Consider the following 60281-nt stretch of genomic DNA (forward strand, 5'->3'; position numbering starts at 1 on the left):
CAGTACAGCTGCAAAAGGAAGCAAGTCAGGGAAAGCTTGGAAAGAAACCTAATTCTGTACCCACAACAACAGAAGCTGGTGGTAATTCTGATTTAGAGGATGATGACATTCACACACCAACTGGAAGTGATGATGAGTATGCTGAACCCAACAAGGTTGTAAAAGGGGAGTTAATCAAGGGGGACACAGATTTCAGTAAGTTTACATGGAGAGTGGGACAGAGGTTTGCTAACAGGACAGATTTTAAGGATGTTGTTGGTAAGTATGCTGTGCTGCAAGGGAGAGATGTCAGATATGTCATAAGCAACAAAGGCAAACAGAGGTTAGGAGTCAAATGTGTTGCAAACTGTCCTTTCTACCTGTACTGCTCTCTGCATACTAGGGAAGCAACTTGGATAGTGAAGAGGGTAGTAGATTCCCATACCTGCCATAGAAATATGAACAAAAATAGGCAACTGAAATCCACTTGGGTTGCAAGGCAGCTTCTTGATGTGTTCAAAGCAAGGCCACATTGGCCTGCAAAGGAGATAGTGGAAACTGTAAGAAGAGCTTACAGAGTAATTGTTACCCCAAACTTTGCTTACAAGGTGAAGTACCATGCACATAGGATGCTTCATGGCTCCATGAAGGAGCATTACATGAAGGTGCAAAGGTACATTAAAGCAGTGCAACTGGCTAGCCCTGAAAGTGTAGTGGAGTTGGTTGTTGCTCCTCAACAAAACACATCTACCCCAATATTTAAGAGATTGTTTACCTGTTTTGATGGTGTGAAGGAAGGTTGGAAAGTTGGATGTAGGAGAGTCATATGTGTGGATGCTGCATTTTTGAAGACCTTTTTAGGTGGGCAGATTATGACTGCAGTTTCAAGGGACCCTAATGAGCAAATGTTCCCAATTTGTTGGGCAGCTGTGGAAGGGGAGAATACTTTGTCATGGGAATGGTTTTTCACCCATCTGAAGTCATGCCTTGACTTAGGAGATGGAACAGGGATTTCAATAATCTCTGATGAGCACCAGGTACTAGTTCATTATGTCAGTTTCAAGTTAATTCTATCATTATATATGTCAATGCAGCTTTTGAATCCCATTGCTTTGTTGTTTGCTGTTTGTGTGTAGGATATCTTAAGTGTTGTTGCTTCTGTACTTCCCAAAGCAGAGCACAGGCACTGTGCACGCCATATTTTTGCACATTGGCATAGGACTTACAAAGGGGAAGAAATGAAGCTACAGTTCTGGAAGATTGCCAAAGCATATAACTTGGCTGATTTCAATCAGTACATTGATGAATTAACTGAGATGAATGAAGAAGCAGCCTTAGCATTTAGGAGGTACAATCCTAATTTTTTCTGTAGAGCTTACTTAGATGCATCTATCAAAACAGATGCAATCACTAACAACATGGCTGAAACATTCAATGCCTACATAATCAATGCTAGGACTAAACACTTAATTCACATGCTAGAGGATATTAGGGTAGCATTAATGCAGAGATTAGTGAAGAAGAGAAAAGAAATGGAGAAATGGAGGTCTGTCATATGCCCCAGAATATAAGCTAGACTAGACAAAGAAAAGGAGCATGCTGCAAACTGTGAAGTGATGCCTTCTTCTGACAGCATGTTCAATGTCATATATTATACAGATCAACTTATTGTTAATCTAGCAGCTAGGACTTGTAGTTGTAGAAAATGGAACATGGTAGGCATACCTTGCAGACATGCCATAGCTTGCATTTACTTCCAGAATAAAGAAGCTGAGGATTATGTTGATGAATGCTATAAGGTTGAGACTTATGTCAAAGCATATAGTGGTGTAATTCCTCCTTGTGAAGGAGAAAGGTATTGGCCAAGGGTGCCTTGCAACTTGGACCCTCCCCCCATCAAGATTGGTCCTGGCAGACCTAGGAAGAACAGAATCAAACACCCCCAAGAAAATCCTAAGAAGCCAGGATCACTAAGTAGATCAGGCATTGAGATGACATGCACCCTCTGTAAATCAAATGGTCATAATAAAAGGGGGTGCCCTGATAAAGGATCAGCTGCAGCAACTGAACCAGCACCAAAGAAAGCCAGAGGGAGGCCAAGAATTGAAGCTTCTATGGCAGAAGAACAACCCTCTCAGATGGCTTCTTCATCAACTCCTGCAACAGCTACTACTGCAACACCATCCTCTGCCCATCACAATACACCTGTACTGCCAACTGCACTAGGCAAAGGGGGGAGAGTCATTCTTGGAGGTCAGGGTGCTAAATCTGCAGGCACAGGCAGAGGAAGGGGAAGGGGTGATACTAGGAGTGAGTCTGGTGCTGCTACCACTTCAAGCCTTGGCAGGGGAAGAGGTAGAGGAAGGGGAAGGGGTGCTGCTGGGAGTGAATCTGGTGTTGCTACTACTTCAGGTGCTGCCAAGGGAAGGGGTACAGGATGGGGAAGGGGAAGAGGCAAAACTCAAACACCTATTGGAGTTGGTGTCCTGTTTGGTGCTGATGGTACTCCATTGGTATGTGTTGTTACTTTGTTGTGCTCATTTGCTCGATTTTTTTATTTTTTTTCTAATTTAAATTCTGATAAATATCACTTGTATTGGTGACAGGGTCCAAATACCAGAGGGAGGACAAGAGGAAGCACACAGTCAAGCCAAAGATCCACCATTGACCACCAAACACAATGAAGCATCTCAATTAGCCCCACTATTAGCCAACTTCTGTCTACTAGACTTTGTCTGTAATATTTCCTATTTCTGACTGTTTTTAGAAGTTTTTTGGAACTTAAGAACTTAACTTTCACTTAGTAAGTGTGGTGTTTAAATATGGGCACCTTTTGGATTTGGATGATAATTATGTAATGTCAATCTTTTGTTAACTTATGCTGCCAAGTGTTGAGGTTTTTTTTTTTTTTTCTTTTCCAATTTCAATTGCAACTTTATACAGAACTTATGAAACCTTTTGTGCAAAATAAACCGTTCCCATTACAAACTCATGCATGTCAAACCTATACTGCATAACTAAGATAAATAAACAACAACAAACACAATCCATGAAACAAACAAAGCCATGTACAGATTTCTCTCATTCCTTGAACAATGCATTATCTCAGACTTCATTTGAAAAACCTCGTTCTTCATGTCTTTTAGTTCTGCCTCCAAATTTTGTTTCTTCAACTGCAACTTCTTAATTTTCTCATCTCTGATTTTTTGTTCAACCTCCATCTCTAACAACAAAGTATCTTTCTCTAACAATTTCATCTGCTGCTCCTCCATATCAGTTTGCTCATTCACCCATTTAAAGAACTCACATTGTGTCTCCTACAAAATACAACAATCGTACTCAACATACAAGTAATTAACTTATCATTAGTTACAGTATGTAACTAAACTTGTTAAATTAAGAAACTTACTGGCCATAAAGGGCAACCATAGAATTTCATCCCCAAATTTGGCCCATTTCTGACAGTCTTGATAAGGGCTTCCCTTCCGCAATCACATCGAATTTTTGAACTTCCACCCCTTTTGCTGCTAGAAGAACACCCTGATGTGTACGAATTTCCCTTTCTTGATGCCATTGGGGTGAAGTGTATAAACTTAGATGAGAAATTCAGGCAGAAGAAGCCAAGAGTGATACAGGGGAAAAAGAAAATTGAAAGGGAATGGTGAAATCGATTAGAATGGGGATTAATTATAAATAGAGGGAGTATAACCTAACGGTCATATGCCACGTCACCAGTTCACCTTCAAAATCCGGTCACCAAGGTAAACCGTTCCATTATTGGAAGAGTGGTGTCAAAGGTGGTTTTATTTTGAAATAAATCAAAGGTGGTTCCATTTTTGGAAGATGAGTGAAAGGTGGTATTATTTATGGCAAATTTTCCTTGTTATTTTAATAGTGCAATTTGAATAATTTTATGCAAACATATCACTCCATACTTCTTAATTCCCTACAATATGGACATGTTCTCTTCAGCTTAATTTCAGTTCTCTTCAGCTCCAATCAATTCAGTTCAGTTCTTAATATCATTTTCTCATAAACAATTCAGTTCAACTCAGTTCAATCAGTTTACTTCAGTTCATCTCCAATCAGTTCAGTTCAGTTCAGTTCAGCTCAGCTCAGTAAATCAGAACAGGCCCTGTATCTCCCCTCTTATTGTTTCAAATTACACGTTGATACGGAGTACGAAACTACGAATTTATCAAGACATTGCTGATTGATGTTTTATTACAAGTACAAATTTCTGGATGGTATGGAAAAGAAACATAAATACCACAATTAGAGGGTATTGAGCCTATATATAGACCAAGTGTCCATGTACCAATTCTCATGGGCTGTTTCTTCGAATGTTGTCTACAATACTTTGGGCTCTCTCAACTTTATGGCAACAAAAATGTTTCTCATGAGAATTGTGGATGCCTCTTATGCTGTAACCATTACTCTCCATTTGTTAAATCAAAATACCTTATTACTTCGTATAATGTACTATAATCCATACTAATTAATCGCGCCAGGCTAAAGGCTAGTACATAGTATGTAATACGAAGTATTATTTATCATGGAGAAATCAGATGAGTTGCCAAAACAAAAGCCATCATTTACAATTACCTCTATTATAAGTAGAGGTAGGAAAACAACACCCGACCCGATTCAAAACCGATCCGAGAAATATCCATTCAGATTTGAATTTACATGGAAATAATAATTTAGCATGACTCAACTTTAAAATCGATCCGACCCGACCTCATCAGACCGATCTGATCATCAAAATTGACACGCACCTCAAATTATTTACCAGTACCTCTGTTTTATATTAGTTGTATTTTTTATTTACTACGTAATTATTTTACTCCCTCCGTTTCAATATGATAGTCGCATATGGAATCAATCACATAAAATAAGAAAAGGAGAATATTTGGAATTTAGCATTAAAGTAAAAAACAATTCATACATAGTGTTACCTTATTTAATTTTTTTGATTTGTTTTAGGAAAGCATTAGCCATAATTGCATGAATTAAGGGAGTAATTTCTTTACTTAGAGTCATGTCATTAATTCACAATCAATTAATCTAACCAAACAGAATTTAATATGTATAAAATAGGAAATAAAAATTTAGTTAAAAGTGGAATACATTCAACATGGGTAGATCTTTTTGAAACGTCCAAAATAGTATATGGGACTAACAAATTGAAACGAAGGGAGTATTATTATTTTAAACAAGAAGAAAGATTATTGCAAATCAAATTTTACCAAAGTTATGATGCTTTGGGGAAATGAGTCCATACTAAGGGCTTGTTCTCAGACGCTGAACTTAGCTGAACTGAACTGAAAATAAACTGAACTGAACTGAACTGAACTTATTAATTAGTGATTTTTAACTACGAATTAGTGATCTTTGATTATTTATTATTATACATATGTGTATATACAAATATACATATTAAAATATTTAAGAAAAATATACTATATAATTATAATATTTATGGAAAATATATTAAAAACATGAAACCCCAAAACATTTTAAAAACATATACTATTTAATTAAAAAATAAAATATTATTATGACAAAAGAACACAAAACACTTTGTAAAAAATATAACCATTTGAACAATGAATTGTATCAATATTATTATTATTATTTATTGATTATTATTATTATTATTATTATTATTAAAGATTATTATTATTATTATTATTAAAGATTAATTTTTTATTATTATTATTATTATTATTATTATTATTATTATTATTGTCGTTGTAATAAGAGCTTAAAAGAATGAAATTTGGCTTTATATCATTAGCAATATCATTAAACATTACTGAACTGAACTGAAATTCAACGTATGAGAACATGCCCTAACTAATTTATCATTACCTCTATGAACATGAGAACAAAAGAAAAAAAAAATCAAATAAACTAGATAATCGCTTGATATCATCATAAATTCAACAATGAGTAAATTGATCAAGATTTTCGTGAAAGATGTTTTACTGAAAATTTTGAAACATAAAAGTTAATTTTTTAGAAATTGAGGGACGATAACAGGATTATATGGCAAACTGTGGGCTAATTCATGGGCTTTGTCTTTGAATTTATTCTTACAATACTTTGGCACTCTCAAAGTCTCAACTCTCAAGACTCTCAACCTATGACAACAAATTTAGAAGTGACAAAAAAATTTGGGATGACCTGGCCAAGCATTAACATTAAATTTCATGTCCAAATCCGCAAAATATTAAAGCGGATTTTTGGGCTTTTTTCAAGCCGAATTTGGATTTTTAACTAAAATGTTATTGCAATGCCAAAAGCCACCCTTTTTAGGGCCAGATTGGACCAAATTAGCGGACCGAGTCTTAACTCGTAAAACCTTATTACTCATATAATTTAATCCATACAATCTGATCGCACAAGTCTTAAAGCTAGTACATAGTACGAGTAGTAGGTTAAATATACGAAGAAGAATCATATTATCATGGAGAAGACAGATAAGTTGCAAAACAAAAGCCATCATTTATTATAATTCCCTCTATTATCATCTGAATTTATGAAGTCTGAACAAAGCTATTGCTGCCCATATATTAGCATCTAGCAACCATATATATATTACAACTTGCAAGTCACAATTCGCAACAAAACTCCTAAGACAAAGTAGGGCATCCACCCAAAATTATGCTAAGAAAAAACCAAAAAATAAAATAAAAAATTCCTACTACCCTCAAACAAGGCTTCAGCTTAAGACAATTGCAAACACACCCAAAAGTCCTAATGATTATATCAATGATGATATTGATGAATACCTATAAACACCCAAAGCCATAGATTCTAGCAAAACTGGCACACTCAAACTCAGCCCTCCACTTGATTAGGTAGATTGAGGGGCAAATCATCGATCCAATCTCCATAAATGCGGTTAATCTTCTTGGTTCCTTTCCATTTGAAGATGCATTTCTTTCCTTGACCTTCATGTCCAGAGGGAACCCCGAGATCAATTTTTGTGGGTGTTGGATCGTTAAGAGGAGCAGAAACAGGTTTTAGAGGAGCAGAGTTCATTGTCACTGGTTCAGCATCAGCTGGACGACCACCAGGTAGCAACAACTCTGGAAAATGAACAAAGCCTGATAAGGATTCAGAAAACACGTGCGCATTGTATTAATGCATAGATTACAACAGTAGCATATCTATTCAAAAAACATGTGCGCATTGGATTAATGCATAGATTCCGCAACAGTAGCATATCTACCACAAGTGCATTGTAACGTATAGTTTGCATAATCAATATGGCTAGGGTTATCTAGTGACGGAAGAGAATTGTATCTCGTTCTCTATCACGAAAATCAGTCAAGATAATCAATATGGCAATGACATCTCATTTTCTATTAACAAAATCTGAATATAGGTCTCCATAATCAATACTTCGTATGAATTATATAGTAACAGTAGCTTAGAAACGTTCCACGGAGCTAAACTGAATCTTCAGAACGCAATCATAGATCATCAAATCAAACCAAGCACTGAATTAGAAGAGTACACTCCAAACCTTATAACAAATACAGTCAATACAGTCTTTGCCCGGATACTAAAAGGCGTTACCCCTATCTACTACTATCTAGAGAAAACAAAAGAAAGATGTTTTCCAATGTACTACAACAATACAGATTCAAACTAAGTTCTTATTCAATTATCAATTTCAACAAACACGAACAAAATAATGAAGCAAATTGCCCCAAGTCTAAAACAGGAGACATGGTATTTTGACAAGGGTGAAACAAGAGTTGCACAACTGCAAGATGGTAACTATCCTTATTTGACAAGTTTTAACTACTGAGATAATTCCTACTCCAACAACATCATTAAACAGTTATAAACCAATATAACACTTTCAAAACATTTGGTAAAATAAGTAAAACTAGAAAGAGCTCAACTAAACCAAGTAAATTACTTATCAAATCGGGTTTGACCATGTACTTCTCAACAAGTTTAGCAGGAATAATGGCAAGACGAAACAAGTCATCAATTGACATTCTTACAAGTCTATCTTAGTTTCTTAACGGATAAGATACAAAACAATCAACCTCATATGCACAAGATAAAGCCAGCACAGGTCCTAATTGTTTTGAGATTAACTCATAAAACATGTAATAAAGCAAATAGATGCTAATTCCAACAATAGATTAAAACAACCGAGACATAACAAGAACAAGAATTAATAATAGAGCAAATTATTGACATATTCAATCCAAGTTTGTCAAGGTATATACCTGATTGCCCATGAGCAAAGTGGCAATTGTCCCCAAAAGGACATTGCCCTGTTGTTTCAAACTTGGTACAACGCTTTGTCTTCCAATAAACCGGCCTCGAATTCCCCCTCATGACATCCATACCACCATTGCCATTGCCATTTCCATTACCATTGCCATTGCCATTGCCATTGCCATTGCCATTGCCATTGCCATTGCCATTGCCATTGCCATTGCCATTACCATTACCATTACCATTACCATTACCATTACCATTACCATTACCATTACCATTACCATTCGCCGCCACCATCCTATGAACATCATATTGATCAGGAGCCCTAGATTGTTGCTGCTGCACCATAGGAGGCCCTGTAGTACCAATGCTAATAGCAGAGCTCTCCCTAGAATTCTCCCTAAATCGAACCGGAGCCGGTTCCCTAAACTTAGCAGGCTCTTTGTGAAGGAAATTACACCTATCACCATAAGGGCATTCTTCCCCATTGTAAAACTTCTTACAAAGCTTCATCTTATGAATAATTCTATCATCATCTTCCCAATTATCACTCCCACCATTCCCTCTATCCTCGGTTCGGCCGCCTACGAGTTCTTGCCAATTAGGAGGCGGCTTTCTCAAGTCCTCCTCACCGTGAGCAAAGTTACAGTTTTCGCCGTTTCGACATTGACCCATCCTAAACTTTGCACATAACCTGGTTTTAAAGAAGATTTTCCCAGTTGGCTGATTAACAGGAGGATTCATCTGAGGTGTTCTATGAGTCAGATTGCTAGGTAGGTTATCTGATGAGTTCTTAGACCTCTTTAATGGCGGAAGATCATGATCAAATTCTGAATTTACTTCAGGTTGTTCATTTGAACCATTAAATTGAGGCCAAAACCCCATTGAATCTAACCCATTGGGAAAAGGTACAAACGATGAAAAAGAATCAGAAAAACTCATCTTGATGAAAATTGAGATGCAAAATCAATCAATTTCAACAAACCCAGATCAAATTAAGACCAAAGATTGAAACTTTTGATATACCAACTAATCAAAATCAATCTAATCCCTAAAAAAAGGTAAAAATCAAAGAATTTCAAAGAATTGGGGAATTACAGCGAAGATTTGATAAGAGAGAAACAAAGAATTGTACTACTATAATTGAATTCTGATTAGTATATATTAAAATAAATAAGAGATTTTGGAGTGATTAATTTATAAATCTGAGAATTAGAACCTGGAAAGTAGTGGGTTTATAATTGGACGAAATATGGGAACCCCAAATTGAAAACCCTAGCCGCCTTGGTTTAGAATTTGACAATGGGAAATTGAAGGTGGAAGAGAGAAAGAAGGAAACTTATAAGGAAAAACCCTAAACACCTAAAACCCTAACGGCTCATTATCTTAATTTACACCATTAACCTTAATTTACTATTTATAGATTCTTCTGCTCTTCAAATTAGTTGTAAACAACCAAACTTGCCCTTTAAATACAATAAGGGTAAATGGATATGATGGGTATTTTTTTGGGCCCTAATAACCCAAACTACTCTTATTTCTCCAAAGGCCAATTGGCCCAATATCCAACATATTTTATAGATGTAATTTTAATTAATTAATTTATTTATTTATTTTTTAATTTTTAGGTTTTTTAATTTTATATTTTCAGAGGGGAAAGCCCATATTATATTTATAATTTTTAAGATTTAATGTTCAATTTAATACCGCAAATTCGTAAAAAAAATTAATAAGGTTCATTGTGATCCCGAATAAAACATATTACTACGTACTTCGTATTACGTAATTTATAGATAGAACATGTATCTTAAAAAGTGTATTCATAAATTTCATATCTTTCAAAATTAATGAACTACCAATTTTAAGATTACTTGTGCTATGATGTACGTGTATCATAGAATATGTTGAAGAGTCAATATGCGTCTGGACGAAGATATCATGTTGTATAAAAAAATGATTTATTTTTCACTCTGGTCTAGAAGAGGCAAATTAAACGACTGACATAATCATATAAGTGTAGATTAATTATCTACATAATACTCACATTATATGAAGAGTCAATGTTCATCCAGACGCGCATCATGTGAAGAGTCAATGTACATCAAGACGAAATATCACAGTTGTTTACCTTGTTTTTAATTCTCAACATGGTTTAGGAGGGGCAAAACAAACACTTTACATATGTGTATGTATGTATATATCGAGCCAAAAGGACTAAGTTAATAATTTGATGTCACTGATTATAATTTTTTTTTTTTATTTTTCATCATATTTAAAAATCGATTTACTTTCGATAATTAACTAGTTAGTGATCCGGGCAATGTCCCGGATTGGTTTCTCTTCTTCATATTCAATTACATGACAAATAATTACATATAATATGCCCTTTTTTAAACAAATAAACATAATACTCTTCCTAAATTGGATGCACAAATGAACCATATTGAACTAATATTCAACCACCCCGAGCATAAGTAGTGAATAACGAAGAATTTTACACGCACTAACCATAAGAGCATTGAGTGAACTATAAAACAAATCAACAAATGGAATCTCATATTAAAATATAGCAAATTCCACATACTACTTATTACACAATCATCGAACCAAAATGCTACTTATAGCTTAAAACATAGTATATAGGTCATTACTAATTTGGGGTGATTTATTAAAAGTGTAGAAATATGAGTTAAGCATGCAAAGTATATCCACTGGATGCCAAGTAAGGTATAGTAAACAAATACTCACCTAACACAATACTCACCAAGTAAAATATTTATCCAAGAGGTTTAGACCGTTTAGTGTATCATTTCCTTGGGTAGTTAATTTATAGGGATAAATATATTGAATACATATTGGTTATAATTTTACAAATTTAATGGGTCAAAGCAGTTTTAAAACATTGTAATTATTCATCTTTTCAATTTTGACCAAAATAAATAATAATAATAATGGCTAGTCTATTGATTTGCAAGTAACACCTTTTTTTTCTTTAAATTTGAAATCAATAACTTCAATGTGCTTAGAAACTATAGGTTGAAAACTTAATTTGGGTAATAAAAGCTTATTTATTATTTTTTTGAAACAACTGAATTAATTAATTATTCTAAGTAATCAAGCACATTTAAATACAATAATAAAATTGCAAAAGTGACATGGCGAAATGACAAAAAAAAATTGACACATGGAAAAATTTCACTCCTTGCCTTGGAGTTTTTAATAATAATAATAACTAGTTTGTGGCCCGGGCGATGCCACGAATTTCGTTTAAGTACAAATTAAAAAAATTATCTTAAGTTTGTATAATTTTTTTAAAGGAATATTAAGTAATTAATAAAATAAAATGGCATTGTTGTGGAATAAAAACAACAAATACAATAGATTAAAAGGAAATTTTATTTATGGTGAATCAACTAGTCTTAAACCCGTGCGATGCACGATTGTTTATTTTATTGTAATTTTTTATTTTTAAACATAAACATCAATAAAATAATATGGCCTCTCAATATTTTACACACACACACACACACATATATATATGTATATATTACTATCGAATCTTATACCAGTAATAATAGGCAATATTATAACAATAGTGTTATGTTAGCATTTTTAATGTACAATACACTTAAAATTCTATCAAATTTAAACAATTTGTCGTCTTTTATAGTTAAAATTATAAATGTTGTTCGACAATTTATAAAGAAATCTTGTACTCCACAATACAATATATATACATATAAGGGCTACAAATTTATTATTCTAATTCATTATTCTGCAATATACATAAAATAAAAGAAATATGCTTACCAAAAGAGAATTTGTAGCCCAATTTGAACTTCTATCATTATTAGTCATTTGGTCCACAATGACCTTTCTGCAAACCAAACATAGCAATTCTTTTAAATGTGGAAAATAAATTTTGATCATACGTAAGAGAAACTTTAAATATGAATGCATAGTGAATTGGAATAAGATTAACTTCCTTTGACATAAAACACTAAATTTGTTTTAATAATTATTTTTTTGATGAAAAAAATTACAATCTGAATAAGCATAATTAGGGGATTGAAATGGAGAAGAAAAATGATTTTTTTTAATTTTTTTTTTTTTTGAATAGGCATGATTAGGAGATTGGGATAGAAGAGATGTATGATTTTTTTAAAAAAATTATTTTCAATGAAAGAGATGTATGTATTTTTTTTTTTTTTTTTTTTTTTTTTTTTGTAATTAAAAAAAGATAATTTTAAAACTGGAAAAACAGGATGAGGGACAAGTGTCCTTCCAACATCCCGTTTTAAAATAATAGTATTTTTTTTTTTTTTTTTTTTTTTTGTTTTAAGATAAAATAAAAATTTAATAATAATCCTACAAATGTATTTAGAACAAACATGATTAGTAAATATGTAAATTTGGTCATAAGAGATGTTTTCTTGATTTTTTTTTTTTTAAAAAAATTTTCTTTTAAAGAAAACCCTCACAAATGTTTTCAATCTCCTAAAAATTGTCCAATTTCATTTGTGTTTGTTCACCTCTGATTTAATTTCTGTTTTAATTATTTTTTTCGCCTTGAATTTTTTTTTTCTTGAATAGGCATGTTTAAGGGATGGGCGGATGGAAGAGGGCTTTTTTTTTTTTTTTTTTTGGCAATAAAAAAAATTATTATAAAACATGAAAAATAGGAGGAGGACAAGTGTCCCTCCAACTTCTTGTTTTAAAATAATAGTATTGATAGTATTGATGTGAAATGGTTTTCCACTTAATAGGACAATAATGGTATTAATAGATCGAAATTCCAAGAGTTTTAAGGGTTTTAATATGATCCAAATAATTATATGCATCGACATGTCATTATCCATGTGACGCCATGTCATAAATCTCATAATGACTTAAGAGTGACACATGTCGTCAACATGTTGTCTCTTTGAGTTTTAATAATATTATTATTATTATAGATATAGATATAGATGATTTAATTTTTATATTATTGAAATATAGTAGACCCTTCTCACCCTAATAGACACCAACCAATGGTAATGAGGATCGATGATAAATTTAATAGACAGTACTCGTATCAATTAGACCCACAATCAAGTTAAATAATTTGCCAAAACTCAATTCGAACAACATAACAAACACTGTCCTCGTAAAAAAAAAAAAAAAAAAAAAAACATAACAAACACTATCAAAACAACAAACAACAAACAACGCGTTTGTTACCTCTACAAACAAGACACATAAGTTTAGATTATACTAAAGCAACAGAAATAAGTAAAAACTTGTATTAAAGTAATAAACTCAGTTACTCACCCAAATAAATAGTTCGTGAAGCACAACTCTAGTTTAAACGAGAAGCCAACAACAGCAAGTATAGTTATGTCCTTTGAGAATCAAAGAGATTTTCATCTCCTAAATTCAGGTATATTGTCTGAAATTTTTTTGATAGTTGAATTCCACTAACATTCTAGGTTCTACTTTGTGATTGGATGTCATGCGATGTCCCTATTTTAGTGTGACGACAATTTTAGTGCCTCGCCAATTAGGTGTTTGATGAAATGCCTAAAAGAAACCCATTTGTTTCCCACATTCTCTTTGGTATGTACTGTGCAGGTGTAAAATTAAAGTGGGTTTTTGATAAGAATTACATAACATTATGATCCATGGCCAAATTGGACCCTTTCTTAAACGGGTACGTGTTCATTTCATAGTGTACATTTAAATGTATTAGGAGTACAAGTAAGATGTGTTCCGATTGTACTAGGGATGTCTCGCGACTTTAACATTATAAAGAAAAACAAGTGGGGTCAAATGAATTACAAATTAAAATACTTGTGTATGTCTAAATGAATTAAGTCCTAGGTTGAGGAAACTTTTTTTGTTTTTTTGACATTTAAGTAAGTAGAAATTTACCAAAATACTTGTATTCTATGCTTTATATGATTAAGATCTTGTTTTTGGTTGGGAGGTTGGGGTTGTTTTGTATAAAATGTTGAATTTGTGGGCAACACTGCTGATATGGATGACACAGTTAAGTAAAAGCAGAGATAAAGACTTGAAACACTTCAATGAAAATAACAAATTATGTTGTTGAAGAAGCTACTTGGTGAAAAATGTCACCTTCACCTTCATATGCATGTGTTAAGTCCCAAATTGTTTAAATATTTTTGCAGGAGTGTTTCTCTTTTGTACATTCTTAAGGACTTTGAAATAGTTGTAATGAAAAAACACGGGCCAAGTTTAAATTTCACATAAGTATTATGGTCATGGCTGTAATGGGAGCTGTACTTGGTGCTGGTAATCCCTGGTGTTGGTAGGAAGATGACCGATAAGCTGGGAAGAAAACAAACAATCTTAGTTGTCGACATTTTGTTGTTGATTATTGCAGTGATCATGGCACTTGCTCCTGCCTATTGGGTTATCAATCTCATCGTGATGGGAAGAATGTATGGCAGTTAGGAGTTGGATGGCATCCATGGCTTTGCTGCCCTTTTCTTTATACATACCAGATTACCAGGAACTTCTCCTTATAGGATTAGAGGGTGCCCCTGTTAGCACTAATAATTTGTTGATCACTGGAGGCCACTTCTTGTCTTACCTAGTTACCTTAGTAATCTAAGGTTACACTCAAGTATGGAAACCCAAACATCAGAAGCAAGTTTATTGGAAGCCACACACATATATCTGCCCATCAAAAACATAGAGTGAAGTTTAATTTTCTTAATTACATGGTATAAAATCAGGCTTTAAAGTTTGAGGAAATCTCTAACTTAAAGCTAGAGTACTTGAGGACACAAGATTGCTCATATAGCAGTTCTGCATTTTGAAATTTTTGGCTTTCCCCCCTGCTTTAGCATTGATTTATGTAATCGTTGTACATTTCATAATGATATATTTTTTCAGGCTTCAGCTGTTGTTTATCTGTATATCGGTGGATGGAAGAAACAATTTTTATTATTGTTATTATGTAACTATTGCAGAAGCAGCCGATTGATGTTATATCTGTATTCAATTGATAAATTTTCCAGGTTAATGCATCTCTGGGAAGGCTGCAGTGCCTGCATTGTTGCAGCTCATTCTGATACTATTTTTCCTGACTCACCTAGATGTCTTTATAGAAAGGTTTGGTAAAAAAGGGATAAATGTACTAGATGATACTTGACAAGTTGGCAGAAAAAGTTCTGATACAAGGAGCTTTTCTTTCTTCCTTTGATCAAAATAAGGTTGTTAAGGTTGAGGCTATCTTGGCAAGAATCTATCTGGATGATTAATTAGAGGACACAAAAGAAAATTGTATGTATTGTTTGAAATTGAGTTGGCCATGAAAACTATTTAGAAGGGGGCTGAAATCCAGGGCCTGTGATAGTTGTTGAAATAGCTCAATAGAACAACAGCACAGCTATGTTGTCGTGACAGTCCTGCAATTTTTTGACTAGAAAAATTCATGTCAAAAAGCATCACTTTTGACCTTGACTCTTTCTCTCATAACTTCTTGTCACTCTAATGTACTTGGATCATTTCCTTGCATATTTGTTAATATTTGATAGGGCTGGTAGGAGAAAGTTATTGATCAATTCTATGTTTACAACAATTTCTGGTTTAATGTCTTAGCTGGTTTATTTCATCATTTTGCTAAAACTGTTCTTAAGCTATTATAATCTTCTTATCAATCATTTTAGAGTATTTAAAAAAAAAAAAAATAATAAAATCATTTTAGTGTCTATTCTTCTTCTCATGCTTATGTAGCCGCTTCAAATGCAGGGTCTTGGAGCTCTATGAGTTACTTTATAATGGCCTCAGATTGCGCATTTTCTGTCAATAAAATAATTAGGTATAAACATTTATTCTTATATGGTATGAAGAAACAGTTCAAGCATGTGCCTAATTTCTGTCACCAATTGGTTGAGTATCTAATCTTCATCTTTATTGGTATTCAACTTGTACCCATGATGCCCTTACACTATCAGTAAAACTGTGTAAGTGGGACCGTTTAGTGGTTTAACGCTCAGTTTGCTGTTGCATCTATCAGAATACTTGTCAGTTGTCATGATTAGTATGGTTTATGGTATCAAGTTCAATGTTTGATTTTACCCTTTGATTTCCTTCGGGGGTTTCCTACAACAATTTGTTATTACAATAACAATCCCTTATGTATCTTACTGCTGACAGGGTGCCCTAATGAGTCTAAACGTTGATATATGTTTCAGAAGAAAGACAATTATGTTTCTTAAAAGTAGCTTGTAACCAGTAGGTTTGAGGGAAATAGTTGTTTTCTGAAATTCAGAGTTAGGGTCAAAACTTAAAAGTCGATATGTTTTTCTTTCCCCTTTTGTTTCAAAAACTGCCTGCACTTAGTTTCTATTTTCCCTAAATAACATTATCTTAGATCTCATTTTTGGCTGTTACAGACTCTGTAAGGGAATGCTAGCAGTCCTATTCTTAGGAGCACATTGATTTTATGCTTCGAGTAAGGCAACTGTATCACTGTCCACAGATCATGAACTCGATGATTTACCTGTTGTGATAATGAGGAATTGGGGGAAGCACCACTGCGGTCACTAGTTGGTCTGCTAATCTTTTAGACTTTTAGTGAACAAGAACTTTTTAACCTTAAACCGAGGTTCTTGGCTCTTGAGGTACCTTCCTTCTCCTTGCAGAAGCTTTAGTTGGCATTTACTAGTATTTATTTACTTGTTGGTGCTGGAAACCAAAGGGCTGCCAACTTGCCATATGAGGATGTGGAGCAAATGTTAGAAAAAGGGCTCAGACTCAGTTATGTCATGGGTGTAATGAAGATAAGGAAATTTTTAGGCTGGTGAGTTGGTGACTGGGATAATTAGCCATGCTTTGGAGTAATTTAAGTTTGATTTCACTATGTTTCTTGGGAATTTTTAAGTTGTTGACAGGGAGAATTAGCCATGCTTTGGAGCAATTCAAGTTTGATCTCACTATGTTTACTGGGATTTTCTTTTAAGTAGGTTTCTTTCATTTCATGCAACTGTAAATAAGCTAAGATAGGAGGATCAATGCTTGCAATTGCTAATATCAGTTTTATGTCCTGAAATCGATTCTGTTAAGACTTTTGTTTCTGAAAATCAGTATTTTATCTCTTCAACTTAAATTTTACAAACCTCTACATTCTGCTGATTTTTTGAGCTTCAATATAAAGCTCAGTCATCATAAGCTTAGACGGGGGGGGGGGGGGGGGGGGGGGGGGAATATCTGTATTTCCAATGAAAAGAGGATTCGGAAAATGAAAGAAATATGCCACTCTACATCTTCTACTTGTCTAGAGAGAAAATCCTGTATTCAACTTACAATTATGAATATTATACGCCACTTACTCCTGTATTTCGATGCTAGGCCATTAGCATGGACCAATGAGAGCACGTAATGCATGCTATGGTATAGATAGCAGGATGGATGACTTTGATTCTTCTTTTTGTTCACATAATCATGAGTTCAATTTAGAAAATGATCATATTGTTTGTTGATTAAATCTTTTGTGGTTTACAATGCTCAGAAGAAAAAAGGGCAACAGAAGTGGCCAAGTAATGGAATGCAACTTGCAAGTGTGGGCACTGAGTCATCTATTGTGAACTTCCAGTGAAACCAATGCTCTCGTGGTAAGTTATGAATTTTTTTTTTGTCACTTCCTTTGCACATTGATCATGATCATAACCTGTAATATATATAAAATTTGTACTTCTAAGAACCCACAAAATCATTGAAAAGTTCACTTATAAAGTTATATGGGGTACGCAATAGTACTATACTTTTTGCGGCTTCTTCATGCATTACATGTAAGATAATGCAACAAACACACTAAACCAAACAATTAGGGCTTGGAGGTAAATCTTTACTTCTTTTCATTATTTTGTATATGGAATAAAATTAGGATATGCGGAATTCATCAAATTTAGCATTGGGAAGTCAGAACTCAGAAGACCAACAGAGGATCAGACCTTTTTTTTTTAACCCATGCTCTAAAGCGCAGCATCAGGTTCTTATCTGCATGCTGCTACTCTTTAAGATTTTATGCCAAAAGGGGCTCATTAATTATTGCTCCTTTGAAAGGGAAACACATTAGCAGAATGAAGCAAACCCCTAAAATCAAATTAGACTTGAGTGATTCCCAGAATGGAATATTTTTAAATGAGAGTTGTTAGCCATTGCTTAAACAAGTAGCGGCCAAAAGAGGAGGAATTGCACTTGTAAGACATGGAATTTTCCTTGTAACCCAGAAAATTACCGTTTTTGGGCTTTACTTAATCCTTTCATAGCACCTTACAATGACTAAAATTACACTTAAAAGTAGAAGGATTTTTTTAAAATAAAAATTCCTCAATAGGTGCTATGATTCAGAAAGTTACAATAGAAACTGAAATAGATCATGGAAGCCTCTGTAAAATTAATTATCTCTTACATTGCTCCACCTGCCCAAAGAAAAAACCTTGAGATATGTTTTCTTATAGTTAGTACAAATAAATTTTGCTAGAGGAGATATATGAATTACCATAATCTCTTGGTAATCTGCACTTGTAGCATTCCATCCTGCATGCATAATTGTGTAAACCACATCCAGGTCTGCAGTCACAATAATGTCATTTTTAGTCATCTCATAACTAATGAAGCCTGAGAATAAGACTAACAGTCTTTGTTAGTAAAGAACTAAATTAAATCACCTCATGCAAATCCAGTCTCCAGCCTTCCACCCTGGCATGAGTTGTTGCTGTTGTTGTTCTGAGCTATATCCTCCAGCTCCCATCATCATGTCACCAGTTCCATAACCAACACCAACAGTCCCATAATCACATTTAAGGTTTCCACAGCGGAAGCAGCTTGTACGGCTAGCGTAATTGTGGGCCCCACAATTCATGGTCTGGCAGTACCAGTCTCCGGCCAAAACCTCTGTCCTACTAGACTTTGTGTTATCAATGTAATATGGGATATCAGCCTGGCTTCCGTACTTTGGAAAGCTACACTTCTGGCATGATTCTCGCTTCTTGAAGTTTACATGTTGGCATGCACCACACAACCAATCCCCTGGAGAGCTCATTCTTCTTGCCTTTATCTGCAGTAACCAAAAAGGGAAAAAGGAGTTAAAACATTGTACTTAAGCATTTTTTATATTTGCATTAGTTGATTAAGGATCATTATTTTGTTTTCCATTTTTGTACTTCCTTTTTTTTTTTTTTTGGTTGCAGTTGGGGCATAAAGGGTACGAAGTCCTTGAAACTTCATCAGTTTACCTCATAGGTTGAATGATGTAATGCACTACAGCATTACTTTCATAAGATAGAAAGAGCTCGAGGAACTAACCTGATAAAATTGGAGCTTCAGAAAAAGGAAGAAACTGAAAGCAGTGGTTTATGAGTGTTGATAGCTAGAGAAGTGTTAAAAGGTAGTTGGTGGGTATTTGGTCTGTTAAGTGGTGACCCCTTTTATAGTAGTTGAGGAACTTCTTTTTAGGTGGGACCTGAGTATAATGTGCACATCATGCTAGAAGAGTATTTGCCTTTACAAAGGGTTCCCCTGCTTCACTTGAGTCGTTTCCTTAAAAATGAGATTCCCTGGTATGGGAAAACAATATTAAATTAAAGGATCTATTTCAGGGTTCTGATTAATAATTCTGCTCCATTGCAGATAAAGGGTGCTTATTTTATTAACAGGCAAGTTCATGCACACATCCTTGAATATGGGAGAGACTAGAGGATAGTAATTTGAAGTATCCTTTTTTTCTTTATTCCCTCTATATTGGATTACTTAATGTACAATATCCAAATCTGCAAGGTGTTATTTGGGGTGGGGGCTGAGATAAGTTTTCTTAGACAGCCTTTTCAACTCTTTTTTTTTCTGATGATACATAACCTAAGCAAAGTTTGATTCTACTAAATACTTCACTTGTTCAAGATTGATTGTTCCATATACTACTACTTCAGGGTGACTGAAAAAAAGTTGTATTGCTATGGCTTATGATTGAACTTTCCAACATGCCCTTTCTCAAATTCGTTAGGAGTATGGGAATGCCCAATATTATTGTTAATTATACATATAAAGTTGCGTATGGAGTAAATCATGAGATATAGTGTATATAATTATATAATTTGGCATGGAGCATGATTTTGTTGTTAATAAGTTGCAGCTGCAGCAACTTATGTCTGTTATTAATGAAATGGAAGAATCAGGCAGCTGTATGACATGGTGCACAGCATGCGGCTGTTGTTTGGCAATTAAATTAGATATATTAGTTAGTTAGATTTTTCATAATAAGTTTATTACCCATGCAAGGAACATGTTTGTTGTAATTTTAAAATATGCCTTGGAGAGTTAAAGTCAAATTAGGCTTCTAATTGTTTTCTTGATTGGTGGACATGGGAATAAGGTTTTTACGTGTCCTAAAATTACATTATTCCAGGCAATCAATTTTAGTTACTTGGTTCATGTAATGATATATAAATCGAGAGCAAACATTTGGTTATTTTTCACAGAAATAAAAGAGATTCCTTTTATAAAGAGCTAGCAGTTTGGGTAAGCAAATCATGTTCATATAGAAACTAAATTATATGTAAGAGGGTGACATTTTATGAAAATGGACCAGACCGGGTTGATTCATGAGTTTCGTGCATAGTTTATTTCAGTGACTTCGCATAGGATTTAAGCCTTGTTGCCATGTTGGGTGACATATTGCCATTTTCATGCATCATAAGTAGCTAAATTGCTTTGCACCTATTGAATTGCTTATTTTTGGCAATTAAATTTTAAACTTAGATGAAATAAATTCTTTGGTGTTAGAGGAGAGTTTTAGATTGTCATGATTACGTGATCTTCCTTCTCTCTCTTTTTTTTAGAAGGCTGGCAGAGAACAAGAGGTGGTAATAATTCTTCCTCTTGTTGCTCCAATGGGCAAAGACTCAGAAGGGTACGTAGTTGTCTATATGAAGTAGTCTACAACTAAGGCCACTCGATCTCATTGACTATCCGGCCTAATTATTACCTTAGGTTTGGAAAAAAAAAAGGGAAGAAGTGATTAGCGATTCTACAATTTGCAGTGTTGACACCTCATATTGTGTTACTTGTTTCTTTCCTGTAAAAGCATCCAGGTGCAGTATTGTTAGTTGTGGAGGCTTATCTAGCAACGGCATCATTCATGGATTAATAGGGGTTTTTTTTTTCCTGTTTGCAGAACGCGTAGAGAATAGAAAAGAAAAGGCAACAGCGATTTTTGCTGAGTGATTGCTGTCAGGATGGGGATTCTTTTCAGAATTATTGAGCCATATTTGCAATGACCACAGGTGGAGAATAAAAAAGTGTAAGAGAGGGCTCATCTGTCTTTAAGGTTTTTCCTTTTAAATCTTCCTTCATGTGAGAATATTCAGTGTGCTTGGTAAAAACTTCATGATGAGGATTCTCTCTTATCAAAATTGTGAGTCAACAAAGTAGCAAGCTAAGTGGAAAATCGACATTGTTTGCCATGTGCCATGTCAACTTGTAGTCCGTCGTCTCCCATGAGGGGGTGATATGGCCTCCATGCTGCCGTTATAGTTTTTATGTTCTGCCCCTGCAGTATATTCTCTGTTGCCTTTGAGATATTATTTGATTACTTCATTACTTGTGCTTTAACACCTTAACCTGTCATTTGATATAGATATTCTTTAGGTCCAGTACTGCTTCATGAGGTTGATATAAGATTTTCAATTCTCTGCAAATAGCTCTTTCTTTTAAGAAGAAAAAAAAAATCGATAATCAGCTGAAATCATCATAGATTGAGTTCATGCACTATACTACATCTAGGTTTCTGCTTAGTTATTCTGAAGGGAAACCAGTACCTTTTATCTCTTTCCTTTTGCCTTTTTGGGTGGGGGAGGTTGATGTTTCTTAGAATATCTGTATATGGTACTTTTTCTTAAGAGTCGGCTAGGAACTAATTGAAAGCCATTTAATGCTTCAAGGAAAAAAAAGCATCTAATTTTTTCTAGCTTCAGTTTTTGACCCTTAATCAAAAAACCACTCAAGGGACAAATTAATTTATATGTTGTCGCTGTTGGATTTTTATCAATCATACTCATAGATAATATCAAAAAAGATATGAGCCTTTGTTCTGTTATTACTTTTAAGTTTTACAGGTGTAGCCCTCGTATTTGGTGGGAAAGCCATGTCAGATTTACACTGTAAGACAGCATCCACAATTGATATGAGTTCTCTTGAATTAATGCACTTAGGGAATCCAAACTTAAGAAAACTGAGGATTTTTGTTTTCTTTTCTTGCATTTTGTTTCTTATTTGCTCAGGATGTGCATGAGATGAAAGTACTGTTTCCATAGATTTACAATCTTCTTTTTCATATTTCCCCCCTTATTCTATGGCATTTTTTTCATACCATATAAACCTGATGATTTCACTGGGGCTATATGATGAAACCTGCTTGAAAGACAAACAAATGGGAGTGGAAGTCCCACATTTTGCGTTGATGTCGTGTGCATCAGATTCATACATCCTTTCACATGAGAGGATTGAAAGTTTTAAGCTCCAAGTGAAAGCTGTCCCCTTTCAAATAACATCATCCCCTAATAACACCTTTGCTAGAAGGATATTTGATGATTGAAGGGAATAAGAACATAAAGAACTTTATAGTGCAAGAGGGAATCAGAAAAGATAAAAGGTCAATTTTGCTGATCACTTCTTGAGTTTATGTTGATTGCTAACATATATGATTACAGATATGCTTTAGTTTATTGTGTATAATTTGAACTTAAAACAGGAAAATAAATGTGGTTCTGTGTGTAATTTCTACTTTTGGAATCCCATTACGTCAGAGGGGTCAATTTATCAGTTCACTTCACAAGTTTCTGCTAACTGCTAACATATATGATAACAGATTATGTCGTTAGTTGTATATCAGTTAAAGCCTTACATTTTATAGGGTTCTGTTTGTAATTGTCAACTTGTGGAATCCCGTATTTAAGGTGACTGCATGAAAGAGATAGAGGGAACAATGAAGATGATGTTAACATTCATGTCCGTACACAGGAAGCGTAAATTTAGTTATAAAAGGGCATCATTGTTTACCGAACTAAATTCATTTCGAGTTCCATCTTCATATATCTTGCTCTTTCATTGAAAGTACCTTCTTCTCAACCATTTCATATTCCTTAATTATCCCAGGTAATCTTTAGAGACTATGAATCATGACTTGCTAATAGAACAATGTTTCTTTTGAAAGAGGAATGACAGAACACTAATGTTGCAAAGTTTTGCCTAATAATGACAACTGAATAACATATTAATGTTCTGTTTCTAACGAATATTGCTTTCCTTTTTGGGGTGGGGGTGTTCATAGGGGAAAGAGATGAGCTGGGGAGGGGACTGGATGTGTGGAGCATGCCAATACATTAACTTCAAGAAGCGAGAGATATGCCAAAGCTGTGGATTTTCTAAGTATGGTGGGCAGGATGATGCCTCAGCATATGGACACAACACCGCCACCAACAGGACACAAGTGTTGGCAGGGGACTGGTACTGCCAGTCTATGAACTGTGGGGCCCACAACTATGCTAGCAGGACGACCTGCTACAGGTGTGGCGCGCAGAAACCTGAATGTGCTCGTGGATGCTGTGGAGCTAGCAATGTCATGTCCTCCGGTGCAGGGTATGGTTCTCAGGCTACCCCTCCTGGATGGAAATCTGGTGACTGGATTTGCACTGGGTAAGTTCTCCGTTCTACTGCCTAATATACATCTGTTAGTCTGTCTATTTATGGCATTGTATGGAAATATCATTTAACCACTGTAATTGGTGCATATATAAACATCTGTTAATCTTCCATCTATTTATGTCATTTTTGGATTTACAGACCAGGATGTGGGATGCACAATTATGCCTGCAGGATGGAATGCTTCAGCTGCAAGACACCGAGAAATTTTGGTGAGAAATCTTCCTCTTTGTCTAGCTGTATATATTCAGAAACAAGCATATTACTTCTTATGTTTGCGGTGTGTTAAACAACACATTTTGTTATTGCAGGAGGAATGTACTAACAGAGTAACAGAACTATCCACAAATCTGCTTTCGTTATTGTCGTTTATGAGTCTTAATATCATCGATAATGTAATCAAACTGGCACTAACTAGGATGTGCTTAGTCCCTGTCTGTAATGAAGCTATATAAAGCTCTTGGAGACTAGCTTGTAATTTGACTTACAAAATTGTTATATACTAAGTACGAAGTATTTATGTATATGCTGTGTATTTAGTACGTCTATGTTTCTCATATTCTATTTAGTTTTTTCTGACATGTGTATGTTTCTAGATGTCTTTTACTAACTTTTCAACGTTAAGCATTGCCATATTCGAGAATCATTATTCTAGATTCTACATGCGTAACACGGCAATTGTTCTTCATTAATATGCCGTGATTACTTGATTACCTACATAAGTACATAATTATTTAGCATTAATACCCTAGGGTTTCCACATGCAACACCACCCTAACCTTACTAACCCGAGCCAGATTCTTCCATTAAACGAGTTAACGAGTCGAGGAAGTTCATATGCATGTCATTCCATATACGTAGTATATAATTTGATCTTCATGAGTTAGTTTTTTGTACTTTTAATATATATAAATGGAAAAAAAATGTTATTTTGGAAAATTTGTATGATTAGTCATATTATAATATTCTTTTTTTTTTTTTACTTATCAACTTTTGATTATATATAATTTGATCTTCATGAGTAATGATTAAAGTTCTACATTAAAGTTATATTTTGCTGAATTTTTAAAGAGACTGATGAAGTATCAAATATGTAAATTTCTGACATGTTCATATATACATGCACTCACTACAAATTCTCATTTGTGGTACGCTACCAAAAGTCTTTCATGTTTAATGACAATCCAAATATATATATATATATTATTTGTTCAAATGAGGAACAAGTCCAAAGAACTAAATAACTAAATAATTAGAACAAAATCAAGCGTTGTAAGGAGAGACTAGGCGAGAAAAGCCACACCTTTTGTATATATACTTGTCAAAAATTCTACTAAGAGTTTCAGGAGCACAATCTTAAATGAAATCTAGAGTATTGATTTACGTCTTGATTAGCAAGCTAGTCTGTTGCACGGTTGCTTTCCTATGTACACATCAACACGTGGATCACTTGAACTTTCCAATTCGAGCTCTTTATCATGGAACAACAATGAGATGTACATAAATCACCTCCTCCAAATTCTTCATTACTACGCATGCTAATTTAATCATCAATTTTTGGATCATACAAACTGAGTTATAGTTATGCATTTCTGGAGTGATAAAAGCAATAAGGATATTGATCATGCAATAATGTGGTTGTAGATAATTAAATTAGGTTAATGCCAATGAATCACTGGATTCATTATGTGATGAAAAAGTTATCAGTTGATTGTATAGTGCGTAACACATAAAATCAACACATTTCTCAAGGTTAGACATTTATTTGGCTGCTCTTGAATATGTTAAATTTTGAACTTGTGCATGTACGCATGCATAGCAATAGTGCTATACATGATTTTGCTCAATAATTGGCCTGGATTCTTGCCAATTATAAATTGGTTTTTGATTTAATTAAAATAATTTGTGCTCGATTAGATGACCAAAGCATTAAGCATATGCTTGTTAAATGACCTTTTAGGCAATATGCATGAAATAATTGGTTGCTGGCTTTGAGTATTGATTGATTTATCAAAAATAGAGTCGGTTATTTCGCTTAAAAATTGCTATGAGTTGATTGTATATACTCGCTCTGTAGTTTTTTTGTCTTTTCACTCACCTTAACAAGAAAAAGAGGAGGGGATTTAGTGGAAAGTAGGTCCTATTTTTATCTTTTAGATAGGAATTTGTGTAACTATTTTTTAAACAACCCATACTTTATCAAACAAGCAAAGTGAACCAGCAAACAATCAATAGTGGATTGTCAGACTAGACAAATTGAAGAACACGTGAATATTGACTACAGACAATGACTATAACATGTGATCTAATTCAATGAAGTGAAATAGATCAATCTAGTCTAGCTTAAAAAGATGGCTAACTATAATAATACAATGGACCACCATTATTATTTATCCTCAGCAGAAAGATTCAAGGAATCCCTAGATTCACTTTCAAAGGCAATTATCATCTCTTTCGTGTATTCTCTATAGCAATAATTTATATACACTTTAAGAATCAAAAACTCATGAATAAATTGAACAATAATTCATTTCAGAATCTGATGCTTTGCCCTCAAAGCTAAGATATATATACAAGTATATATAACAGCTAGCTATTTTATGATCGTACTGGTGGTCAAATTATATCTTAGATTTCATTCTCTTTTTTATTACTCGTCGACGAATAATGGAACAGGAAAAAATTTAGGTCAAAATTGTGTCAAATTACTATCAAAATATTATCACAATTTTTTTAGGATTCTGGGGAGCATTTTATTGGAAAGTATTTCAATTTAGTTTATAAAAGTATATTGTGACTCATATTATGTCTCCCAATAGCGCGAAAATTTATAAAAAAAAAAATAAAAATTACTTCATAATGTAACGACCCTTAAGAAGAAGAATTCTACAATATGCTGGCTTTCCAAAAAAATTCTGGCCAAAGGAATAATAATATTTAGTTCTCATGCAATTTATCACTTGGAAATAAAAGAGTGGAGAATAAATTTTCTTTAGACAAAATGATTGGAAACAAAATTAATTAGAGTTTAATGTATCTCTAATATCATATGAAAGTGCAATTCCATGGATATTTATGAATATTAAGAATGCATTTGACAAACTTGGTTTAATCAACTAGTTTTTCAATATAATGCTTGCACACCATTACTTGGTACAAATTTCAACTAACACTCTTTATTTTCTTGGTTTGGATCGGACCACAAACATGTGTTTCATATGTATTGAACTTAATAATTGGAGTAATTAGAGGTTTGAAGTATTATTAATAGTTTTTTCTTAATATAGAAGTGTTGTAATCAATTTGATAAATACAATAGTAAAAAGTGATGATCATATATTTTTTACTAACATTCTACTCCGTAATATATATCCCTTAAATTACATTATACGAGTAAAGGATAGCTCATAACTATGGGATTCTCATTGTATGACAACTATAATTCTCAAGTCGAAGCATAACACTTCCATACAACATATGAGATCGAGTCTCCCGCGTTTAAAAAAACAAAAAGAGAGAGAGAGAGAGAAAGAGAGAGAGAGTGTGTTAAATGGATGATTTTACAGCGGTCGTTTGAAAAATGACTAAACTACCATAATACTTTAATGATATATAAAATGATCGGTTCATTTTTTCACGTTATAAAATGACCACAATTAGTCTTATAATATCTACAATGTAAATATAAATTTTAAAAATTTTAATCCAACATAAAATAAATATTTTTCAAGAAACTATAAAATAAGAATAAAAATTACATAAATGAAACTAAAATTTTGATAAATAAAAAAAAATGTTGATAATAATATTTAGTACCATTAATAAAGTAATATAATTAATTACTTGGAAAAATATGTCAATTATGCACTATATAATCATTAAAACATTATGGTAATCATATTTCAAATGACTATTGTAAAATTTTCATAGGTAAACACTTATAAACCTAAGTTGTTATATGGTTTTAAAATGAAACCTCCTTGATCTTGTAAAATGGACGTAACGCACTTAGGGTATGTTCTCATTTACTGAACTGAACTGAACTGAACTGAACTGATTGGAGCTGAATTGAACTGAGCTGAACTGAATATTTTATGAGAGAAGGAAATTAGGAGCTGAACTGAACTGATTGGAATTGAACTGAACTGAAAATAAGCTGAAGTGAACAAGTCCTTAATTGGTTTTTTTTTTTTTTTTTGAATTTATATATAGTGACTAGTGAGCAAAAATATATATCTATCAATGAGATATGGTCTAAGATGTTATATAGACTTTTCAAGTTGACCTTTTATCCTTTTTTTTTTTTTTTTTTTTTTTTTGAATTATAGTTCTTTAATTTTTCGGCTACCATTGTTCTTTCTTTATAGTCTTAGTATTATATCACATGTACAATTAAGTTTCTCTTTACATCTTTCATGTTTCTCAATATTGGGCCACACTTAGCCCTCTTCCCTCGAGGGCCCAACAACAAGTGACAAATAAGACATGTGTAAATTTAAAATAGGAATTATCTTTTAGATAAAAAGATGGTCTTGAGATTCTAACAAGATGAAGCAATCAAAAGGCCATTATATCAACCCTAATTTAAAGAATAAATTTGAGAATCAAACACCTTACATAGAAGGTATACATCTTTGCTAGCTTTTTTTTTTGGCTGATCTGATTTAAGCCTCATTGTAGATTAATACATCTTTGCTAGTTTTTTTTTTTTTTTAGTTTATGTCTTGTTTTTGGATTGAATTGAACCTAAGGTTTCATTTCTTAAGCATTGACGTCAATTTTTGTTTTGCTAAACGTTGAGACTAAAACCACTAAAACAGATTTAAAATAATAGGCATGGTGAATCTTATTCGTGATTAATTACATGAAATTAATTGTATTTGAATTGACTAATTTATTTTTATTTTATTTATTTACTTTTTTCGTTTTTTTTGTAGATTTACTTAATTTTTTTTATAATTATTTGAAATTTTAACAAATGATTTAACAAGAGTTAGAATGAGGGTAGTGATTAATGAGGGGAGATGTGGAGCTAGTAAGTGGAAATAATTTTAAGGGAGAACTAATAAGAAGAAGGAAAACTTAAATGAGGATGTGGGACTGACAAACTAAAATTGACCACAAGTGTTAATACAATTGTCAAGTGTTAATGCACTATTTTTACAAATTTGGTAGATAATAAGAAAGTGTTTTCACAAAAAATCCTTTCTTTAACTAATCACAACAATTTTTCTCTTAATAAAACTTTTTTTTTTTTATGATTTACTGTTGTATAGGAAAAAAATTAATAAAACAAGGACTAAGCAAGTTATTATTACCCTATTAATTGATGAAATTACACTTGACAAAGTTTTGTTAGTTTTGGCGGGTATCGGAATAATTGTAGTTAAAAAAGATACATAAATCATCATATAATTGCAAACCAAGATATCAAAAACAAATAAAATGGTAATGCTCATTTCATCATTACCTCTAATCTCTCCACTTCATTCACTTTTTCCGGAAATGAAATCCTCCTAACAAACTCAAAATTATGTGGTTCTATATATATGATGAACATGTTTATAGGTACTCATTAGCCAATTAAATTGGTGTACTTATTGGCTCTAATGGAAACACATAAATATGATTGTAAGTAATAAGTTTTAACACGGTGGAACATATACATCTTAATTTCTTTTTACTACCATAATAGTGAGCACAAACGACACATATGAACGAAATTTGATCCAAAATATCATATAATACTCTCAACCTGACCTCCTTCTTTTTACTACCTTTTCTTGTAGTGTGAGTTGAAGCTAAGTCTTGTTATTCGTTTCTCTTCCCCTACTCTCTCTTATATTCGTCCTCTCTTTATTTCCACCGTCATTTTCTTCCTTTCTAACTAGTTCTAGTATTCGCTCCACCGCCTTTCTTCTCCCATTTGAGTCTTAGTATTCGCTTTACCCCATTTGTATGTACTACTATTCTCTTCTACCCTAGTTCCAGTCTTATAATTGATACCTTCTTCATCCTAGTCGTCCTTCTTGAGGGCCCGACAAAAACAAGGAACAATTAAAAGAAGAATTACGTTATAAATAAAGATATTTAGAAATTCCGACATACAAGATGAAGTGATCGAAGAACACAAAATAACCCTAATCAAAATAACAACGTTAAGAATCAAACACCTGCATTCATTACATGTATACTTCTTTGCCAACCTTTATTTTTTTGGTCGAGTTTGTTTGTTTGTTTTAATTAAAATTTAACCCAACCTTTATTATCATCAAATTTATAAACGAAGTATATATTATCCTCCACAAAAATTGTGATTAAATCAATTTAAATGGATTAGGTAAATTCTATTTGTAATTAATTATAATAATTACGTGGAACTATGGAAGTCATTATATGTGTATGACTAATTCATTTGTTTTTTTTAAAAAAAAAATTATTAATTTGTAGTTTTATAATTTTCTTAGAAATTATATCTTCAACTTTGGATGAAGTGTTATATAATTGAATGATGAATAGAGAAAGAAAAATGAGAAAATTAGGGCATAAAGAGATAATATATATATTGAGAAAGGGAGCTATATGAAAGTTATTAGGATTAGGGTAGCACTGTGGCATGATGATAAAGGAGTGATAGATAGAGCCATTAAGTTCTAAATTGGTATGATGAAAAATAAGGAGATGATCATGAAGAAGAAAAACTTAAATAAAGGCGTGGCCAGTAGAGTTAAGTATGGGTCAGGTCGACATAAATGATGTTCGTATACTATAAAAGGATAAAATTTTCCATAAATGATAATCATGCATGAATATTATATTTTAAATTTGGCAGACTCACACTTATTTTTAACCCATCTTTAAATAATTAAAAATAATAATGGACCGTTTGTTTTTGTCAAAGTTGGACCGTTATTTTTGGCGGGTAACGGAAATAACTAAACTTCAAAAAACATAAACCCTCATTTCTTCGAAAACAAAGAACCAAAAAACCCCAATTAAATGACAATGCTAATTTCATCTTCAACCCTAATTTCTCCACTCCATTTTCTCCCAAATTCAGATCCTCCATACAATCTCCTTCAATCTCAACCCTCACTCTCTCACCTCTCCAAATGCAAGAACATTCAAACCCTAAAACAAATCCACTCTCAAATCATCAAAACTGGCCTCCACAATACCCAATTTGCTCTTAGCAAGCTCATTGAATTCTGTGCTGTTAATCCTTCTGGTGATCTCTCATATGCGCTTTCGATATTCGATTCAATGGATGAACCCAATACTCTGGTTTGGAATACTGTGATTAGAGGGAAATCTTTGAGTTCTGCTCCAATGGGTGCTTTTGATTTGTACATTCGTATGCTTGTTTCGGGTGCCGAACCGAATTCTTATACTTTTCCTTTTGTTTTGAAGTCTTGTGCGAAATCGGGGAATACCCAGGAAGGGAAACAGGTTCATGGGCATGTGTTGAAGCTCGGGCTCGATTCGGATGTTTTTGTACATACTGCATTGATCAATATGTATGCACAAATTGGGGAGTTGGATTGTGCACGCCAAGTGTTTGATAAAAGTCCTCTTAGAGATCCTGTTTCGTATACTGCACTTATTACTGGGTTTGTGTCTAGGGGTTGTTTGGAGGATGCACATAAGCTGTTTGATGAAATTCCTGTGAAGGATGTTGTGTCATGGAATGCTATGATTGCAGGGTATGTACAGAAAGGTCGATTCGATGAGGCAATTTTGTTTTTCCAAGAGATGTTACGAGCAGGAGTTACGCCTAATGAGAGTACAATGCTTAGTGTTCTGTCAGCTTGTGCTCAATCGGGTAATCTTGAGTTAGGGAGATGGATTAGGTCTTGGATTGAAGAAAATGGCTTGGAAACAAAGCTTAGGGTTGTAAATGCGCTCATTGACATGTATGCAAAGTGTGACGATCTTGAAACAGCATGGACTTTGTTTGAGGGATTACCTCAAAAGAACTTAATCTCATGGAATGTGATGATTGGTGGGTACACTCATGGGAGCTTGTACGAAGAAGCTTTGTGTTTGTTCAGAGAAATGTTAGAACTTGAGGTTGTGCCGAATGATGTGACTTTCTTAAGTGTTCTTCCAGCTTGTGCTCACTTAGGCACCCTTGATCATGGAAAATGGATTCATGCATATATAAACCGAAACTTTAACCACTTAACTAACCCTGCTCTATTGACCAGCCTCATTAACATGTATGCGAAATGTGGTGATATAGAGGCCGCCAAACAGGTATTTGATCGAATGGAAACTAGAAGCCTCGCTTCTTGGAATGCATTGATATCTGGGCTAGCCATGCATGGAGATGCTACCCATGCCCTTGATCTTTTCTTGAGGATGGGGCTTGAAGGATTTAGACCAGATGATATCACATTCGTGGGTGTTTTATCGGCTTGTACTCAAGCTGGTTTGGTAGATCTTGGTCGGAAATATTTCAATGCTATGATAGAAGATTACAAGATTTCACCAAAAGTACATCATTATGGTTGCGTGATTGATCTACTTGGCCGAGCAGGATTGTTCGATGAAGCAGAGGCCCTAATGGATACAATGCCAATGGAGCCAGATGGTGCTATATGGGGTTCTCTCCTTGCAGCATGTAAGCTTCACAAGAAGGTCGAAATGGCTGAAAAAGTTGCCAACCATCTATTCGAGCTGGAACCTAACAACCCGGGGCCTTATGCGCTTCTCTCAAATATCTATGCTAGCGCAGGCAGATGGGATGACGTGGCTAGAGTTAGAACAAGATTAAACGACTTAGGAATGAAGAAAGTTCCGGGATGTACATCAATTGAGATAGATAGCATTGTTCACGAGTTTCTTGTTGGAGATAAATTGCACCCACAGAGCAACGCAATATATGAGATGGTGGATGAAGTAGATAGGCTCTTGGCCTTAAATGGGCATGTCACTGATACATCTGAGGTTCTCTATGACATGGATGAGGACTTGAAAGAAGGAGCATTAACTCATCATAGCGAAAGGTTGGCAATTGCTTATGGATTAATTAGTACAAAACCCGGAACAACGATTAGGATTGTTAAGAACTTAAGGGTATGTGGTAATTGTCATTCAGCTACTAAGCTCATATCAAAGATCTTCAACAGGGAGATCATTGCAAGAGATCGTAATCGTTTTCATCATTTCAAAGACGGCCAATGTTCATGTATGGACCAATGGTAAATATTCTTCTTATCCATTTTCATCTCATTGGATTTTAATTACTTGCACAAATCATGCTAACTGATAAGCTATTCCTTTACATCAGTCCAGATTATTATTTTTTTCTGGGAATGAAATTTAATTGTTCATGTAAAGAAATGAAGTATAATTGTTCATGTAAAGTTGTAAACTTGTGAATCTATCTTTAACATTCGAGATCTAATCTATGGCAGCATGAATACAATATAAATATATTTCCAAGATAAACCCATATTTATGTTAACATTGATATATTTTGAGATTGTATATGATTAAGGATTATTGAAAGTTGGCATGTATAAAAAGACCGCGAATTGGAATTATTACCGTTAAATATCACTTCTCTTGCTACTAGTAAGAAAACAAGGAAATGCTTGCAGAACTGCATCATCCTGCAGGTAATCAGCTGATGCAAGGAGATAACTTTGAAAGAAAAACATCTTTATTTTAATTCATATACATAACATAAGATTAACTCATACAGTTCAAGATTTGCTTCTTAATACGTAATCATATGATTCACACTAAGATCAAATTCTATGTTATCGTCATCATCATCATTATCATTGTCGTCATCATCGCTGTCATCTTCAATAATCAATGACAGCCTCCAGAACATGTGTCACCTTCAAAACTTATGCTCCAATGTTTGGCATTCCAGCTTGATTGAAGGAGTTTTTGCGAGCTGACTTGAGCACAGTTTTATCAGCTACTATGAAATATGCTGCTCCAGCCACTATTATTTGCAATAAAATTTACAATGTTACTGAATTTTTTAAAGGAAAACGATAGTAATAATTAGGGATAAAATTTAAGACCAAAAGTAAATAAAATGTGAAGGTATATATACCAGTTGAAATTATGAGGGCCTGAGCAGTGGGATTGAGATTGGCCTTAGCCCAAGCCAACTTTCTTGCACTTGCTATCTGCAAGTTAAGGTTAACATTAAATTTCAAAACCCGTGAACACGTATTTTTGTATAAGACGGGTGTATATAGATTTGATTAGCAAAGTTTTTCTCGACCTTCTTATACACTCGTTTTATACAAGACCTCACTGTTTTATTTATAAAATTAGAATCAAAATCGATTCCATAAGAATGATTTGGGTAGAGATTAGGCTAATAAAACTTACAGTTGGGACAGCTGCAGCAATTCCAGCAACAACAGCAGCTTTTGCTCCAGCTACAACACCATCTGTTATACGAGAAGAAAATAAACAATGTCTTTAATTAGCTATTGCTTTCAAAGTTTCAAATCAATATAATTTTAGCATAAATTAAGATGTCAAAAATAAAATTAATACTGTATTATATTGAGGACCTCTATTCTTACTCAATAAGTGAATAATATTCATTAAAATTTTATGTTGCACTCACATGAAAATTTCAAGAAGTGCATTATTTTTTCACAAAGGTAAGTATTTTTTTTTTTTTTTTTTTTTTTTTTTTTTTTTTTTGTTCAGATAGACCAAAATGTAACTTATATATGAAATTATATATTATGCCAGTGACCATTTTTATCAAAATAATTGTAAACTATATATTTTAAAAGCAAAAATAGAAAATAAGATAAATTTAATTACCATGAGAACAACGTTTAGCCATGGCTAGCCTTTGTTCAAGTGAAACAAAGCTAGGCCTCTCAAAGGGTGATTCTGCAATATTTTTAGCCATTTTTTTTCTTTATAGAAAAAAAAAAGTACAATAATTAAGAGTACTAAATATAATAATTAGAGGGTAGCAAATATATGTTGATAATTAAGTGAAATTTGAAGGTTTAAGATGAGTTAGTTGAAATGGTGAAGAAATTGTATGTTATATTTATAGAGAACTTTAGAGAGTGTAAACACTGTAAAGTAGTTGTAAAGTGGTACACAAATTAGGTGGTTTGATGGTTTTATCAGAAATCTAAGGTTTTTAGTCCCGTTGTTTTCTACGGAGTACTTGACTTAGGTTTCTGTTTTTAGTCGGTTGATTCCTTTTGTCCTTTTTGTCTCCTTAATTGAGGATCTTTCATGTTAATTTGTGATTAAACTAATCTATTACAATCCCAAATCACTTACTTAATTGAAAAGTTCATCTTATCAAGTGAATGGGAAACTGGAGTAGTGTACAAAATTTGTAGTGCTTCATTTGTTTTATGAAGTTAACTCACTTGCACTTTACGTATTTTTCAAAATCAATGCATATCCTTTGATCAATATTATCATTAGTCAATTTAGTACATACTTCCTCTTTTTCTTTATCATCGCAATATAGAGTAAAGTTGTAAAGGAGCAGTATATTAAAGAATAATAAAAAGACAAAGTAAATATATAAATAAAAGCCAGTTTAAATAGTTGGAATGAAAAATAAGGTAGCAATATATGGTGTGATAATAGTAAGATCGAAAAGGAGGGGATAAGAGGGCCTCATCCTTAGAGTACAAATTTACAATTGTCTCTGTTCTAGTCTTCTTATCTCCTTAGGTCCTTATCATTCTATCAACACCCTTGTAGTTTAGGATCATATACTCAGATCAGCTCGTATATAATACATTTACGATATCTTATTTCATTACCAATTAGCGGTTGGTGTAGTGATAATTAGAACTATACTTAGTAAGGAAAATCGCGTGTTTAATCCCCTATAACAATAATTAAGAGGTGACTGAAACCTAACCACTCATAACTGATCCTTGAATCCGAATTAGCCCAAAAGGTAAATCGGGTAGAATATAAAAACAATTATCTTATTCCGTAATTAAATTTATTTTAAAATTAAGTCATGTTAAATTATTATATTCATATTGTATATTAGTTGAAATCCAAATTCGGATTTTTGATTCAGATCAAATAATCGGTGGGATCAGTTTTGAATACCTAGATTGAATTTATCCAAAAGGGCGACAAAATCAATGCGATTAAAATGGATACTGGCACATTGCAGAGACAGTACTCAGTTGATTTGGGATATTTTTTAAGTAACGGGGTCTTGAATAAATTTAATGTGACAAACAAGCCTAAAACCATGGGTACATTTACACGCAGTAGAAAAAGCATTCCTTTTTTAATTTTATGTGCTTTGCACACTGCATTGTGCACTTATGCCACACCTCCCATCCTCCTCCGTAACTTGCAACACGCGTCTCTTATGAGACCCGTTATTTCTTTTCGCTTAATTCCTTTTTCTTAGGCTTTTTCAATCTTTGTAAACTTTCTCTTATGGAAGTTTGTGTGATGGGTTTAGAATTGGGAATGAAATTATAAGGATAGTATAATTTAAAACTAAATTATTGATACATTGTGTTAAGTTGTTGTTCTACAAAAATAAATTCTTTTTTTATTTAATATTAAGGAGTGTCGTAATGTCGTATATGAATCATATAATACTCTCTTCCCTACCCCATACCTTGTGGAGTTGTGAATATAGGAAGTATGGGTTTAAAAAAGTGATCTTAAATAAACATTAGGTATAGATTTTAAATATAAAACCTATGAAATAAACGCCATAAAAAGATTCTAAATATAAAGAAAAAATAAAATAAAAACTGAGATAGAGAGGGTTTGTTTATGGATTGGAGAACATATAGAATAGGAGATCTGTTTTAAAAACTTGAGTGAATTTTGATAACCAACAAGTATTTAAATCAATGGATAAAAGCTTAATGAAGGTCATAGGAAGAGAATACGAAGTATATAGTTTGCATAATTGCATAAACATAGGTAGAGAATACTTTATTAGCCCTGCCCAAAAAAATTAACCAATGAAATTTTTTTAATTTGATTGATATGTTTACTATATTTACAGATCAGAACATGCATGATTGATAGTTTTATTATCGTACGGCGTTACGTCATCGTGTTTGCATGCTTCATGCATAGTAGTATAATACTTGTACTCGTATAATTTTCCCTTATATCATCGCATCTTATGAACATGTCATGTTACTCATGTAATATTAACAACTACATTATTAATGAACAATTTTTTATTTTATTATAAATGGCTAATAGGCGAAATTAATTAATCGTATTATCTAAATTCTAATACTCCGTAATTCCATATCCATGAGTGTGCCTGCTTTCTAGGCTCATTCAAGCTTATTAGCAATATCACCATGCTTAATTTAAATTGTGCAAATTTAATAACAAAACGACTGCAATTTAAGTTACGAAGGAGGGAATTATACATAATACATAAATCTAATTAAAAAGAAAAGGAAAAAAGAAATCGCAATGATTTTTATTCTTATATTACAATGATCATGTTCTACACTTCTACATAACATTCCTTTTTTTTTTTTTTTTTTCCTGTTATTGTTTGCGATTAAAAATAAGCTCCAAAACTGTGGATCTCAGCATCTTTATTATTGATAGAGTTGCGACGTGCTGATTTCAAAACTGCTTTGTCAGCTACTATGAAGTATGCTGCTCCTGCCACTGTAATTATTCATCAACCAAATTCAATATATTAGCATGCAACTTCATTAGTATTTCACATAAGAGTATAAGACTAATACGTTATATATATATATATATATATATATATATATATATATATATATATATATGTTACGCCTAACAAATTGATACACATGTTGCACACGCATATACACGGGCACACGAACGACATATGTACATATACAAATGAGTTACATATGTGTACCGGTTGAAATAATGAGAGCCTGAGCAGTGTAGTTGAGGTTGGCCCTTGCCCATGGCAACTTTCTAGCGCTTGCTATCTGTAAAGTCATATTGCACATCGAAATGTCAAATTAATATTACTACGTACGTGTGAAGTATGATCTATTTATCAAAGTATGGCTATTAACCTAGCTAGGTATATACGAGTATTATGATTTATGAACAACCACAAAAATATATTAAAAAAAAACTCACAGTTGGTATGGCTATAACAACTCCGGCAATAACAGCAGCCTTAGCTCCAGCTATAACACCCTCTGTATAAAAAAAATTTATTTATTTGGAATGTTGATTAGAAAATCACATGAAAATTTTTACCGTAACAAATTTAAAAAATGAAAATCTAGTGTGCTTTTAAGTTTCATTAACCTTCATACGAAATATAGACTAAAAGAACATTCAATTTAAATAAGACTCCAACTTAATTGAGTTCGAGTTGAAAATTATGCCCTATTTTATTCAACTCATCTCCTCCTATTTCATTCATATAAGCTCGATTAATCATTTAATAAGTTTAAATAAGTTTTGATAAATAAATATTAAGTTTGGAACTAGGCAATTAAACCTATATAATTCTTAAAATGATAAACGTAATTAAATTAAATTAAACATGAATTAATCTATGAGAGTAAAGTAAATAATAAAATACCATGAGACTATTGTTTGGCCATGGCTAGCCTCTGGTCAGTTGTGGACTCTGCAAGAGACTGTTGATCAATACCTTTGGCCATCTAGAACAATCTAGAAGATTGACTATGATTATCTAAAAGGGTAAAACGTAATAAGTTCTATTTTGCACGTAAACCTAGCTTAATTATTTAATTTAGTGTGCTAACTAATTTTTTGTGCTATAAAAGCTTTTGAACGAGGGAAAATGATGAAGACTGAAGAGCTAGAGGTAGTGTGATGCATATATATATATATATATAGAACCAAATTTTGGCCTCCCTTTATTTTTTTTTTATTAAATTTATTATTTTATATTTTTTTAGTAATAATTTGGCCTGAATATTTGTAAGATCTTAGTTATGACGAATGATTTGCCAATGTGGTGTTAAAAAATAAAGAAATTACTAGAATAGTGTTCACCTAAAAATATTTCTCAATTTAGTGTCCATGTAGGTTCAAAAATTACGAACCTAGGTTATGGTTAAAAAATCATTGAAGAGAACTTTTTTCTAATAAAATCATAATAAATATGTATACCATAAATTTTTTTTTTTTTTTTTTTTTTTTTTTTACTCAAACCTTAATCAAGGAAAACATCAGAGATTACAATAGTTAGGATTTCTTCAGGCCAAACTTTCATTTATGCATATAAGATACACTCCGTATCTTTATAAAGTCAAACATCAAATTTTTTTTATCTTAAATAATGCTTACGATATCTTTATTTAGCATTAAGCCTCGTCATTAATGCTTTTGTATTTTATTAATAGTAAAAATGGATATAAGCACTATGGAGTATGAATATGATGTAGTAATATAAATGTTTAAAAATTTTCTAGCATTTTTTTTCTTTGACAGCAAGTAACCAAGAATATTTTTAAGCTAAACTAGAAATATCTAGCAAAATAGCAGAGCTAGTAACCAAGAATTTTATTAAGCTAAACTAGAAATATCTAGCAAAATGCAAATAGCAGAGCTAATACAAGAAGATAGTCTTCCACCCAAATTCTCAAAACCTCGTAGTTTCAACTATTTTGAGCAAGTTTGGGGGCAGCCACATTCCCATATCTGCTAACTAACGAGTAATCAATAAAGGAGCACAAAGCAGCTAGTTTAAGGATGTCCCTAACAATGGTATGACCAAAGCTGAATATTTCATGCTTCCCCTACTTCAAATAAGTGAATTGATTGCTGCAGTCCGTTTGTAGCAAATTTGTTATGGATATAAATTGTCAAAAAAAATATGTAACATGAAACATCAATGTTTGGAACAATGGTGAATTAAAACCCTTAGAGAATAATATTGAGACTCCAATGATTTTTTATTTAGACTTTAAATACGAAACGATAAAAATTAGGTTTAGAGTTTTCCAATCCTGCGTGAACACTACTTTGAGAAATATTTTAAAGTGAACACTATTTTAGTAATCTCTTTATTTTTTAGCACCAATTTAGCAAATCTTTCGCTTATGACTACAGTATAATTTAACAATAAATCCTCCGTTTTATTCACTTTTAGGTTAAGTTTACAAAGCAACTTATATTTCGTTGCATCCGATTATAAGAAATATTACATGTAAGCTTACATAAAATATACTACCTCCGTTAACATTTACTTGCAACTTTGGGGTATTATTTGAGAGACATAAAATATTTCAAAGTTGTAAATAAATGTTAACGGAGGTAGTAGTAAAGTATGTAGGATATCGTTTTTCTCTAAATTAGACATCCACTCAGTATGGTAACATTACTTTTTAGCTCAATAACTTACAACGAACCTACTTAATAATCACAACTTTTACCTACCACTGTACTCTAGAGAGAAATCTAGCCATATTTTTATTCTTTATGTGCCTAAGGATATTAATTACTCGACTGATAACTTTAAAAATGATAAAAATAATAAGGAAAATGATAAACATAGCCCTAAGGGTTATGTATAAGAACCTCAAAAGGGAAATATTGAGGAAAGATTAACATTAAATACACCGATATCTGCGCATGATTTTGTCATGAATTTTCAACTTAATTCCATTTTGAGAACTACTCTATATTTAATGCTTATATATAATCCTAAGTGTTACATATATAATTAGTACACTTACTAATTTTTAGATAACTTTACTTAAAAATCTTATCATATATACACCTTATCCAAAAAAATCTATTTTAAGACATAGAAAAGATGGACAACTAAAAAAAGTAAAGAGTAAAAACAATGGGTAGCAAATTTAATTAAAAAGCTTTGGATCTATCACCCATCATCATCATCTCCTTTGTTATAGTAAAAAGTAACACGTGTCAAAATCAAAGGTCCACGATTTTTGGAATTTAATAAGGATTAATTGTAATATTATGGGTATTGGTTGCACACCGTTTTGTAGCTAGTTTTTAATAACATTGTACGTGTTACAAAGTAGTGCGTGGTGGTTTCAGTATCTTTCTGTTGCAATGTTGGTGCTGTGGTGCATACTCCATGCTAATGTCCTTTTCATTATCCTTTTTATTTTCTAGATTTCTTTTTTGGCAATTTATTACTTTTGCTTCATTTTATGATCTGCTCCACCGCTCAATAATCTAGTTGCCGGCTTACCGTCAAAAAAATATAGATAATACGATCAAAGATCTTATCACGGATAAAGACTTGTTTGACATTATTGTAATTTCGTATTGATCATATCTTATTGGGTTTGATTATGAATTTCTCAAAAATTTATATAGTCATATTTATGCCTTTATAGAGATCTTAATGATCTATATACAATTACATGCTAAACTCGATTCATTAGAAATGTTTAGCTTATAAAAAATCTTATGGTGACATAACATAATTAAATACAAGTACTACGATGTACATAAAAGATTCGTTAAATCAAAATACAATCTTTCTAATTTTGCATTTATAAATTGGTATAAACAGTGTATATAGGTTTTATATTAGCACGGACACAAACTTATGAATAATTAAATAAAAATTTGTATGAAAATGTTGGATATACTCAATTGATAACCCTTATCTTCATCACACTAATTAGTTGTGAGCTCAACCTCAATATAATACATCCATGCTTGAAAGTAAAGTTGAGACTCATGCTATGATATATTGACCAAAGTATAAACTCTATATTTATAAGTAATAGTAAATACTTATTAATATTACATATATAGGTATAGATTAGATATAGATGCATGGTATGGTACATTATAATTGCTAGATTGCACCGCAATTATTATAATCATGCAATCATAATCCTAATTAGTACAATCATATCATGTGATGTGATCCTCGTAATCATCAAGTTGCCCTCATGATCATTTTCATTAATTAATCATATATGGCAATATTATAGATCATACAATTAAGAATTGATTACTTAAGATTTATAATTATGCTCCACTATTTGGATTTCTAGCTTGATTAAAAGAGTTTTGACGTGCCGACTTCAGAACAGTCTTGTCCGCTACTATGAAATATGCTGCTCCAGCCACTGTTTTATCAATTAAATTCAGAATTTTAATTAAGTGCCAGAAATAAAGAAATTAAAATTCAAAATAAAAAATAATAAGAAATTTGAAGAAAGAAAATCTTTGATTATATGTTTGAAGTACTAATTATATATATACCAGTAGATATTATAAGAGCTTGAGCAGTGTGATTGAGATTGGCCTTTGCCCATGGAAGCATTCTAGCACCTGCAATCTGCAAAGGATGATATAATACTCTCAAATTTAATTTAAAGAGGGAGGGATAAAGTATGTTAATCAGTTACGAGTAATATATATATATATATATATATATATATATATATATATATATATATATATATATATATATATACACACACACTAGGTTGACACTCGTGCGATGCACAGGTTTACCAATAATTTATTTTTGGATTTTTGTAAATTTTTTTTATGCATATTAAAATGTTCATAAGTTCAATTTAATTGACCTTAATTATGCTAACAACTCCTATAAAGACTCCAACAACCTAATATCAACATAAATCACCAAAAAAATAGGTACTTATTTTAAACCAATTACCTAAATAATAGCTACTATCTGTTTAAAATTACTTAGCATTTTGTTTCCAAAAAAATTAGCATTTGAGCGAGAAATCTTTTCATGAAATAGCGCCACATGTACAACTTTGAAAAAAGATGACGTCAGTGGTTGCTACTTTATAATTTAGTATTAAATATATATATATATATATATATATATATATATATATATATATATATATATATATATATATATATATATATATATATATATATATATATATATATATCAAGCGCATGCACTACTTCACATGTTGATATGTACAAAGTACAAACCTAAGGTGATAGATGTTATCGTAAGCAATAATTATACCCACTATTATTGTTAAGGATGATTATGCTTTAATGCACGATGTGGTTAATTACGTGCTAGAGTGATCGATGTACATGGTGCTACGTATGTACGACTAGTTGCATAACGTAACGTGTGGTTGGGGGAGAGGGAGGATTTTATAGCTAGAGAACTCACAGTTGGTATGGCAGCAGCAAAGCCAGAAACAACAGCTGCCTTAGCTCCAGCAAGAACACCCTCTGAAATTCAAATTCAAATTAAAAAAAAATATATAATAAGAAACAATTAAGCATTTACAAGCAAATTAAAGACTAATAATCTTTTTAGTAAATAACAATTAAATAACATAAAATCTTGAAACTAACTGGCTAATGGGCCTACGGACTTTTAGGTAAATACTAAAGACCATAGAAAAATGAGTCCAAAGAGTTTCTTGGGTCAACAAAATTAAGGTTTTTGGACCCAACAAAAATATTATAGAAATTTTATTTGGACCATCTATGATTTTAGTCATCATAAAAAGGGCTCTCTTATTTTATTCAATAACATTATAATTAAATATAATAATCAACTCTAGTTAATCAAGTTTCGTGCATGCTACAGTAATTTTGTTTCTTAGGAAGTGTGAAAGACGAAATCTTCATAAAAATAATTAGAGGATCATCTAAAACACCATCATTATACCTTAGATTCGTACTCTGTAACAAAATATTGACTCATGCTACAATCTTATTTTGATTTTCCATTTTCAAAAATCACTCTTTTGTCAGAAAATCAATGAACACCCACATAAAATAACATTATAATTTATATAATATGTTAAACAGATTGATCTATTCTAGGATGAAAGGAGTATATAAATACATTTATAGAAATGCAATGTATATACACGTACGTACCATGGGCGCAACGTTTGGCCATAGTTAGCCTTTGATCAAAAGAGACTAAGGTAGACCTCTCTAAGGGTGATTGTGCAACATTTTTAGCCATTGTAATTTATAGGATATAAGGGAAAAAAAATTGGAAATGTTATAATTTGATGATGAGATGAATATATTAAGAGGCTGGAATAATTTGGATGAGATAAAATGGTGAAGAAAAATGTGATATTTATAGAAAAAAAAAATTAGTGGGTGAGAAAAGAGTGTGACATTTTAAGTGACAAGTTTGATGGTATTACTAGAAATCTAAGTTCCAAGAAATAGTCTAGTCCCGTTGTTTTTCCTTCAATTGGATTTGTGTAGTAGTCAATTGATTCCTCTTGTCTTTTTCTTTATTTTATCCAATAACGCTCATTGTGCATGAGAATGTGTTAGTTGGTTGTGCTATCACGTGTAACATTGCAAGTTTGATTAGTTATCGATATTAACCTTCGAATTCAATATACGAAGTAATTGCAACATTTTTAAAATTAGAAATAATTGTTACAATTCAATATATCAAAATGCTTGTCTCACCCCTTATATGCCCCCACTAACTTGTAACTTTGTGAGAATGTGTTTTCTTTGTTATTTTGATTGCAATGATTTGGCTTTTGTGTATATGTATGTTCTTTCTTCATTATATGATCTGCAGTAATTTACACCTAATGTAAATTTTGTTACACTTGTGTTAATATATACTTTAGTTAAAGTTTTTTTTTGTTTTTTTTTTTGATATATAGTTATGTGATTTTAAAATAGATAGAAAAGTTTTAGCAAAATCGACAAATACTAATTAATGTGATTTTGTTGAGCTTACCTCACAAATGATATGTGTATTATGGGGGAGGTATTGAGTGATGATGGGCATGTACGAAGAAAAACACATATTCGAGGATAAAGTTATATTGCTAATAAGGATAAATTTGCCTGTCAAATTTCACTAGATTCATTTTCATTTCCTTCGTTTAAAACCGCCTATTAAAAATATCATAAGTTCTTTTTGACCTAAATTATGTTTGGGAATTTTATATTTTGTCTAGAACACTCTCTATCTCATGGTTGGTACACTAAGACACGGTTGATAGATTTATGGAATTTGTCAATGGTTTTCACATGAATTATTTTCAACAATAGTGGGTGGCAAATGGCCCTTTTTGATTATCGTATACCTTTTGTTGGACCATATATATAAACTTAATAATATTGCACACTTCACTTCTTTTTTATCCAATTATAAGCCGATTGTTGGGCCTTTTTTTATTTTTAGCAACCCTCTTTACACCGTTTTAAGACGGTGCTTAGACTCAATATCATAAAATACTAATTTTCTAACTTTCTCAAAATAGGCAATCTCCAAAGTTAAGTAGAAGATCTTCCTTGCTATATAAATTACTAAAATTAGTCTTAACCCATTTGCTAATAAAATATCCCTAACCTATGGATCAATGTTTCATTGTCCTCTTCGGCCCTATTCACTTCACCTTTAAAAAATACTATTAAGTAAAAATAATTTCAGATCAGTAAAAATAAGTTCAGTTCAGTAAAAATAATTTCAGTTCAGTAAAATTCAGTTATCTTAAAGAAGAATTATAATAGAAAATCAGTAAAAATAATTTCAGTTCAGCAAAAATAATTTAAGTTCAGTAAAATTAATTTAATTTCAGTAAAAATAATTTAACTTCAGCAAATATAATTTTGTTTCAGTAAAAATAATTTCAGTTCAACAAAAATAAGGTGAAGTGAACGGGGCCTTAATTTCTAAGTCCTAACTACCATGTTTCAATATCTTTGTAAGTGAAGTACAAAACATATAAATGAGGATTTTGTGTGATCTACGTAGTATATGAATTGATCCCTAGGATAAAGGATTGCCAAACGATAATCTTCGTTTCATCCATATATTCAAAGTTTTTACTTTCTCTATGTATTATTAGTTGCAAGTGTTACAACATGACTCTGTTTGATGATTTATGCTTAATATAAAGAATAACAGACATGAAAAAAGTTGTACACTATTCATATTCATGTCAATTTATATTAAATCGCTTTTAATAAATATAAGTTTAATTCAGACCATACATTACCTTATTAAGTTAAATCAAACAAAGCCTAATTCTTATTTCAAGCTAACATAAATTGGAAACAACATGCATCAACCAATGATATTGAATAATATTACTTCTTATCTTAACTTTTTCAAGCTTAATCTATAATTTCAGCAATAGCAATAGGGCTCCGACAACATGAATTCAAATGAGTAGTTAACTTCCTTTGGTCAAAAGGAGAAGCAGAAGTTTGACTACTAATTAAACACGTCAGATGAAATCTAATTAACAAATTAATTAATAATTTCTTGGGTTACATAAAATTTAGGGATTGAACTAATTTGCACAATCTTTATTATAGTTAGGTGGTACTCAAGAATGTCTCCATAAAATTGTGTGCAGTCTGCATTATCAAATCCACTTGAATATTCAGTTTGCTGGAAACTGCGTTTTTATGCTTTACAATGTGGCCATGTAATCGATTACCACCATATGGTAATCATTATTCTCAACTTATAATTATTATAAAGAGTTTTTATTTTTTATTTTTTTATTTTTTTTTTGAAGGAAAAAAAACCGAAAAAATCAACAATTATTAGCTTTACTTTCTTATACGCATTTTTTACAATATAATTACATGCATTTAATTTTTTTTTTTTATCTAAATTTTTCAATTTATAAATCTTTCTTACATATATTGTAGATACGGAGTATAATAATAATTTGAACTTAAGCAATTCTTATTATTCGTTGTAAACTTAATAATGGTAAAAAATTTACACCATTCGTTTTAGAGTAATTGGCACACATATGTTTTTTTTTTTACATGGTTTATATATTAATTTTGACTATAAATATATTAAAAATACATATTATTATCATATAAAATATTACTAAATTGGTATTAATATCGAGTTCACAATAACAGCAATTAATTTTTTAACATATTTTAAACCATGTTTTAATAATCAAACTAGTACATTAGCAAGTACGTCAAGTTTAACCCTGTCGAAAAAAAGAACTTTTACTAGAAACACAGAGATGTTTAATTAAAGTGATTATGTGATTTATTTTTCTTTAAATGTGTAAAAATATACATGTATACATACTTTGCAAAAATCAAATAAATAAAAAATCATACAAAATATATCTATTTAATTTTGATATTTCTAGCAATGAGTGGAATCAAGTGCATTTACATTAGAAAATCTTCAATCTTCAACGCCTACACTTTTTTCATAACCAATAATTGTCACTAGTCATTTGTATACTTCCTTTCATTATCTAACCAATTACAACGTCGTTAATAAACTATTGTCTTGGAATGTTTGTTTCAACATGGTGCATTAACTCATTGTTGCTAATCATCATCAATGAACTTCCAATTCTCGAGCTTATCTTGGTATTTGGTTGTTATTTGCCTTGTGATCTTTTAGTTATTATTATTGCACGTACACCCAATCTTAGCTAAAATGTCCAACTAACATTAACCTCCTCTTGTTTGTTAGCCCTTTGCCCGCGTGATTTTTTTTGTCATTGAGGTTATGGATATGCCTCAAATGGCCGACGATACCTCTCCAATGTTAGCGTTCATACATATAGCTTTCACGTTGTTTAATTGAAAAAAAAAATCGATAAAAATGACTAAGTGATAGTCAAACTTAGAATTTTTAATTGTATTTCACATGTCAATAATTAGTCGGCTAATATTCTCCATCAGTTTGTCAAGTAAATTAACTTGTCTGACTAAGCTAATTTTTATGTGTAACTCGATTTAATGGTTTAATTAATAGACTTTTATAAATTACAAACAAATCGCTACTTATAACGAACCATTAAAAATATATATTTTTGTCGAACCATAAATTTAATTTCCTAGCAAGAGTGAATTAGAATTTGTTTTGAGTTGGTCGAAATTTAATTTTATGGAATCAATGAAAGAATATATCTCTATAGATAAGACAAGGATTCATGTGATAGTGATGAAAGAGTGCATGTAATGAATGTGTCAAAGGAAGGAGTCACGAGCATTTTCTGATGATTCCATACATTTCCTTGTCCATGCAATAAATTCATTAACTAAAAGATGGACTTGTATTATTGCGTATGTGCACTTTGTGCCCACAAAAATAATTAACCTACTCTCCCTTTTGTTTCCGCAAATGCTCTTTAATAATTAACGATAACATTATGAAATGGAGGTAGTATAATTTAAAATGCGTATAGGGTAGATGAAAAACCTTCTAGCTAAAATGAACCCCAAGAGTTAGACAAGGCCAAACTACAACATATTTAATTTCCACATTATGAACAATAAAACCACACTTTATCTTCCTTGTTAAACTTTTTCCTTACAATAAATCCTATCATATTCTCTGTAGTTATCTTTATATGCTGTATAACATATCCATCTTGTCAATTTTTTGATTCCAAAGTAAATTGATCAAATGACCGTACAATTATTGGAATTCCAAAGTCAAATTCTTTTTAACACATTTTTAATAATATTATTGATGTGGTGTTAGCATTTTTTTTTCTTTCATTATTATACACTGTAAATCAATGTTATGGACTATATTTTAAAAATTGTTTAGTAAATGATTTTTTAGTTGACTTTTGACTTTCGGCTTTCTATTTGATTAAATGGCTAACAATATAATACAAATAGTATCAAACCAACTATATAAAACAGCCGATAAACAATTGCAAACATCTTTATATTGTTTACTCTGGCTGGCTTCCTCCAAAGCAAATTACTTACTGTAGTAAATAAATTAAAGAACATAAAATTTGACCCTACTAGGAAAAATGACAAGAGAATTTGTCCAAAAAAAATAAACTCATGATGAAAAAGAGGAAAGAAAATCAGAGAAAGGTAGAAGGGCCATGATGGGCCTGTGTTTTAGCCAGCCCTCTTTCTCTTTAATCAATGAAATTAAAATAAATTATAAATTTAAATAAATAAATAAATAAAAGAAAAAGAAAAAGAAAGAAAAGGCTGGTATATCAAAGTGCCTAGATGAGTTAAAAGGTAGAACAAATTAACAAAAAGAAAACACCTTTTGGTCATAGGTCACACCAACTTTACAGAAAACCAAAATTCAGTATTATAGTTTTGTATTTTTAGATATTTTATAGTGTTTAAGACTAAATTTTGATCATTGTTCACATATTTTCTTTTTCCCTACTTGAGTAGAATCATAATTGTGACCACATGATATAATGAAACCTCATGGGGAAAACATTGATGCAATTATGTGCCTCCTTCCACCTTTTCTTTCATCTTATACTTGAAAATTCTTTATCATAATTAAATATTTGCAAGGAGTTTCATATCATAGGTTAAACAATTCATTCCATATAGATAATTAAGAAAAAGATGAAATTTGGCGGAAAGCTAATATGAGGTCTTAATTGTATATAACATTCTATTAAGAATTAAATGTCACATTATTGATGATGTAATTTGAACTAATAACGTGGCAATTTAGTCTGAGTACAGGTGATATGTGTCTTAAAAGTTAGCAAAATGAGAAAGACTAGCTAGATTGATCGTGGAGTTTTCTCTCTTTGGATCAAGTATTATACATATGATGATAGAAGTAGTAGTGATTGAATTACAAGCTAATTCACCACCACTAATTAATCAATTCTCTTCTATTAAGACCCTATAAGGCTATAAACTAATTATATACAATTCCAAAAAAAAAAAAAAGGGTCTCACTTAATTAAAAATAATCAAAATGAGATTGAGGAATCTGATATGGTGCTTCCCTCTCTTTTTTGCTTAGTGCTTTTGGCATATTGAGACCTCTTTGATAACTAGTACTACAATTACTACTATAACTCTTCCTCATTTTGTTATTGTGAAGCTCTTTAGGCACCAAAGGTGGCTTAACTGACCTAATTAAGGCCCAATTAATACCCTTGAAGAAGTCATGCCTTTTGATCTCATTTGAACCCTTAAGGTTACCAATCCTTTTCTTAGGATTCTTCACTAGAAGCTTGCAAATTAGGTCTTGAACTTTGGCCATTTCTTCATACTCTTTCGCGCTACCTAGGCTCATCCTAGGAAACGTTACGGGTTGCTTCAGAATATTAATCAGTGTCTTCTCGTTATTTTCACCCTTAAAAGGTGTCTTACCATACAACATCTCATAAAGAAAAACCCCGTAGGTCCACCAATCGACAGCACTCCCATGGCCGAGCCCAGAAATGACCTCGGGGGCCAAGTACTCGTGGGTCCCAACAAAAGACTTGGACCGAGCATTGATGGGCTCGGCCACTAGCTCCGTCTCAAAAAATACTTTATTATTATTAGTAGTAGTAGTACCATCACAATCACCATCACCATCGTCATCAGAATCACTATCGATACGATCACCATTGGCCGTCTGTCGTATGGTGGTGGTGTTCCTAGGGGATGTCTTGTTCCTCCTCTTGTTACTAGAAAAACAAGAGAGGACAGGTTGTATAGGTGTAACACAAGAAGGTGTGGAACACCTTACATAAGTGTTCTTCTCAATAGAAGTTGGCAGCTTTTGTTTTAACAACTTTGGGACCACGTCACACTTGAGTGAAAGATCAAAGTCAGATAGCATAATGTGTCCATCTTCTCTTACCAATACATTCTCTGGCTTTAGATCCCTGTATATTATTCCCATCATGTGTAGATACTCCAAGGCTAAAACTGTCTCTGCTGCATAAAACCTGTTTTTCATCATCATTTTTCAAAATCAAAGTCAATACTAATTCTTTTTCAAATTAAATTACATCAACATACATATATATATATATATATATAACAATATTTAACTACTACGGAGTAATTAGTTCACATATATATTTACTACCTCTGTTTAAATTTAATTACTCATGTCGTGCTGATTAATTAATTATTATATACGGAGTACATATATAAACTCTATTGTATGTGCCCATAAAAGAGTAATGGTACATGATATATTTTGCATGCACGCCTCATATTATGTATTTATATTATCTCTACCAAAAATTATTATTTTCTTACTAAATCAAATTGACAATATATGGTGAGAAAGACTACTCATGGTAATAAAACAAAACACCAAAAGCATCATGCAAGCAACTATGTACATACATACATACTTTTATCATAATAATAATATCTAACTCTATCATCATAATATAACATAACCAACAGTTAATTGTCAAATAACATAACCAACAGTTAATTGTCAAATAAGAAGATAGATTAATTAAAAACCGCAAAGAAAAACTTACTTAGCAGAGGAGATATGAAATCTCCGATTAGGTTGACGAAGCCTAAGAGCATACAAATCACCACCAGAGCAAAACTCCATAACCAAACAAGAATAATGAGAAGCTTCAAAATCAGCATACAAAGTAGGCAAAAAAGGGTGATCAAGCAACCCTAATATCTCCTTCTCCATATCAGCCCTAACAAGTTTATTCCTAATAGCAAGAGCTTCTCTATCAACTACTTTCATAGCATAATAACACGGTACCGCCCCTACGGCTGGGTTTCGTATTTGACAAAGGTACACATTACCTAAATCACCACCCCCTACCCGTTTCAGTATCTTGAAATGTTCGAGCCCGACTCGACCTCCGGCTACTTGCCTCCTTAGCCCCTTTATCGCCTCCCACCCGGCTTGTTGAGCCTTGTGGGGTTTAGTTGTGGGGCTGGATAGAGAATGGCTTGAGAAACTACTACGACGACTAAGACTAAGCGTGCTTAGGTTTAGGTTTAGGTTTAGACTCATCCAACTTTGGCTTGAGTCTGGGATTGTTATTGAGGATGAACAGCTGCTTTCTTGGTCAAATGAGTCTGCTGCCATGGTTGATGAATGAATGAATTAAGATGGAGTTTATATGATGAGAGAGAAAGTAGAGAGAGAAAGAGGGTTTGTTAATGGAGGTTGAGTTGAGAAGTTTGTAGGAGAAAATGAAAGGGGGTGTTCTTTTTTTCTTGTGAGGTGGGGAAGAGGTTGTTTATATATAGAGAGAGGAGTTTTTATAAAGGTAGAATGTGTTGAGTGTCTATTCTTTTTGTTCTAAAATTAACTTAGCTTCATATTTAGATGCTTATATATATTAGAGATATAACACGTCTCCTGTTATCAATGTTATTATCAAATCTTGTTATCTTTGGTATAATAGTATATTATGTTAAATAAATATCTTTGTTATTATATTTTGTAATGACTAATTATATTATTCGATTCTTGTATATCGGTTAGTGAATCATAGAGATTATATTAGGATTATATATTCTTCTGTAACACTATAAATAGTAGCAAGTATCCTTTCTTAGATAATATAATTCAAAGCTTGCTAGTCTTTCATTCTACCTGTGCTTTCCAATATGTTGTTTCTCATATATAACTCTATTAGTTTATATTCACTTTGTTTTGGGGAACTCCTAACAGCACATTGTGTCATATCAAATTTTACATAGTATAATTATGCAGGTCAAACTAGCTAAGACATGTGGACAACCAGAAACTATGGGAGTAATATCTACCTTAGCTTCATACTTATCTATTCATGTACAATCTATTAATGTGAATTGTTTGATGATTGAATCCATATTATTGTGGGAATAGGACAACATAAGGTTACAAGGACATACTTTATTCTTATAAAAAATTATATTGTAACAAGGTTAAAAATTGAAAAGTTGTCACGCTTTAAGTAGTAGTTGGGAGATATGCTATAATCTATCACATATATTCACATTATATCACTATATTGCTAATTCATCTAACACACTATCATATATACAATGTGACCTTTTATCTTCTTACCTACCTAACAAGCTTGCTATAGCTTAGAGTGGTCCTACAACCTCTTAGCTTGGTGTTGGTGGTGGCGGTTTAACTATCTTACTATAAACTAATTTTACTAGTTTAATTTGCATGCAAATCATCATAGTTATCAATCTATTGACCACTTTCTTTATGAGTGTTGTGCTTGTATTGGTTAAGACTCAAAGTAGTTGAAATGAGAATCAAGTTAGATGATAAATGATGTATGTATTATTACATTTTTGCATAATTACTCACTTAGTCACTAACTTCAAATTAATTTCAACAACTTGTGTCAAATTTTAAGCTAATTGCTTTTGATGATTGGCTTTTTCCTATCTCTTTGTTCTATATATGAACAAAAAATTATTATTTTTCATTTGAATATATATGTACAATAGTTTAGAGATGGCAAGACTTTTAAGCTAGAGAGGTCAAGTAAGACATGATATGAGATCTCAATTTATAAGACAACCCCTAGTCGCTTATATTGATGACGGGACGAAAATTCTATCTATTTTTATACCCTTATTTCATTACTCATTTCTAATCTACTATTTTTGGATATACTCCGTATCATTTTACTTCTATAATTCCGCAATAATTAATTATTTTACAACATTTTACTCAAATTCTCTCACACTGCTCTTTTTCTTATCCATTCTATTATTCGATAAACTTATAATTGCAATTTTTCCTTACAATTATAAGTACATCCATTGGTAACTTAGGATCAATTACATGATTTACATCAAAATATTAATTGTATCTTGTTGACAGCTGACGGTCAAAATGCTTTGTCGCTTGTGCTAAAAGTTACAACACAGATTACCAAAGAATGTTATTCTTTTTGGCTAAAAAATTAATTAAAAATAGCATAAAAGTGATTCTTTAAAGTTAAAAACCTTCTCTTGAAGAAAGAGCATATGATGGATGGACCAAATCCTAAACAAATTTCTTCATAACCTTTTGAATTCTAGTTTACTACGACTGCTTTTTTTTAAATCACCGAAAACAATTACTGTACATTAATTAAATTAATGGTACTTAGTAAAAAGCATACTCTTAAACTTTAACACGTAAAATTAGTACATGAAACTTCATAAAACAATGGTGAGAAAACAATATTTTTTAACTTCTTGTTTTTCAAATCGGATATTCTAAAATCAGATCGCAATCTTTTTGTAGACTTTTTCATTGCTCTTGCCCATCTTTATTTTTAGAATCATGTAGTATTTTAAGCGTGTATTCTTTTGCTTTATTAATCTAAATTGATCTAAACTCATTAAAAATTTAAAATAACAAGAATTGTTAGGTATATCATATATGAAATTATTAGAGCTTATTTATCATCATAACTAATTGAAAAAAAAAATATCAATTAAGTATATTAAAAACATAAAATATGGAGGGAGAGAGATTTGTGTTATGGAATAATAATTACGTCATATTTGTGAATCCATGCAAAATAATTTTAATTTTTTTGGTGAATTGTATCCATGCAAAATAAAATGAGTATTAATTATTCATTAAGTTCAAATATGTTATAGAGAAATAAATCAAATTATTTTGTGTCTGTTTAGCTTATATACATCTAAATTATGTATCTCATTACATATAAATAAAATAATCTACAAGAAAGTATAATATTGTTAAATCTTTAACATGAAACTAATTGAAATAAAAATTATATAAATTTAGGTAAATAATTTTTATATTTTGAAAAAATAAAAATTGAAAAAAAAGGTGGGAGAAGCATAGTGTAATACTAGATTCCATAGAAAGCACATGAAGTGCCCGTGCCACAAATAAATATCACCTCTCTTTATTTCTCTTTAAATTTCACAAATATTAAGGTGCCTTTTTGTGCGTGGTTTAGTAAATATACCTTTGTGATTTACCTTTTTTTGTGTGCATGTGAACCCATTATTTATTTTTCTGTAAAAATTTACTCCGTAAAATATAAACTTAAAGCCTTAGCTTCCAGATCTGTTACAGTGGATTTGCTCCAGGTTTTCAACCAATAGATCTTCATTTTTCTTATTTTATATTTATGATTGTACTTATTATTATCTAATCTTGTTTTACTTTGCTATTACTACATTGTTTTATCATTAAATACATTTTATAATATAGTTTGAGTAGTTAATTAATTTACTAGCTTCACTATCTAGCTAGCTAGCTAGGTAACCTACCTTGTAGTATCATGATCATATCATAAGCTTGGATATATGCCAATACTTGAAGCAAGGTTGCATTTTGTTTTTACGTATTATTGTCAAAATTATTGCGGAGATGTGTTAATGATCATTCATACAAAGGTCCCCCCATGGAGATATGATAGGAGATTCATTAGATTATTTAATCAACTGCATGCATTGGCAATAATCGACGACTTCTTTGTCACTACTGTATGTTTATTAATTATAGGTACATCAAGGTGTTTAGCAGAATTTAATCAGTTGGAGCTACAAATTATGATAATTAGTTGTATAAGTAGGAATAATGATTGAGCTGTAACAAACACCACTTACATCCTTTATATAAGAAAACGGGGATCGGAGTAGACTGATGCGTAGGTTGTTACTTGCAATTAGAAAATCGATCTTAAGAGGGTACTATTGTATAATACATTACTATGAGATGTGACATTTATATTTAATCAAATGACAATTCATTATAATAGACACATTATCACGTCTTAAATGCATAAAAATTCATAAACATGTAAGAGCGTTTTATCATTACACTTAAGACTGGTGCTCATATTCACATATTTATTCTCACTCAATTATTATTGAAGAAGGAGAAGAATATTTGTGTGAACCTTAGCTTATTTCTAAGACAAATCATATGAATAAGCCAATGAATAAATGCATCCAACCTTATTTTCTAAAAGTTAATTAGAAGGACATTTTGGTTCTAGCAAGAACAAAAGAACCAAGAATGATAACTAACCTAGATTGAGGTTGATATAAGGACCCAATATTGTCCCCTAAAAAGATAAAAATTAAATTAAAAAGGTTTTTTTTTCATGAATTCAAAAATTCCCTGAATTTAGTGTTTGAATCTTTTTCGTAAATGATAAAATGTCTTTCAAAACATTTCAACTCAGTTTTCCCCATTAGTTGTGCAGGATTTGATCACTTGTTTTCTTTTTGTTGCAGTTTATGATAGCACACCCAGCAAAAAATTGCACAAACTGCAATGTTTTTGGATTACTCATCAATGGCCCATACATTACAGTTCTACCCATACAATTTTCATAAAGTTACTCAGATCCAACATTAACTCACAAGGTTACAGTTTTTTGTCAATTATTTAATTACTCAACTTTACACACTTCCTAAGCATTATTATTAACCTAGCTAATAGCTTATCATGTAATAATTTAAGCCCATGGGAAAGCAAAGGTATAAGAGATCGCGACAAAAATGCTGGAGATATGATCCTAACTTAGGTCTTTGGTACCATCTTAAAATGTCTAGTTCAATTACAAAACCCTAGAAATTAAACAATTATTAAGCCGGGGGATTGTTGAGATAATGTATTAGCATTATTAATAGTGCATTGTTTCTATTTGACAAACTAGGGTACATGTACCATACACCATAAGGCTTCTTTATTGGCGTCTTCCTTATCTTTTTTTTTTTTTTTTTTTTTTTTTTTTGGGTGGGGGGGGGGTGTTTCAATTGCCTATTTGGCAAAGTTTCAAATAAGGTGAAGTGAACTTTCATATAAACGGGCCGGTGTGGGTGCATTGTGTACTAAATATGAATGTTGGAACCTAGTTAGCTGGGTATATGATGGGTATCTACCTTAATTGATCTTCTCCGATCCCTAGCTCTGTTTACAAAATTTAAATGTGTAAAATATTAATTTTTTTTTTTTATGAAAGTGAATAATCAAAAATATTTCGAATGGAGGATTGATTATGTGACAATTATTTCCGTATGAAGAATATACGTAATTTGATATATAGACATTAATTTGAATCTGATAGTGTAAATTATTTGTGACATTATTTTGCTCATAATGGCATAATGCTTATTACATTGAAATGGTTATGAATACAGTTGCATTTGCATACATACTACTTTTAAATTTGGCCGATGCAATGCACATGCCATATGTTGAAATATTGAACTTTCAAATAAAAAGTAAGAATATAAATATATAATCACTAAAATTGTGGTTGCAATGAAAATAGCCTACGCAAATCTAATCTTGTTCATTATTTCTTGTAATAAACTTATGATTGCGCTTCATGACTTAAAAATGTTTTCATCATTCAATAACTTAGTTGGATTGAGAAATTGCTTGCTTTCTGCTATCGTACCATGCATGTCTATGATTACTTGCATTCTATGCTTCTCTAATTAATTGGTAAAGCATACGTCACAAAACCGACGCCACATAGGATTATATATGTCCTTGCATTATTAAATTAGCAATCCGTTCTTACTTCTACATAAAGTTAACGACCCATTAAATTTGCCTATTATGAGAAAATTTTGAAAGAACATACATAAATTTTTTAAACGGGTGCATACTAATTATAACTTGTATTCAAACAGGGTTTACTTTTAGCTTCTACAAATATTTAATTTTTCTTACAAATATTTATCTTCAGAAGGTTTTGCATAGAACGGACTCACGTAAGTCCGCTTTATAATGCACACATTCATCCCCCACTCACTGCCACCCAAGTCAGCCAATTCCACCGCTCGCTTTCGCTGCCATTCCCAAATCCTTTGCTAGGTCACCTTCTCTTTCTTCCCTCCACTTCTCTTTCTCCCTCCTTTGCTCATCTTTTTAATGGCAGCGTCTTCGAGTCATCTTCGTCTTCTTCCCTATCTACTAGAACACGAGCAAGTAAGTCGATTTTTGATTTCCGTTTTAGATTGATTTCTCCATTAAATTTCATAATCGCACTTTGGGGTTAATTTTGGAGGTTTATATATATATTGAATCTGAACTTTTGAAGCAATTTAATTGATCTGTTAAACTTGATTTCGAATTTTCTTGAAATATTTGTTGGAAAGACAGTGAAGTTCACTATTTTTTAAGGTTCAGCAAGTTCGCCATCATTGTCAGATTCTAATACCTGAGACTAATATCACCTATAATCAAACAAAAAAAATCTAATACCTGACCAATAAAATCTATTATCAAACAAAATAAATCTAATACCGGACCATACTAACATATTATCAAACAAAAGAAATTTAATACCCGACCAATATAATCTATTATTAAACAAAAGAAATCTAATACTTGAACAATATAACCTGTTATCAAACAAAAGAAATCTAATATATGACCATTATTATCTAATTTCTAACACTTATAATCTAATATCTGATATTTATAATCTAATATCTGACCATTATTATCTAATTTCTGACAATTAAAAATTTAATTTTTTTTTATATTTGAATGATTGGATTCACGTAAATCCGTTCTACACAATACTTTTCCATTTATCATACGTTCTTTTTTTTTCTTTTTTTTTAATTTTTTTGAGGGATCATACATTCTTCTTTTTGTTTAAAATAAGCATGTGAAAGGTGTTCTTTCCATTAAAATTTCATCAAAAATCTTGAATACCATTGAAACGTAATTATTATTCTTCACAATCTTTGCGTCTCTGAAAGTGCTTTGGCTATTGAATAAAGTTTAATGTGGGTTGCAATTTTTGTAATTTTGTAGTACAGTTTTTTTTAATTTTTAATTCAAATTAAATTTTTACCCTCGAAGGTGCGAAAGAGATAAAAAAAGAGCCCAAGCTCGGGACACTTTTTTTTTCAATATAAGTAGAAATTTGTGAAAACGACAGGGGCACTACGAAGGAGGTTATGTCTTAAAATAAATCAGTGCTTAATTTTTTAGTTAAGGTCAATAATTAGTGTTAACGATATGCATTTATAAGTTTATGCTACTCTATGAAATTTATTTGCTAGAATTGTACCGTACTAGTGAACTACTCCCTCTGTTCAAATTTAGTTCGTTGTCATACTAAGATATATATGTACGTAGGGCCTGTTCTGATTGACAGAACTGAACTGAACTTATTGGAGCTAAACTGAACTGAACTGAACTGAATATTTTATGAGAGAAGGAAATTAAGATAAGAAGTGAACTGAACTGAACTGAACTTATTGGAGCTGAACTAAACTGAAAATAAGCTGAAAAGAACAGACCCGTAGTATCCAATTACATCCCTCAATCTAATCTCGCAGAGGATAAACACATATTACATTCTATATGAGTACACTTCATATCATATCAAAATTTGAGGGGAACTAAAACATAGCTTAAATTAATATGTAACGAGTGATAACCAAAATTAATATGGCAAATACAAGTTTATGTTCCAGATAAACGATGTTTTGTTAATCTAGTGGCATTTCTGTAAATATATTGAAAAAACGTGGTCATTTATTCAGTACTTTTGGTGAGATGTTAAGACCAATTACTGTTTGCAACTTGCATTTACTGTTTGGTAAGGAAATTACACATATACCCCCTCAGCTAGTATATAAAAAGACGCATGTACCTCTCCACTGATATTTGAAAAGAAGATTATACCCCTAGATAAACATTGGGAATTAACTGGACACGGCTCAAATTAATATGCAGCTGTGAGAAATACTGAAATAGTACGAGTGGTATTTTTCGACAGTGTTAAAAAATAAAAATACGAAGTAGCAAAAAGCTAGAAACAAAGAAGATAAAGACATAAAAGAATGACGCTAATTTTTTTAATTCTGCATGTATTCCAGTATCCACTCTTATAATGCACTGACCAAGTCAACAAATTAAAAAAAAAAAAAAAAAAAAAAGAAAAAAAAAAAAAAAAAAAAAAAAAAACTTAATTAAAAAAAAAAAAAACCTTAATTAAACTTCTTCTGTTCTTACCCTTAATTAAATATCACAACATTTTTCTATAAAGAAAGTTTCAGTTTTATTGCAACATATTCTTATTTGCACATTTTTTTTTTTTTTATTATCTATCTATCTCTTGATCTCATTATTCGCTAGGATATTGTACATCCCCTACATGTTACAATGAGAAAATTAAAGAGCGGGTGAAGTATATCTTACACTAGGTATCACATTAATAGAAAAAAAAATGATAAAATAAAGAGAAAAAACATGAACTTCAGTGAAAGTAGTAAAGCAAAATATTGAGAGGGACAAAGATAGATGGTGTAACAGGGAAACTATATATAAGCACATATCTAATCGTGTTTGTTGTCCATTGTTTGGATGCATGTAATCATGGGCAGCTTCAACTAATGGGGTCCAAATGCATTCATGTCTGTGTGCCCCTACACTATCAATTTTATCTGACATTTTTATATTTTCATCAATTTTCTAGATTTTTTTAAAAAAAAACTTTCTTTTGGCATGTATATAAAAAATATCGTCTAATAATTTGTCCTTAGCTTCTATGGTTGTGTATGTATGTGATACCTCTCACAATTTAATCAGCCCAATTATACAGTGGCAATCCTTCAGACTAGGGGGGGGGGGGGGGAGGAGAGAGAGAAAAAGGAATCCTCTACCTCAAGCAAATACAGGTGATAAAACGTTAGACAAGGTCATAAAGTGAGTTTCTCAT

General features: G+C 31.9%; 6 protein-coding genes and 2 pseudogenes across 8 annotated transcripts; 2 read left to right on the plus strand and 6 right to left on the minus strand.

Moving 5' to 3' along the window:
- Positions 1-6531: 6531 nt before the first annotated feature.
- LOC145578525 (zinc finger CCCH domain-containing protein 39-like) lies at positions 6532-9547 on the minus strand. Of its 2 annotated transcripts, none has more exons than XM_081635832.1 (2): positions 8238-9547; positions 6532-7094 (listed from the first exon to the last, which is right to left on the minus strand). In XM_081635832.1, exons 1-2 carry the CDS (start codon positions 9172-9174, stop codon positions 6826-6828), a joined length of 1206 nt encoding a protein of 401 aa, XP_081491958.1. In that variant the 5' UTR covers positions 9175-9547; the 3' UTR covers positions 6532-6825. The 2 variants fall into 2 exon arrangements, with proteins under 2 accessions (XP_081491958.1, XP_081491959.1); XM_081635833.1 differs by having other exon boundaries at positions 6532-7076; positions 8238-9546.
- A 7186-nt stretch (positions 9548-16733) lies between these two features.
- LOC145579823 (uncharacterized) lies at positions 16734-24458 on the plus strand. 2 transcript variants are annotated; one of them, XM_081637085.1, is made up of 6 exons: positions 16734-16865; positions 17753-17855; positions 21416-21541; positions 23570-23934; positions 24082-24152; positions 24252-24458. In XM_081637085.1, the coding sequence occupies exons 4-6, from the start codon at positions 23579-23581 to the stop codon at positions 24263-24265; spliced, it is 441 nt and encodes a 146-aa protein (XP_081493211.1). In that variant the 5' UTR covers positions 16734-16865; positions 17753-17855; positions 21416-21541; positions 23570-23578; the 3' UTR covers positions 24266-24458. The 2 variants fall into 2 exon arrangements, with proteins under 2 accessions (XP_081493211.1, XP_081493210.1); XM_081637084.1 differs by lacking the exons at positions 16734-16865; positions 17753-17855; positions 21416-21541 and adding an exon at positions 22383-23394.
- LOC145579822 (uncharacterized) lies at positions 18420-19639 on the minus strand. Its single transcript, XM_081637083.1, has 4 exons — positions 19552-19639; positions 18915-19303; positions 18746-18816; positions 18420-18665 (listed from the first exon to the last, which is right to left on the minus strand). Exons 2-4 carry the CDS (start codon positions 19286-19288, stop codon positions 18652-18654), a joined length of 459 nt encoding a protein of 152 aa, XP_081493209.1. The 5' UTR covers positions 19289-19303; positions 19552-19639; the 3' UTR covers positions 18420-18651.
- Positions 24459-30922: 6464 nt separating the features above from the next.
- Positions 30923-33342, plus strand: LOC145578526 (pentatricopeptide repeat-containing protein At1g08070, chloroplastic pseudogene; annotated as a pseudogene).
- Positions 33343-33485: 143 nt separating this feature from the next.
- LOC145578527 (early nodulin-93-like) lies at positions 33486-34877 on the minus strand. Its single transcript, XM_081635834.1, has 4 exons — positions 34750-34877; positions 34300-34361; positions 34016-34091; positions 33486-33901 (listed from the first exon to the last, which is right to left on the minus strand). Exons 1-4 carry the CDS (start codon positions 34838-34840, stop codon positions 33801-33803), a joined length of 330 nt encoding a protein of 109 aa, XP_081491960.1. The 5' UTR covers positions 34841-34877; the 3' UTR covers positions 33486-33800.
- A 2590-nt stretch (positions 34878-37467) lies between these two features.
- LOC145578528 (early nodulin-93-like) lies at positions 37468-38688 on the minus strand (annotated as a pseudogene).
- A 3189-nt stretch (positions 38689-41877) lies between these two features.
- LOC145578530 (early nodulin-93-like) lies at positions 41878-43893 on the minus strand. The gene is made up of 4 exons (XM_081635835.1): positions 43777-43893; positions 43055-43116; positions 42145-42220; positions 41878-42008 (listed from the first exon to the last, which is right to left on the minus strand). The coding sequence occupies exons 1-4, from the start codon at positions 43865-43867 to the stop codon at positions 41908-41910; spliced, it is 330 nt and encodes a 109-aa protein (XP_081491961.1). The 5' UTR covers positions 43868-43893; the 3' UTR covers positions 41878-41907.
- A 5417-nt stretch (positions 43894-49310) lies between these two features.
- Positions 49311-51884, minus strand: LOC145578531 (protein kinase PINOID 2-like). The gene is made up of 2 exons (XM_081635836.1): positions 51108-51884; positions 49311-50555 (listed from the first exon to the last, which is right to left on the minus strand). The coding sequence occupies exons 1-2, from the start codon at positions 51683-51685 to the stop codon at positions 49574-49576; spliced, it is 1560 nt and encodes a 519-aa protein (XP_081491962.1). The 5' UTR covers positions 51686-51884; the 3' UTR covers positions 49311-49573.
- Between the last annotated feature and the right edge of the window lie 8397 nt (positions 51885-60281).

Source organism: Chenopodium album, chromosome 14 (genome assembly GCF_948465745.1).
Source record: "Chenopodium album chromosome 14, dcCheAlbu1.1, whole genome shotgun sequence".
NCBI lineage: Eukaryota > Viridiplantae > Streptophyta > Magnoliopsida > Caryophyllales > Amaranthaceae > Chenopodium > Chenopodium album.

Bases quoted from the DNA above. Each gene is read 5' to 3' on its own strand.
- LOC145578525 (XM_081635832.1), bottom strand. From the start codon at position 9,174: ATGAGTTTTTCTGATTCTTTTTCATCGTTTGTACCTTTTCCCAATGGG. The intron at 7,095-8,237 runs GTATATACCTTG...AATCCTTATCAG, and splicing joins CTTTGCTCATGGGCAATCAG to GCTTTGTTCATTTTCCAGAG.
- LOC145579822 (XM_081637083.1), bottom strand. From the start codon at position 19,288: ATGAGCTCTCCAGGGGATTGGTTGTGTGGTGCATGCCAACATGTAAAC. The intron at 18,817-18,914 runs GTGATTTAATTT...TTGTGACTGCAG, and splicing joins GGAGACTGGATTTGCATGAG to ACCTGGATGTGGTTTACACA.
- LOC145579823 (XM_081637085.1), top strand. From the start codon at position 23,579: ATGAGCTGGGGAGGGGACTGGATGTGTGGAGCATGCCAATACATTAAC. The intron at 23,935-24,081 runs GTAAGTTCTCCG...TTGGATTTACAG, and splicing joins GGTGACTGGATTTGCACTGG to ACCAGGATGTGGGATGCACA.
- LOC145578527 (XM_081635834.1), bottom strand. From the start codon at position 34,840: ATGGCTAAAAATATTGCAGAATCACCCTTTGAGAGGCCTAGCTTTGTT. The intron at 34,092-34,299 runs GTAAGTTTTATT...CTTAACTTGCAG, and splicing joins TTGCTGCAGCTGTCCCAACT to ATAGCAAGTGCAAGAAAGTT. The intron at 33,902-34,015 runs GTATATATACCT...TGCAAATAATAG, and splicing joins GGCCCTCATAATTTCAACTG to TGGCTGGAGCAGCATATTTC.
- LOC145578530 (XM_081635835.1), bottom strand. From the start codon at position 43,867: ATGGCTAAAAATGTTGCACAATCACCCTTAGAGAGGTCTACCTTAGTC. The intron at 43,117-43,776 runs GTACGTACGTGT...TTTGAATTTCAG, and splicing joins GGCCAAACGTTGCGCCCATG to AGGGTGTTCTTGCTGGAGCT. The intron at 42,221-43,054 runs GTGAGTTCTCTA...CATCCTTTGCAG, and splicing joins TTGCTGCTGCCATACCAACT to ATTGCAGGTGCTAGAATGCT.
- LOC145578531 (XM_081635836.1), bottom strand. From the start codon at position 51,685: ATGGCAGCAGACTCATTTGACCAAGAAAGCAGCTGTTCATCCTCAATA. The intron at 50,556-51,107 runs GTAAGTTTTTCT...GATGAAAAACAG, and splicing joins TTTCATATCTCCTCTGCTAA to GTTTTATGCAGCAGAGACAG.